The 63,082-nt window shown below is 41.4% G+C and overlaps 1 protein-coding gene across 2 annotated transcripts; it reads left to right on the top strand.

Annotated features, from left to right (window-relative positions):
- The first annotated feature begins 10,710 nt into the window (after window positions 1-10,710).
- Window positions 10,711-54,510, top strand: flrt2 (fibronectin leucine rich transmembrane protein 2). Of its 2 annotated transcripts, none has more exons than XM_035678919.1 (2): window positions 10,711-11,099; window positions 48,032-54,510. In XM_035678919.1, exon 2 carries the CDS (start codon window positions 48,477-48,479, stop codon window positions 50,457-50,459), a length of 1,983 nt encoding a protein of 660 aa, XP_035534812.1. In that variant the 5' UTR covers window positions 10,711-11,099; window positions 48,032-48,476; the 3' UTR covers window positions 50,460-54,510. The 2 variants fall into 2 exon arrangements, with proteins under 2 accessions (XP_035534812.1, XP_035534811.1); XM_035678918.1 differs by lacking the exon at window positions 10,711-11,099 and adding an exon at window positions 44,956-45,620.
- Window positions 54,511-63,082: the final 8,572 nt, after the last annotated feature.

The raw sequence follows: 63,082 nt of genomic DNA on the forward strand, positions 1-63,082 counted from the left end.
TATACTGACGTTTGGTTGATGGTTGGTGCCAACCTTTTTTATCTGACCCCCCTCCCCCTATCAAACAAGCTCAGGTACCCCTTTGACACCACCCCCATGTTCCAAATGTATTAATTTTATTGTTTTTAAGGTGGATGCAGTAGTAAAACTACATAAAAGATATTGTTACTATTATTCATTATACTTTGTTTCGGTTGGTCAAGTTTGCATACTACAAAACCCTCGTAGTGGTCTTAATGTTGATAGTCTCGTGTTGCTTATGTAGGTCTGTTACTTTTATGTAATGGTACACACAAGCTGGATCCCTTGACTGATCCATTTTATTTTCTGCCGAGAGCAGGGGATCCGGCCATGGATACGCTGCAGCAAGCTCACCATATCTTCAACTTCAACTTTATGCAAAGTTCATCCAGCGTAACGCAGCAGGCTCACAAAACTCATGTCAAACTGTAAAACCAGGCAATACTGATTAAATATGAATTAAAATTTTGTTACTGCATTGCCTATTTCTCACTTCAAGTATTTTAGTGTACTTGTCTCGTCCACACCGGATTCTGTCTCTGCACCTTAACTGTTGTGACTTTTTCTTTCAATTGATAACTAGTTTTCACATAATCCCTATGACGACATACGTCTTTAAGGTGTTACAGCTGACACAGGTTGGCAGGAGATGTGTCCTGTGCAGTCAGCCTATTGTAGCTGGCTCACTAGTTATTATGATAAGTATACTGAAGATGAGCGTCACATCCATTTGTAATCCTATTTGGATGTTTATTTTTTATCCCAAATACAAATATGTGCATATATATTTAAATCAATTCATAGTTTCTTGTTCTTCAAATTAGCTGAGCTACTCCACAGTCTTCCCACGTACCCCCTGGCAGCTGCAGAAGTACCCCCTGGGGTACAAGTACCCCTGGTAGGGAATCACTAATCTATCCGCCAACTGAGTAAACCGAACCGGATTCGTAGCTTCGCCCTCAGGGAAGATCGGCGAGCAGCACATGACATCAAATCACTTTGTGCCACATGTTCCATGAACTTGACACCATTGATTGGTTTATTAGACACAGCCATCTTTTAAGACTCTAAAATGGGAGTGGTGCAGTAGTATACTGCCACAGGGCAGCATTCATTGTGTGAACAGCAACAATAAATCAGCTGCCCGCTCTTTATCTCACAGCAGTTAACAGGATTGGAGAGTGACAAGATTCAATGTAGCATAATTACATCAATCTGATTACAAATTATGCTAAGCCTTTTACAAAAGAGTGGTAATTGAGTAAAATGGAGATCATTTATGACAGTCATCTGACACATTTGAAGAGCTAAAGACGCATTGAATAATCTGTTCAGTGTTTGCATGAAACATCACAGTCAGACTATGCATATATTATATTAATATAACACTCCTAAACTGGAATTATCTAATAATTGTGGTCCCAAGTAAGTTTTACCAGGTAGTAGCGCTAAATATCATTTTAAGAGTGACCTTGCCTCATTTCAGCCCAACAGCTGCTCAGTCTGTCAGGCTTTTCTCCGTGTGCCACCGCGGCAGCTGAGGAGCCTTTTTGGGGCCTGATGCATTCAACAGCTGGTGGTGCCAAGCCCAGGTTGGGCGTAGGACGAGGAGAGAGGGAGGGGGAGCACGAGGTCGTCTGTCTATCGAGCTGTGGAAACATGGGACGCAGAGCATATCGGACGACAGGCACGCAGCCAAATGGCAAAACAGGAACAGCACTTCACTCGCTTTGCTCTTCCCAGGGCTGACCCAAAATCACATTTAAACTGCAGCTAAAAGCGTCCCATCACTCAAACTACAGTGTAATGCATGCCATGAGAACACTGCATGTAACTTGCCCATATGCTGCATGTTTTTTAGGAACGAGACACCGGAGCTGGCTTCGGTTCACGGCACTGTTCCCGTTCTGGGCCAGGTATGTGTGTGTGCGTGCGGAGACAATGCACCACTTGTGGATTTTTTGAGACTTGAGCTTCACTTTACAACTGTGTGAATAAAGAAAAAGTGGATGGTATCCCGTTTTTCTTACGATCCCAGGATGTGTTTACATAAAATCAACCTTAGCGGTGTCAGGTAATGGAGAAATCTCAGCCGGTTTGAATGTTTACAGACACTCGAGGATATGAGAGAGGGAATAGTTTAGCGAATGACCTTTGTCTTGAAAAATCTCAAACCTCTAGCTGCACATTGCAACTCGCTCACTCTGTAATGACAATACTCATCCACAGCCAGATGTTCAAAGCGATTTTTCGCCCTCTTTTCTGGTGCTGTTTGGAGTGTTGCGGTGCACATAGCATCGCTTTGGTTAAAATGAAGTACAGAGTACGCCACATGAAGGTGGAGTTTCCTGTAAAGTTGTTTTTTTTCACATGTAAATCATATCCTGCATCTGTGCATGCCGACACTCGGGGAGGAATTCCACTCTGCCTTTATGTTTCGCTCATTCACGCAACATGCTGTGTGTGTTATAGTTCCTCTGTCTCCTTACAAATTATGCACACTCTTTGTGCTGTCTGTGTGTGAGTTTTAAGGAGCGTCTGCAGAGAGGACAAGACAGCTGAACAAATGAAGAAAGAGACAAACATTTGGACAGGACACACCAGGTGGATGGCAAGTAGTATCCAGATGGCACTGTGATGAATCACGCTGTGTGTCATTTCTCTGTATTTTCCTCTTAGAATTGGAGTCTGCAATTAAGAGTTTAGAGGAAAATGTCTATCAAAACAATTAGTTTTTCTTTGACGAGACCATGTGGATTACAATCAAATGTCTATGCATGCCATGGTTTTATCACACACATCCCTCTGTGTGATTATCTGGGGCCAGGCCTTCCAATCAATAATCAAACCTATAATGCCATTGTACAAACAAACCTTAAAGATAATGTGCATAAATGCCCTTGCATTGGATATAAAATACAGTATATCCACCTTGTCCATCCAATTTGTTGGAATTAGCTACTGCTGGACGCCTTATAGACATCTGTCGCATTACTTCTACTTACATCTATCTGTATTGTGCCTGTTACAGTTAATACAAAAATATAAATACAACTTGGGTCTCACTGCAGTACTTTTGGACATAAGTTTTATTATTTGTAATAAATGTATACTCACCAAACTTATTGCTTAGATCTGGGTGACTGTCTTCACGACATTAAAGTTGAAATTATGTAATTATGCAAATCACTTTGTGTGGAAGTGAGCACACCCGCAAAGCTGGTAATCTAACATAACTACACATTGTAAAAAAAACACCACATAAATACAGGAGTAAGAGGTCAAGTACAAAAGTTACAATATTTGTGAAAGAAAAAGGAGAAACAGGCATGGTTGGAGATGTGCTGATGTTACCCATACTGCACAGTTGAGTAGTGAAATGGCAGAGGGAATGAAAGAGAATTTATATCTTTTAGTTTTTACTAGTGGTTGTCTGAGGAAGGAACCAGAGGGCACTAACTTAAATTCTAAGCAGGGGGTGGGTAGTGCCCGACATGATGGATTCTGCACTGTACAACTGTATATTGTACGTTTCTAATAGTTTTGTCTGCTGAATCTCAATGATTTTGCTGCTAACTTTATTCACTCTTGACAGGGAGTTTTTTTTTGCTTGAGGTTGAGAGATGCATACCAGCAAATACCTGAAAAAGTAAAATCTGACTCAGTAAAAGATTTATAAAACAGTGTCATCAGGGATCTGTCAACCTGGAACTTGGCTAGCTCCCTCAGACAGACTTTTAAAGGTCAACCCATCAGCAATTATATTCCCAAATACTTGTAAGATGCAGCAATTTCAACATCATGTCAATTTATAATAGATCTTGAGATTTAGTTGTTGATATGGTTGAGATATATCAGTCTGGAACAAAGTGGTGGACCCTGGAGCCCCTGCTAGCTTGGCTAAAAACTACAGAAATGCAAACACAATTGAGACTTTCCTTTCAAAATAAAATAAAATCATGATTCTGCACGATACCTGCGACAGATAACGCTGCTCATACTTGCCCACTATATATAGTATCTTCTCAACAGATCAATGAACTGTGCACCCATCTTCAAATATAAAACCTTAACTGAACTTGTAATTGGCGTATGAGAGCCAAATAAATGTTCAACATGTAAAAGGCAATAATTGTATTTAATGCCCTGCAGGATGAGCAATAGTAACTTATACAGTACGATTGAGGGGGCATATACAGTAGATACAGGGAAAAAGAGTGCAGTAGAAGCTAGTTGGAGCCAAGGAAAGCCATGTAGCAAATACAGTACGTTTTAATTCCTAACATGGTGTGTATTTGTATTTTTCTTGAACAAACTCCTTTCCGTTTTCGTCTTTTGGAATGATAGCCCGGTTGAGGCTCGGTTTTACAATGATTCACTGAGATTAACCTGCATTTCCAAGAGGTTAGACGAACACTGCTGCCATATCCTCATTTGACACACTATACACCTCCTCTGGTGCACCCAAGGTGTGCCAATGAATATTTCAGTAAGTCAAAATGGATATTACTCCTGAGTCAGACATGCTGGCACAGGCTGCAGCGCTACAGGTGAGGCATTAGTGCCAGGCACGCTCAGAGCGCAGGGGTAATGTATCGAGACATTAGGGGCTCGGGGCACTTCAGTTTTTACTCTGTTCTGATGAGAGAAGGTCGAAGATTTAGCAGCAGTTAAAGAGGACTTAAGTACGATTATGGCAGCTTTTGCTCTAAGAGATGGATAGAGGACCATCGTTTTGGAGTTCTGTAAATGAATGTTTGCTAAAGTTTCGACTCTTTGGCACAATATTGCTTTGCAGTAACTTGCATTTTGCCTATGTTTCCCTCTGAAGGACTGTGCAGACCACAGCTGCTTAATTTAAAGGTTGTAGGAGGATCTATTGGCAGAAATAGAATATAATATTCATATGTATGTTTTCATTATGTATAACCTGAAAATAAGAATGGCGTTCTCGTTACTTTAGAATGAGCTGTTTTTATCTACAGGGAGGAATAAGAAGTGGGTCCTCATCTATGGAGGCCACTATGTTGAATGGCCATGTTTCTATAGAATGGACAAACCAAACACTGGCCCTAGATAGGGCGCTTTTTCATTTTTTCAAAAGCTTTTACGGCCACTGTGGTTTTTCCTACACCCTTGAAACGGTTGGGTGAGAAGAGTAAACTGTAATCTTCAACTATATGCCACTAAATCCTACACACTGTTTAATATAGATTTTTCCACATTTCAGTAAGCACTCATGATCACATCCCTTTATCCACCTGCTTTTGTATTATTAAAATACGGTGTAGTAAGCATGCTAACGTTGAGTTAAAGCTAGACTGCAGGTTATGCAGATTCTAGCTCCAGCTGCTTATGTGTCATCCAGAAGGTTTTAGGCAATAGAGTCCTCACATGGCTCATCAAAAGATAAGCTCCTCTTACAATTCTTGTATTTCAGTTGAGAACTCTCTTCCCACAATCATAAAGCCGAGCACAGGAATTGCCTTTAACCAGTCACTGTACAAATACTTTGACGTAAACCACGCATGAAAGAGCTTCTTCCCGCAGCAGTATTTAATGAAAGAGAATGCACAAAGGAAACGTGACACTGTGCTTCTATATAAACCCCTGCAATCAATGCAGGCTTAACAAGTGATAACATTGGACTTGGTAAACTGTGTAGCCAGGATCTTATAAGGATGTGCAAAGCACAGCAGCCATTATTTGGACATGAGAGGCACATTATCCTTGGCTGCCGGCTCTGAATCTGCAAGAGACACTTTGACTGCCGCTACAAAGGGGCTACGAGCCCTATTCAGGGTTTTACTCATCCCTTTCACTCTCATTCATGACAATACTTCTTATCGTAGAGTATCCATCTCCTTTCAAGTCTCTCCTCAGGGACCAAACCAGTATCATAAGTAATATGCCATGCATCAAACGTGGTTCTGCCCATTTATTTTCCATAAGACTATGTCAGTCAGGCTCAAAAGTAATAAGCCAAAGCCGCTGGTAAAGACATTTGCAAAGTAAATAAGGCCTCCTTTCTGACACCACAAATGTGCGCCTATGGCTGTTGCCATGGTACCGCCTGTCAGCATCATTGTCGCCAGTGTCGTCATGGCAGTGTGGGCTGATGTTAATGTTTTCTGCTGGTGTGACAGTTTGTGGTTGGGCAGAGTGGGAACTCCAGAGGCAGGGGTGTGGTAAACGTGTCAGTCAGCTACTGTTTAGGCAAAGGACCAGGACAAAGTCAGAGGATGGAAGATGGACATTTGTAAAACCTTTGAGAAAATTTACACACTGTATTTGTCCAATTCTTAGGTTTATAGGCGGAATGCCTTTAAATGACAGTCACATGACCAGCTGTACATTGTGTTCAGTAAAAATTAGCAAATGTTCGCATCCTAACAACTAAGATGTTCAATATACCCGTTAACCATCAACATGTCATCATCGTGCATGTTAGCTCAGCATGCTAACAAACTAGGATGGTAAACCTAATCCACCATCATGCTCACCAAAACATCAGCATGTTAGCATGCTGTAGGGCTGTAGGCTCTCAGTCTTGGAGGAGCCTTGAACTAATGCCATTCAGAGAGTTAACTTATAGTGGATAGTGGTCAGTTGGTGCTCTGTAGAGAGCCGTAGAAGAACATGAAAGACATTTTTAATTTCTCCACCTTTTATTTGTTCAGTTTGGTCTGTTTCTCTCTCTTATGGGGAAACCGATTCGGACATAGGACACATTTGGGACTAAAAATGTCTGGACTGGTCTAAACGTGTGTGTGTGTGTGTGTTGTGTGTGTTTTGGATGGTGGGTACCCTACTGTAGTGTAGAGGTCTGGAGAGAATCAGTACTGTTTTCTTTTTCAGAAGCGTGCCCTGAGCAGGTTTACATTGTAGCCGTGCCATATGCTCTAGCAAGGAAATGGGCTTTATTAATACGTTTAAGAGCACGTCAGGCTTTGGTGACTTATGGACTATGTAAGCCAATGTGAAGGTGCATTGTCGGCAACTTTTCACAAATAAAGACGGGGGAAAAGGGGAAAAAAAAAGATGGAAAGAAAAACATTCTCTAGGGGCCTCTGTAGCAGGGGAGCGACTGGTTTCAGGTCTGTCACGGAGGAGAGGGCTGTTTTAGCTGAGCCTCTGCGTTCCAGGTGTTGCTTTTTAATTGGCAATTCCGCGAGCAATAAAGCATTTCACTTACTTTCGCTTGTAAAGTGCTTTCATTCCATCTCCAAATGATGTAATTACCCCGCCGTCCCAGGCGAGAGGGTGGCAGGAGAGGAGCGAGGCGCTTGCTCTCCGTGCAGGCTGCTCTCTCAGCAAGAAGCCTGGTGAAGGCTTTCCTGTTCCTATGTTTTCATTTAGGAATCCAAACACCATAAAGCAAGGTAGTCGTTTGCACAATAAACGTACACTTTAATTTCATCTCGAGCTCCCCCTGCTCTGTGTGTGTCTAATATTTATGAAAACAAAAAAATCTAAAAAAGTATATAGGTTAGTGCTCTTGATGTACGGAGGGCAGCAGGGGATGTTCTTTGTTCCTGGAAACAGATGGCGATTGATTTTGTTTGCCCAACATTAATCTTTTTGTGGTTTTCATAAAGCTGCAGGAGCATATTTTTGTTTTCGTCACAGCTTGAGATCTTTGAAAGAATAATTCAGTGCTTTCATACACTTTTGCTTTCAGTCGTGCTTTGACACAATTCTTGTTCACAACTTCACTAGCAGATCCGCCAGAGAAAACAACTTTTAAAACTGCCCTGTTCTTCGCCCTTGTAGAAGTAAAGGACAAGAGGTTTACAATTACAGATATGCTAATGAAGTCAGATAACCCATGCAGTGATGTTATCATATTAAATTTATGGGAAGGGGAGACTTTAAAAAACTTATTTTCCTGTTTTTGTAGTGTGGAATTCCCTTGGAGACACAAAAAGGTCAGAGCCAAAGCCAAGTGTCTGTCGGCCGAGTGTGTGGAGACTGTAACACTAACCCGAAGTCATTTGACTAAAACGGATCTCATGATCCACCTGAGTATTGTGAACCCTCAAGAACAAGTTCAGCCTGTCAGCTCGTGGCGTGGAGCGAGCTCTGAAACACAAACTCCATTTGATCAACATCTCCCAGTGATAGCTTCAAAACACTGAATTCCACTGAAGCTGTATGCCCAAATAACTCAGCGTGGATGTAACAACACACAGGAGAAAGTCAAAGGGAAAACAATCTTTTCACATAAGGCCTACCTGGCAACATTTTTTGCATATCAGACCTCCCCAGTGCCTGTCAGTATTCCAGCAGTGGCAACATTGCCAAAAAACACAAAAACAAGCTGTTCGCTATCACTGCTGTTCCCATGGGAACAGGCCCGCAGAGGGTGTGCCCGCTCCGACACTCATCTGCACAAACAGTATGCAAGCCTGCTCCCCAGCATGCTACACAAACCGGGAGGGAGGGAGGGAGAGAGAGGGGGATAGAGAGTGCTGCACAGCCTCCACCACCCCCAGCCTCTTTCTCCGAGAACCGGGGCCTCTCATAGAACCCTGCTATCGGTGTAAGCGATTAGCTGGACCCGCTTGTGAAAAGTGCCACAAGGGGGAAAAGGATCAAGATTCCTGAGATGTTGGGCCTGCAGTGCTCGTTCGCACACTTCCTCTCCTTAATGAAGACCACACATTCCCAGCGGCTGGAGCAGCGCGGGCCACCAGAGCTGCAGTTCAAAGCTAGCCGGAGCTGCTGAAGAGAGGCAGAGAAGTAAACAGCAGAACGTTGACTGGCAAAACAATAGACAAATAAATGCCAGGCCGCCTCAATTAGCCACAGTTATTTTTGTTACGCTGTCATATGAGAGAGGGAAAGTCAGTTTCACGATGGCATCTTTAAAGGCATCACTTTGTTCTCTTACTCTTTATGTAATTGGCTTAGCCATCGGTGGGAACGAGTACCGCCACCTCACACCTCTGCTGCATCGCCACAGGTGGTACAAACACCATATAATTAGTACGCCGTGTACCTGCGATATATTTGCATCATGTTATAGGGAGCGCATGCAAATGCACCGCAAAACAGGTGTCGGTGACAAAGTATGCATTTACATATGAGGCTCCAGCTCCAAATTAAACTATACACTCAAATGTTCACATACAGGAATTGTCAGCTGTAGGTGTCTTTTCTTTTTGTTCTCTGTGTTTCTTGCTTATTGCTTTTGCATATAGATGTATTAAAAACATTGAGGATGGCAGCCTGTGAATATGAAATCCTGGCTACATGAATAAAATACATGCTAGAGTGTTATATGCATGCATATACATTTACATTGACACCTTACAATATGAGGAACAACAGACAGAGGTGTTGATTCCAGTTCATTTTGCAGCCTGCAGTTTGCGCTGCTGTTGAATTGTATTGCCATTATTCTTTTGTATTGCATTTGTATTGGATTCATTTCTCAGCGTAACACACGTCAAACACACCCCGCAGACACTAGCCTCTCCTTTTATTCAGTTTAATAAGACTACAGATGCTAGCCAGCTAACTAGCTATTATTATTAGTTATTCTGTTCAGTGGTAAACTGAACAGACTGTTAATGGAAGCGTCTAGCTGGATAATTGACACACACACACACACTGTGAGGAGTTGAGGAGCAAAAGCAAATAGTTGTGCTCTGAAAGGTGAGGGGGGGCAGTGATGAATGACAACTGCACTGTCATGAAAAGTGACTAAATGAAGTGACTGAGTGAATAAAACCAGACTTTTGAAAAGGAAATTAAATAAAAAATGAACTCCAATAAAATTATAAAGCTCTATAAACGGGTTCCCGACTGAACATTGTTAGCCGTTTCCTTCAAGCTGTGGTACCGCTCTTCAGAGCCACATTGAAAATCTCTTCCTGCGCCTCTTTCTGTATTCCCTGTAGATGCTTGTTGTCGATGTCCTTGACACATTCTTGCTTTTAATGAGAGCCTATTTGTTTCTGCTTTTGAATTGCTTTTTCTCTAATTATTTCCATTTTACTTCACTTTTATCATGATTGTAAAGCACCTTGTCACAATCTGTCTGTGCGCTATGCAAATAAAAGCATTATTATTCCTGTGATTGTGGTCACCCTCATTAGTTATGTATCTGTTTTAATTGTATAATTCATATCTCTGACCCAGGATGCTAAAATGTGAAAACAGCAGCTCAACAAAAGAAAGAGAAAAGAAGAAGATGCTTTTTCTCCATGAGGAAAACACCCCAGTCTCTAAGTGAGCAATAAATCTAGCACTTAGGAGAGGTTGTCTGAGTGTGTGTTTATTTGAGTGTGTAAATGTACTCAATGTCCTCAAGTCCATACCCTCCAGAGCTGTCAAATGCGGCCTGGCCCCGCAACTTCCGCAACCCGTGACCCCTGTGACTCCTGTTTTGTTCTCGGCACTCCAGGCCCCTCAGATATCCCCTCCACTGGAACTCCCCCAGATGACAGACACCCCTCTCCTCTCCTGTTCCTACACACTACCCCAGTAGCCTTTGACCTCCCCAGCACCTCTGCCTCTCTGTGCGACTGCCCTTGCATTCCAGTAAAGGAGCTGAAACCTGAGCCCGCGGTGAGCTCATCGCCGGGCCATGGAATCAAGAGTTAAATGATACCAAAAAACACAGAGAGGAGAGAAAAACTGAGGGAGAAGCAGGGGGGGGGAGAGAAAGAGAGAGGCAGCCGTTGGTGCAGGACAGGTCTGGAACTGGTTCTGTGTGTCTGCTCGCTCTTCTGGGCTCTTCAAGGGGTTAAGTTACACCAGAGAAAGCGAGGAGGAAGAGGAAGAAGGAACTGCTGGCGTCTTTGAATTCTCTCAGCTTTTGTCTGTCTCGCTTTCCCCCCTCTCGCTGTCTCTCAGCGGCCTGACTGACTGGTGCCTGCAGTTTCCTCTTGACACACTCCAGCAAGCCCGCCGCCCTCCATCCGCGCTTTCAAGTTAACGAGCCCCGTCGGTCTCGTCCTCGTGTCTGGGAGCCGGGGATGTGAGTGTAATGCCGTGAGGTCGCGCTCTCCACTCTGTCTGCGTCTCTGTTCTTCTCTGACCCTGCCATGACCACCAAGTGTCCAAAGACGGTAAGTGTCCCTCTTTAAACTGTCTGCCAGTGTGTGTGTGTGTATGTTTGTGTGCATAGTTTGGGGGATTGTGTGGCCTTTTCTGTGTGTTCAAAAATGGGGAAAAAAATAACTGATCTGTTCCAGAAAAAAAATCTTTTCTAAAGCTGTTCCCCAAATGTGACGTCTCAGAATCATTGTGATTCGTGTCTCATATTGTGATGAGTACCATTAAGATGCTTAATCACTGCAAACATAATTAAACCAATCAGTGTTTCTCTCAAGCTGAGTTCTAAGGATGACTGCGGTAAGTTAGAGAAAGGGGCTTTCTAGCCGAGAGTGTCTCCAGCTGAAAGCAAAGATCAACTTTTAAAAGTTTTAAGAGTGCCATTAGATAAACCTTTTCATGCATGCATTATTCATGGCTGCCATGTTTCTTTCTAGTTCACTGGCTGTTGTTCACCGTGTCTCTCTCTGACCTTGTGCACTTGTCTTGTCAACCTTTGGGGTGACAAATCCCTTTAGAACCAAGTTTGAAACAGCGGCGGTGATTTTAATGGGTGGCCTACAGGAGACACTAAATAAAAGGTTGAGTACACATTATTTTAAAGGGGGGAAAAAAAGCCTAATAAAAGAGTGCATTCACATCCTCGGGGGTTGTTTTAAAAAATCAGAACACTGTAAGGGCCAGTTTACATTCTGAAATCTGCCACCTGCTCTTCCTTTCAGAGCAGAAAGCAATTTAAAATAATTGTGAGCGTTTCCAGCAATAACTTTAAAAATGTCTGAGGTGAAACAGTAACAATTATCTCTAACATCTTTTGCAATGGTCTCATTATTTAAATGGGTGTGAAGTGCTCCATTGCTCCTCACAGGTAAACACACCATGCTTCTTGGGAAATAATGACATCTCCATGATCAAAAGCTTTTTTTTTATTTTTATTTTTATTTTTTTTTTGCCAGGGAACGCTGCCCTGAATGCACTTAATTTACAAAGCTGTTTTATTCACAGGTTTTTGCCTAACACACCGGCAGCACGCCAAGTCCCAGACCATGACTGCCAGTGGATGTGATTAATGAGTAAACATTACAACCTATAGAGAATAACAGCACATATCTCGCCAGCATTGACATATAACCTCTAATATTTAATGATCTTAGTAAATTCACAGTATTTTCAAGCAGTGTCAACCCAATTATTGAATTGATATCTTTTCCAAATGTTCAGTGCAAATTGAATCGTACATACATCGCAAGGAAGGCAAGGGTCAGAGTTACAGCGAGTTGAAAGTGGTTCCAACCACATTCTGGAAAACTGGACAATTTTCTATTTTTCCTGCCATAGAAACACCTCGAAATTGATTAAAATTACCAAATTTCCTGGAAATAATCCATGTTGTTTTGAAAAATGTTAATTGTATTTTAGCCCCTCTCTCAGATCGCCTACATAAACCTTTAGGTGGATATTTAGTTTGAAACTCAACAGTTGGTAGCTGTGCGGGACGACACTTCAAAGTGGGTTAATCGGACGTGAAGCAGAACAGTAAAACTTTTCAAACCCTCCCTTTTTCTTTCGGCTGTGTCAGTCAGTCTAGCTGTTCAGAGTGTGAACGGATTTGCAGAGATCTTTTGGGTGTCATAAAGAACCTGAGACACTTCTTTGTCATTAAAAAAGGAGGTAAAAACCAGGAGTTAGAGTCAGTGCTAGGCCCACTGGTACATAATGTGACTGTGAGCAAATGCTGTCCTGAAGTGAAAAGAAACACTCCTGGAAAGTGTACTGGAAAAACATTCTTGATAAAAGTAGGAACACTGATCATCCCTGTCAGATGAACTCAAGCACCCCCTCATCAGCTCCAACCATCATGTTCCAAATGTGTTCATTTCAAATGACTTTTAAAGTGGATGTTAAGTAACACTACATAAAAGTGGATATTGTTACAATTAAATTGTCCTTGTTGATTCGGTCAAGTTTGCATTCTGCTAACACAGTGGCTGTTTCAACCATTTAACCATTACTTTTACCTGATTGTTTCAACTGTTGAACCTGCTAACTAGTTTTCATGTAATCTCTATGGCAACATATGATTTCATTGTGTTACAACTCACTGGCTGATGTCTTGTGCAGTAAGCATATAGCTGGTAGCTTATTTGTTACTGATTGTACATTTACTCAGGATTAGCAGCCCTCCTAATCATATCAGATCCCTTGTTTGCTTAAAAATAGCAGTGCGACAGTGTAAAGATACTTCACTACGAGTACAGTCCTGCATTCAAAGTGTTACTTCAGAGAACGTATTCTCAGATAAATGTACTGAAAGTATAAAAAGTATAAGTACTCGTCATGAAGGTAGAATGGTCCCTGTTAATATATATTTTTTCTATTTAATATTATTGCATTATCATTTCTGATGTAATAATATGGAAGCAGAATGCTAATGTTGTAGCTGGTCGAGGTGGAGCTTTTTTACTTTATATACTTACAAGTTGAAAGTTCAATCAGAACAGACCTTTTTTTCCCTCCACTTGGAGGATTTGCTGCTTTTCTCTGTTTTATATCACCGTAAACTGAATATCTTTGGGTTCTGGACCATCGGTCAGACAGAACGAGACATTTAAAGACATCACAGTTGGCTTAGAAAATTGTGCTGGACCTTTTTCGCTGTTCTCAGAGCGACCAAACAATTAATTAATTGATAATAAATATTGTCCACAAGGGGACAAAAATACCTTTATAACACCATCTCATATTTTGCATATAGAATCTGCAAAGTAACTAGTAGCCATAGCTGTCAAATAAATGCAGTGCAGTACAATATTTCTTTCTTAAATGTTGTGGAGTAGAAGTGTAAAGTATGAGCCTAACTGAGGTGACATTTCCAAATCTTTCAAAATCACTGCAAATTTCATGCACCGTCATTCATGCAGCACTTCTAAAAATATGTCACTAAAGTGTCAGTGCGGGTGACAGCTCAACATGCACCTTTCTGGAGCGTGAGGGTTCAAGCGCTGAAAAGGAGCTCTTTCACCTATAATTGCTTTAGGGGACAGGCAGGTAGTCAGAAACGGTTTTATATAGAAGTACATGAATGAGCATATTTGACAGCTGGAATGTGTTTTTGTACAGCACAGGGGGAAGAAAGAGGCACACATTTAAGCCTCTGTCTCAAGCTGTCCATTTAGAGACATTTAGTAGCCAGAATCATTATTTTGACGACAAGAAGGACTCACTGTGTCAGAATGTATTAGAAATAAATTATAAAGACAATAAAGTAGGACATTATAAGAATAAAAAAGCAATATTTTTGAAGAATTACTTCCTTTTAATTATTAAACTGTTAAATTACTTTCTTATTTAGGCACACTTACAGTACAGTGGAATTAATCAGCGTCCTGGCGGGACATTGAATCAGTCCTCCAACAAGCCCAATCCCGTACTTTAGAGTCAGCTGACCACAGCAGCTAACTGAAGGCATGAATCAGACGTTGTCTGGTGCTGGACATGGCCCGAGGGCAGAGCTCAGATATGCAGCGAGGGAGCAGAAGGAAAGCTCTAAAAAGGGGAGCGTGAGGAGAACATTGAGAGAGATCCGAGGGTGAGGAGGGGGAGACACAGAGAGAGAGAGTGTAGACCATAGACTGGTTCTCTGGCCAACTGAGAGATCCAGCACAAGGGGAAGCTTGTTCTTGCGCTGCCTCACCGTTCTCTGGGCATGTAGCAGGAGGACGCGGCCTCCCTCGGATGAAAGGAAAATAGACTCGAATACCAGAGGATAATGTGATTACGCCAAATAGGAGAATGAAGGTTAATTGGAGTTAAGTGTCTATAAAAAACCGCCCTATATATATACATCTGCAAGTCAACCTACATTCTGCCAGCAGGGCTTGAATTCTCCCTGCCTCCTTTAAAATAAACACATAACTCAATGGTTCGAAAAGAATGTCGCAATGTATATTTTCCAAAGATAATACCTGCACATTTGCAGTCCAATCATTGGATTATAGTCAACGTGAATTGAATAACATGCGGACCAATGTGAAAAGCATGAAGCTGCCGCAGTGACCTCGCTACAAGTATCTCATACGAGTCTGGAGGTCGAATGCAGCCATTCAGCACCACCCGTGATAAATCCCAGCAGTAGCTGTTTTCATCAAACCCTCGTAATCTCCCACTCGTGACCATCCACGGCCTGTTTACGCTGGCCCTGTCATTCAGAGACAGACAGAAAAAAGATTCACCTCAGAATACAACCTTGACCCATAAAGGACGACCAGAGCTAAACATGGGAGGAAAAAATGACTTTTATTGCAACACTGTAGAAATCAAATTACATTATTAGACTGGCATGTAATTGGGCTACTTTAAAATAAATTTGTTTTATATTATGAATTGTAAAAGACTGTAATAAGCAAGTGTACATGACTGAAATTTGACTGAAATTTATTAACAAGTAATACTGTATATCCTTGGTGATTATTTGGAGTTGCGTTGTTATTTTGTGAAATTGTGAGTTTTTGAATATGGCATTGTGGGTAGGCACATTTTTTTGTTCATAATATCACTTCAGTTCCAACGGACACACAGGCAGTTCACCTGCTGGGGGCCGATGTTGTTAGCTTCTGATTAGTTTCCTCTTTAGTCTAAGCACTCTGTACAGTTCTTTGCAACCAATGTATCCAACTTAGCGACTTTTCCGCTGGATTTGGCAACTTTTTAGACCCCTTCACAGACTTTCTTCAAAGAAACACTTAGCGTTAAATGTAGCAGTGGACGTGCTGTACCGTGGCTGTCTCTGTAGAGCAGCTGCACTTTCAGTCGACCAACCACAGCCAGGCAGAAATGTGAATGAGACTGTGCTCACTAGGGCTGCCCCCGACTGAAGATTTTCCCAGTCAACCAGTAGTTAATAAATAAAGCAAATAGTCGACTAGTCGTAGAACATTTACGATATTAATTTCCATATTTAAATACATATATATTAGAAGCAGCCTGTTAAATGACAATGGAAAAAGCTGTAATGATTCTGAACGTGTCAGAACAACCAGCAATGAGACTGAACATTTAGTTTGTTTATTTCAACACAGTATAACATCACACAAGTCTTGTTCAAAACGCAAAATTAATAACTTCCAACTTTACTTTACATTTTCGCAGACTCATTGATACGATGGATGATGTATAATGTTAACAAACAAACTCCAGTAACAAGGTGTAGCTTCAGAACGAAGTTGACGTTTTTGTTTTTCTGCGACTATCTGACTAATGAATTAATAAATGAACTAATGCATTAACTAAGACTATTCTCATTACTAATGCTTAGGTCGACTATTGTCAGCCCTAGTGCAGCCCTAGTGCTTACTAAACGACCAGTCACTGATCACTGTCCCTCTCCCTTTTTTCAATTCTAAATTATTAAAAAGTATATACAAAATACAGAGTCTAGCTAAGTTCAACTTGACATAAAAAAAAACATATTTATTTGTATTATGTAATTGACCGTTATCTAGCGACTCTTCGAGCAGGCTTCCTTCCATTGCTAGTTAGCCTGGCTTGCTAGCTTCCACAGTGACTTACCAACACAGTGGGTCCAAATATTTTAATGTCATAAAGGGACAGATCACTAATGGCAACCAACACAGTGTGCTGACCAACACGTCCTCTATCAATCTTTGTCAGTAGCACACCACAGCAACGCGTCTCCTAGCAACACCTGCTCTCAAATGTCAGTAACTAGCTTCCACGTCCCACCCAGAGGTCTGAAGCTTAGACACAAATATATCAACAAATTATTTTATATTTATTTTATTTTTGAAAACTGGAAAATTATACAGCACAGCCACAGTATCAAAAAAGTGAGAATACTTTAAGTTTCCGTTCGATAAATAGTTAATTTATCATCATATTTTGAAATAACTGTTTTGTATATTTAAATGCAATATTTTGTATCAGCTTGTTTAGAAAATATAAAAACACTTCATGCCATTTTGAGAAGTACAGTGCTGTGTATGATTGAGTGGGCTGACACACAAGTTTTACGGCCTATAAGCAGGGCCGTCCTTGTTTGCTTTGGAGCCCTCTGAAAGCAGCCAAAAAAGCAATGGTGAATGCCAGCCAGAGAGGCTGCCAGCAGGCGTACAGCACACAACACAGAGCCCCGCTCCTTGATTTTCTGCTCCAACCACACTGAACTTTTGGGAGGCTTCAGGCTGCTGACGCATTTTGGACCGACTCCGCCACCCTCACCTCTACCCCATCTTTCCCCCTTATCTTAAATTTTATGCTCACACCTCATAAAAAATCAATTTGTCTCGTAAGTCTGATCTTTAGGACCGAGATCCTTTTTGTCATTTACAAGCGATGTTGCATTTTGTGTTCAGGCATTGTAAACCTATCGGGCTGAGCTTTTATGGTAACGACACTGCTGCATATACAGTAAGAAATGGAGCATTTTTCCAGAATGAAACCAAAACAGCAAGCTGCAGATTAGATGACGAATGGAGATTGTCTCACACACAGACATGTCTCATGTGGCAGCGGCGTTAGAAAGTACTGTACTCTAGATACTAGATCTAGATCTTGTACTATTTCAGAGGGTAATATTACATTTTTAATTCCACTACCTTTATTTGAGAGATATAGTTGCTTCTCAGATTCAGATCAAAGCCTTTAAGAAAAAAAGCTTTGTCTGGATGGGGCTCCTTGTCATGTTTCAGACGTCCATGAGTTGCTAGCAGTTTCAGCAAAGAGTGATCTCTTCTTTAAACGATTAAGATAGTTCTTTTAAATAACTGTTCTTATTAGAGAAAGAATGAATATATAAATTAATAAAAATTTAAGTATCAGAACTTTTTTTATTCCTTCCTGCGCACTTATAGTCACTGGATCAAAATGTATGAAAACCTAATTTCATTGTCATTTCATAAGTTCTAATCCTGTGTCCTTTCCACATTTCCACTTATCTCTTGTTACATGCTAACTATGTGTTAAATAAAATATCCTTTTTAAAAAATCCAAAATCACTTTTCTCGTCTTGTAAAATGTAAAAATATTTTTTCAATATGTTAGCTTGTGGGTATCTGGCAGAGCAACATCATAGTAAGAGGTGTGCATTTGGATTTCAGCTGGCAAAAACTGTTTACATTACAAACAAATGTGGTTGAGGTCTAATTTATTCATCTAACACCGTTCCTCCTCCTCCTACTCCTCTTGACCTAACAACGCAGGTGTGTGTGAAGGTGAACAGTCCTCCATTATCTCTCAGCTTCGTATCGCGCCATATTCCACCATGAGCGATCTATTCACATGTAATGTTTTCAGCACATTCTGTTTGACTCTCTAACCCGTTTCACCGTACATTTAACGTACAAACCTGAGCTTGTTCATCTTGAGCTGCTACAACAGTAACATACTGCTTACACATTAATGCATGAGTATTAACATGCTAACCAGTTCTTTTTGGTACTTTAAGTACATTTCGCTGATAAAATGTGTGTACTTTTACTTACTGTAAATAGGGTTTTGAATGGACTTTTACATTGCTGTACTTACACGTTTACCTAAGGTCCAAGTACTCTTCCACCGCTGTGCGGCAGTCACAGCCAGATGTGATGTCACCATCATATGTTCTGTGTTATGCTTTGCGAGTGACGTAAAGGCCAGCTTGAAATCTGATTTGAGTGGCTCGGCTCAGTCACTCAAAATTTGATTTGAGTCAGATTTCAAACCACCTACAGTATGACTTCTACGTGGATGTTGCCATCCACACTTGATAAAGGCAATCTGATTCCTATCTTGATATGCCGAAAATCTGATTTAGGCTGCCAGTCTGAACATAACATTTAGTGCCTGTCTTTTTACTCATACTCTCTATTTCTCTCGTTTTGCCTTTTATATCCCCTGTGTATCTCTCTTCAACCCTTTTCTTTACTCACCTCTCACGCCTTCCCCCACCAGACACTGTCAGTTTCGCTGTTGCAATACTGCAGGTTGGATCAAAGGTCTAGTCAACACAATACACCAGCTACACTTCCAAGATATACACTTTATAGATATTATGCAAGTCCCAGGACTTCCTGTTATTGCTCACCTTAAAGTTTTGCTTTATTAAACTTTCTCAACAACTATAAACCCTGCAGCATAATATCATGAAATGAAATAATCCTTTCACATGGGAACAAATTTAATCATTCTGTTTATGTGTACTGCTTTGATATCAGCTGATACATGATTCATTCTCAATAAAAAAGTTTGGAACATGCCTATCCAGGCTTCACTGCCTGTCCCGTTCTCAGTCACACAGGGCTCTGTTGACAGCCAGGCTCTGACAGCACTCACTGGAGAGTTTGAATATGTGTGCGCACACTCACTTCTCTTTGGATATATGTCTTTGTCTTTGTGTATGTTCCATTCACCTGTCTACATAAATGTGTTTTCCCCTTCCCTTCTTTTTAATTGTGTCTCTGTGTTTATTCAGGACGATCTTCTCTTCTGGCATTCTACACCATTATTTTCCTATTTTGCATGTCGCTTGCTGAGTTAGCTCACGCTGTCAGCTGCCTGCTGAGTGATGCATTCCCCTCTATCTCAAAAGCTTCACAGTAATTGCTGGGTAATTGTTTGTCCAGTAATGCAGCATGCAAAAGCTTGGTCTCTCATTACGTCTGTTGAATTTTGTTGAACAAATACACAGTGAAAAATAAAAAATAAAAATCTGAGATCTCTGCTTCGTGGCAAGATATTGTCACATGTTTCCAAAGCCAATTATTCAAATAACCTGGACTGTATTGATACAGCGAGGAATAATATCTGCCAGGTGGCGTACAGTTTTCACTTTGTTTTGAGAAAAATAGTCTTTCTTAACAGCCTCTGGCGAGCATCCAGCTCAGCCACATTCCACTTTCACATGACCTTCTCACAGACCCGGCCTGCAGCGAGAGCCGCACCGTCCGTCCCTGACCACACCTCTGTTTGACTGGCCTAGATATTTCAAGAGCTGCTTATCTTTTCTTCTTCTCCTCCTTCTGCCTCTTCTTCAGTGTTTACAAGACTCAACTCCAGATATTCAATTGGCTTGTAAATTGTATTTATATATATAGTTTTGTTTTACAAGGACAGATCTCCATTCAAACACTGGAAGCCTCTGAAATGTATCATAGTGCGGCTGAGGTTGTGTCAGGTGTTTTTCAGTCTGTCTAGCAGGTTTGAACACATAAGCCATAGATGTTGTGTTTTGACAGTTTTAATGTTAGGAATCAATCGGCTAGTGCTGAAACAACTGTATTTTTTAACTGATCCGTTGCTCAAAGGATTAGCTTGGCATTTTAAGAAATACTCCCATTTGCTGGCTGGCTCCATCCAAAGATAACGAAATCTGCCTGTTGTCTGTTTAAAACTTGCAAATGAACACATTATTTGGAGTTTGTCAAATCCAGTGTTTCAACCTGGGGGTCAGTATCCCTGCTAAGGGTCACCAAAGCTTCAATGGGGGTCACAAGGCCATCTTGATTTGAAGGTGTGCTAGAAAACGTAAAATGTATAAACAGTAAGCCTATTTCTTAGCATTTGTTTCACTTCTGTGAAGAAAAGTAAATGTAAATTGTTAAGTTTATTGTCTAATAGAACAATGGGCACATTATTTTGTTATAGAATGTTACAGATTATTTTACCAAAAAGAAAGAAGACACATATAGCATAGCACCATTGTTTATTATGCATGAGTTCTTTGAACACAAGCATATTTCTTCACCATCGGTTGCAAGGTCCTGTTCTCCACCCAACACTTTGTTGAACTTCCGCACGGTCTATATTTACGCCCATGGCCAGGCTTGCTATTTCCCCATTTCAAGTCTTTATGCTAAGCTAAGCTATTCAGCTCCTAGCTGTAGCTTCATATTTATCCTTTTCAACTCTCAGCAAGAAAGCATATAAGCATTCCCAGAATGTCAAAGTACTCACAGAAACATTCACCGCTTTTGTTTTATATAAATTAAATAGCTTATTGTTTTGGATCTGAGTTTATCACCTTTTTATAGATTCAATGATTTATAACCTTAGATTAATGGATAATGAAAATGGTCATTATTTGCAATCCACCCTGACTGCAGCAGCAACCCTCCGTCTGTTCCTGGAGTTTTTATTTACCTTCCCAATAACAGAGGAAGGCTGTGAAGCTAGCTTCTAAAGCAGGGAATGGAATTGGCTTTTGCAAATGACGGTGTGTGTGTTTGTATTAAGGAGTCAGAGAGACGGAGCCACGCAGCACTTTAATATCCCCAATAACGCTGGAAAGACGGGGCATCTGTTTGAGAATCCCACATCAAACGAGACGGCATGTCAGCGGAGGGTTATGCATATATTTCCCTTGCTCTTCCCATCCAACAGGAACAGGCAGGCGTACAGGGAGAGCTGATGAGTGCAAGGAGATATACTTTTGATCAAGACTAGAAAGTAAAGGATAGAAGAAACCAAACAGAGAGGATACATCAGTAAATATGTGGATACAGAGTCAAAACAGCTACAACGGAAACTTGCAAATCAATTACATTATCAAGGTTTTGTGTTGTGTTCTTGTTCTGTGGTATTGCAGGCAGGGATGTTGTTTTCCTGCGAGGGCATCTGGAGGAGATTAGGGTCCAACCTGACACTGCAGCCCCGTGAAACATGACTCAGGGATGAATGGAGGCTTTTAGACCAGTGTCTGTCTTCCCACACGTTGTTCTGCTATTCTTTATTTGTCCGTCACCCAATAAAACACGCACGGCGTTATCTGATACCCTCGCACTCGCCGAGCAAACAACGTTCTGCCAATCTCATTCCCTGCCTCTTATTCAAAAACAAGCCTTCATTGGGGCTTTTCACATAAGATGTTTTTTTTTATCATGTAAGAAAGCAAAGACTGTCACTGATGGCGCTATTAATTCCCAATCAGCTGTCCGCGCAGACTACACATCGATGTACGAGAATGTAATTTGTAAGGTCAGCAAACGTCTGTTTTCTCTCTTGTAAAAGCAATGAACCGGAGCGAGACAGAGCACAGAACAGGGAGCGTGAGGGAATGTAACAGAATAACATGAGTTTAGGCCCAGCAGAGACCAAATTACCTGCAAAAAGAAGTCCGTATTCAAAGCCCTTGTTTTGATACAGTCTACATGACTGCGGGTTGGACTCTTATTAGATTCGGCCTGCGTTTCCACTTGTGGCTCAGGCAAGGTCTTTATCCAGTGACGTCTTGGACCCCTGGCGCTCCGGTTGAGCTCCCATCTTTGCTCCTCCGTCATGGGGGCAGAGGGGGACTAATGCATGTCGCCGATGCCACCCACAGTTAGAGCAAACAGAGCTGACCGCCACTCAGCTGGGCACTAATGCAGCAGAGGGGAAAAGAGAGGGGGGAGGTTAGAGCTTTAGGGCTGTATCACCCTGTCGACTAACCCAGGTCACATAGCTGAAGGATATATATATATTTCAAACATTGTACGGATTTCCTGTGGCTGTTTTATGCTGGAGCTCGATATCTCTGTGAAAGCTGTTGTGTTGCCTCCATAATTGAGGCTGCTGCTGCCGCTGCTGTCAATTGTAGTTTGTTATTTTTCATTGTGAGAAAATGCGAGTTAAGGTAGTGACTTGACACATTAATGTAGAGCCGTGTCTGCTGGTTTGACAAACATTTTCTGTGGCCCCCGAGGAAGTGCGAGGATGTGAGAGAGACAGAGACTCAGGAATCGTACATTGTTTCCATTTCTTCAGCTAGTCAAAAGCAGGACTATATGGCGCTGTTCTGTTTGAGAGCGTGCCACTGTCCCTGCATGGGTTTCAATTTCAACTCCCTCAGCACATCAGAGACGCAATTGCTTCCTACTGCAATTTATTACAGGCAAATTGAAAGATTCCAAGGTGTGAGTCAGTTTGTGTTGGCTCTGAATGTGCAGGCCGGTTACTTACACTCCTTTTTTCTCCGTCTCTTTACATGGCCAGGCTTGTCGCCCATCTGGGTTTGTGAGAGTTATTGTAACCAAGTCCTCAGGAAAGAGAGAGAGAGAGGGAGGAAGAAAAAAAAGGAATTGCCGCTTTTCCAAAGCAAAGAGGGAGGATGGCAGTGGTCCCATTAGTTGACCCCCGGGCGAGCTCTCTGGAGGCATATAGACTTACCAGCGTCAAAGCATCAGAATATGCACTAGGCAGCATCAAAGCGCAGCAAAGGGGGCAGCTGATAGCTTGTGGTGACATTGTGCTGCGGGACAGAGCACTCTGCGCCATCATTACCGTGGATCCCTCACATCGTCTATTTATAATCAATTTTCCATTCCGAAACACGCCGCGTCTCTGCCTTCCATATGGTGTCGAGGAAAGAAAGAGACGGGGGACAAAAGGGGAGGAGAGGGGGGCGAGCAGGGAGCTGGTCCAGTATTACTAACACGGGGGAGAAATTATACAACAGGGACTGCTCACATAAATGGACCCAGACGTGTAAAAGTAACAGCGGTTTAGCGAGGCCGTTTCTTTAAAACCGGCGCTCAGACGAGGAATAAAACCACTCAATTTGCGCTGGGTCATACTTCAGAATGGTTCCCCCTTTTAAATTAGCCAGTAAACTGTGTAAAGCCACATCATTATTTGCAACAAAATGCCCTCATTTACAGGCGCAGATATCGCCAGTGAGTAAGTATTGTTCTGCTGCTCCAATCCTCCCTGTGTTTATTATCACGGGGCTCCTTACACTCTGTTTGCCCCGGGTATAGTTTTACACAGTTTTATTTTTTTTCTTTCTTGTATTGAAAATGCACTCATGAGTGGAATTTGTTTTGTTTTGGTTAAATGTCAAAGGAGCCACACTGTCAAGGTAAGCACACTGCTAAGACATGCTCATCTTGGTGAAAAACACAAATGTAGCTGCGTGGGAGTGTGTGTGTGTTTTTGCTCCCTTTCTGAAAGGATGAGTTGCAGCATTCTTGATGGAGGTGATGAACCCACATTGCAATGACATTCTGTGTGAGCGCGTGTTTCTGCGTGCCTGTGGTGTTATGCTTTGTCTTTGACACGCTGATAAGTTAAAGGAAGTGGAGTTCAGCTCGGGCCCTATGACTGTGACAAGGAAATATGACCAAACACAGAGACAATAGGGGTCAAGTGCTCTCCTTTTTTCCCCCCTTGCATCCTAATACCTAACGCTCATTCAGGGACACACGGAAGAGGATCGTGGCCTTGCGTTGCCACTTTACACCTACTTCCCCTGCGGCGACAGTAATAGGCCTGGAAGGGTAACCCGTTTCAGAATTGATGTAGGTTAAAGTAAACGAATGGTGGGATTGACCTTTTTGTTAAGCTCTCTCATTTTTCTGCAGCTTCCATACCACTGACGCCATCAGAAATGTGGCCCAAAGTGGCATCGCTGCGCCCTCAGAGGCTTGTAGCATTTAATTAATGTTCAAATCTGTGACATTTGCTGTTAACTGTGTTTTGAACAACATGGGAGCTTTTGCTGCTTTTGCTGATGCAAACATGGTATGACAAGAAGGCCTAGTGCACAAAACGTGATGGATGTTACTCGTGTTAGCTATTAGCCCCGTTACAGTCACACTTATAACTGTCCCTGGTAAACCACAGCAGGTAGGAACTAAAGTTACGTGGGCGAACGAACAGTAGTTAATAGTTGGTGGAAAATAATTCGAGTAAGTTTGAGAATGAAACAGAAAATGAAAACTATTGAAAATTTAATTTCAGTCATATTCAAAGCAAAAATGCCAACATTTGCTGGTTCAAACAAAAAATAAATATAAGTAGTCAATGGATCTGCAGATTTTCTTTTGTCTTTTTTAACAGAGAATTCCTATTTTTGCATTTCGGACTGCTGGTTGGACATAAGTATGAACATAACAATATGTAATTTTGACTGGAATTATTTTATTTATTTATGATTTTTTTTTGCTCTTTTCTGATATTTTATGAACAAAATAATTAATTGATTAACTACATAAATATTTAGCAGATTTATCAACAATGTAAATATGCATTATCTGCTACCCTGATAATGTTAAAATGATTCAAATGACAAATAAAAAAAACTACTGAAGTAATACCTATGATATTTTACAGTTGACACTACAAAAGTTGAAGTCATGATCGAAATGCAAATGCTGAAAGAAGTTGAAATGGAAGTGCTGACAGAGGCTAGAGTTTGAATGAAGTTTAGATGTCATTTGAAATGAAAGCCCTGAGTAAAGCTGAAGTACCAGCTGAGGTAAAAGTGCTAAAATGATTGAAAGATTCAGCCAGAATTCATGCTTTGAAAAGTGTTAAACTGATCAAAGTGTAAGTGGTAAATTGAGCTGGAGGTGTCAGTTGAAGTAGAAGTCCTGAAAGAAATTAATGTCAGTTCAAGTGCATAAACTGAAAGATGTCCGTTGATGTCAACTGATGGCCAGTGGAGTAACAGTGAAAGTTCACTGACTGGGAAGAGCTTAATTAGATTTTAGACTGTTTGAAGTGTCCGTTTAAGTGTAAGTACTGAAAGAAGACTAAATGTAATGATAATGAAAAAATAATCTGAGGTAATAACAATAAACAACAACAGTTCAAAGTAATGTAGTACAATTATTCCTCCTAAAAGTTTACACCACAGTGTACTGTAGTGTTCAGCTCCACAATATAAAGGAGTAAGACAATATATATGTATGTATACTCTGTAGTGAGTAACTAAGTTTCCAGCAGAAGTAGCAGCAGTTTGTTACAGTCAGACAAATTGAGAACTAATCACAAACTATGATTGAACAGACACAATAATACACACTCATATATAAAAAGCTCAAAAGTCAGCAACAGAGAATCCAAGGAACAAAGAGTCACAGGATTGGACACATTTGATTGATTGACAGGTAATCTCGGCGGTATTGCTGGGCAAAAACAGTAGCATGTCTTCAAAGATATTACCAAACTAAAAATACAACAACAAAAGAAATGATTATTGTTCTCAAAATTCAATCAAACTCCATCAGACATCTCTCCAACAGACAGTGCTGTCAATGTAAAACTGCAGTAGAACTTTGATAGCCGTTACTTCTGGATTTGGAGAGCAAACCAAACATGAACCGAAGTAAACTTTGAAAACAGCGTGCAAAATGAAAACTTCTGCTCTGTTAACCTCGCTGGCAATTTAAAGAACAGATGTGTTAGTAATGAAGAAACGTGTACTGAAGACAAGGGAGAAAGAAAAGAAGACAAAAACTTTAAAGTGAAAATTAGAAGCAGGGAAGGGTTCCAATTTACAGTAAATGTTATATGCAGTTTTATTTATAGATGCAAAATGCAGAGAAACATCTGGAGAAAATAGTTGTGTGTGTGTGTGTTTTTGTGTGTGTAAATCTGCTAAATGCTGATGATTACTAGAAAAGTAAGATTCAGTTCTACACAGATTTAAGACATCCACCTTGCTTTACCTCACTGAAAAACAATTAGAAAGTTTTGAGATAGCTAGCTCTAATTACTCAGTTATAGTGGACCATTCATATTTTTGATACGGCACTTATTAATCGTGGATTACATTCGCATTAACAATGTAAAAACGTGTTGCCTTTTCCTCAAAACCTCAGGACATCACACATTTTCATTCAAAATGTTCCTATAAGAATGATAATCAATAATGAGAAATACGCTCATCTCAACCTTATGTTAAATGTTACAACGTTCTCAGTCGAGTGAGACTTTTTCCCAGAGATGAGTCGAGTGTAAAAGGGAGAAAAAGAAACATCAGATCAGCATCTGCTAACACTCGTCGTGGCCGGGCTTCCTGGACTCAGAGGGCCCCCCACGCTCTGCCTATACTCTAGAATTATGTGACTGGTTGATGAGTAGTTGTGTCGAGTTGGAAGGTCCTTGGCGAGAGGCCTTGGGCACCACTGGAAGACTATCAGAGTGCAGAGTCATTAGAAATCCCTCATTCTCACTCCGCTGTGTAAACGGCCCGGCAGCCTCCAGCTGAACGAGCCCCGAGGAAGGATCACCTCCGTCTGGCTGAAATTGGATCGTGCACAGAGGAGGGGAGCTGTTGGAGCTGTGGGAGCTGAGCGGAGGGGGGAAAAAAAGTTATGTGTTCTTATTTATTGACTCGGCTGCAGAGATCACTAAACTGTTTCAAGGGAGAATAAAGTTTGGGGAGTTTTTCCCATAAGCACTGCAGACATTAGGGGAGTGACAAGTTGCCTTCATAAAAGCCTTAAATGACTATGGAGAAGAGAACTCGACTGGAAATATACTTAAACCCACATCAGGTTGGCAGCTTAATTTTTTGTTTTGTTTTTTACCTTACATAGTAGTATTTAATCCCAGCACAGTATGAACACACAGTGATCCATACTGTTGGAATAATATTTTAGATGTATTTAAAAATAAAGGACCCTAAAGAACCAAGGCAGGGCAACACCTGCAACATCTTCAGAATAAACTCGACTTAATGTGAGAGCTGAACATTAAGATTATATTTTTTTTATGTTCACATTATAGTTTTGGGAATTAAATCAATTATTTTTCAGACTACAATAAACAGGATTATTTTATCTCAGTTGCAACACTTCTGCTCCTGTGTTTCCCTGAATCAATCTCTTCAGTCTTTAAATATCTCCCACATAATGAGAACTATGAATATAATAAATTCAGCAGTACTTCAGAGGAAACCGACCTAAAAGGAAGAACTGCAAAATGTTCTGTACCACTGCAAAATAACTGAAACTGGGTTGTGTTACATAAAAAAAAATTACTCATTACATATTCGGTGAAAAAGTACATTATTTTACGAATTAAACAGCAAATTTGTGCCATTACTAGATACATTACTTTAATCCATCAAAGGCGCCTTTAAACTGCTCTAAACCCTTCACACCCAGAAATCTCAGCGGCTGTATTTAACATATAGAAATGGAAAAGGAGACGGTACAGTTGAACAAGCAGCTAGCGTACAGTTTGGAGGTATTTTCTGACCGTTGACAGCTAATGTTAGCCTAGCTGATTCTTAAATGTAGGCTTACATTAGCAAGAATTTCACCATTGGTGATTAACAACGCTAATCTTCTTCTTCTTCAGGGCAACTTAAAGTAGCCAGTGGCTAACGTTAGCAAGCTAGCTGAAAGACACAGCATATATAGGACACATTCAGAGACACATGTCTTGTTAGTGCTCCTTTTGTTGTCTGAGGCTAGCTGTTTACCCCTCCTTCAGCCCCCACATCGAGACCCAGAAAACCCTGAATTGTGGAAGTAATGGAGCGGACAAGTTTTTACTGAATTCTAAATTGTATACATATTAGTATTAATACATTATTGTAACTAATAATGCTAATTAATAATTATACGTTCCATAATAGTACTGCCCAGCAGCAGAATGTGTCACATTGTACACATTAGAACTTTATAGAGAAGAAGTAATGTTGTCCTGAGGGCAGCAGAGTGCTGACAGTAAAAGCAAACTCAAGACCTACACTCTCCTCTTTTTCTTTTTATACATTTTAATAATAATTTACTTTGTGTATTTATTTATCTATTTATACATATTCATCTGTTTTATTACCTTGTACATCTGACTTAATTTGGTATAATCCTTTCTTACTCTTCATCTTTTTCTAATCCTGCCTCCAGTGTTTCTAGTTTCCTCAGCTTGTGTTTTAATTTAGTGTTTTATTGTGTGAAGCACTTTGTGTTACACTTTTCTTGTATGAAAAGTGCTATACAAATAAAGTCTGATTGATTGAAGTCTGAATGAGATGGTTGTTACCATGGTAATACTCACCATTTGCTGCCTGAAAGAGTTGTCCACATAGCTATAAAACTATATTTCTGCCTTTTGTTATGCTCTACCATGAGCACAGCAGCCTTGCCAGAAAAGGAGTGCACTGTTTCTGTCTAGTTCTCTGCCGTTATGTGTACTGCTGCAGAGAGATAAATGTGGACACTGGTGTGACAAATATCGTCTTTTGTCTAGAACTTCAAGCATGAATTAAGTTTAAGTTATAAATCAGATGCACACCGCAGTAAAGACCCCTCCCAGAAAGCAGGCTCCTGTTCAAAATCGGACACTGTTGCAATGAAAGTCTAATTTAATCCATCATTTACAGTAACACATGTATTATTGTTCTTACGTGACTTTATAATACCACAATTACTACACTTGCAATCATATCAAACCCACATCCATGTTGCAACAATAGAACTGGAACTGGATAATGCAGAAACTGCGTGTAATTGCCTCCCACTTAATGTTCCATTTTACCCCAGCTAGAAGTACTGAAACTGCGTGTGTCGTAAAAGTGCTCAGTAATGGCAGAAGTGAAAATAGTCCTCATTAAACACGATAATGAGCTGCATGATTAAGTCACATGAGGAGAAAAGTACAATACACGTGTTGTTTAAAAATGATGGAGTGTGTTAGTCAAGACAGCTGTATGCTTTATGTCCTGCAAGCTGCTTTTAATGGATTTCTGACTACGACAGGATCTTGTGACTTCCGGTGTGTGTAAGGCAAAAAGCAGCAGCAGAACAGACAGCAATGGCTTCTGACTGTGGCTCACACAGGGCAGAGCTTTTAGACTTAGAGTGGGAGCTGTATTTTACTGGATATATGTGTACTGTATGTGCACCACACTCAGAGCTTTTTGTTGGCACGAGTGAAAGAGGGCTAGTCGCTGTGGAGGAGGAGGTATGAGAGGTCTGCAGTGGAGAAAGAAAGAGAAACACAAGAAAGGGAAGAAATAGAGACCAGTACCAAATGCTGTTTGTAATTAAACTCTTTAAACTCCTTTTCATTTAGGTAGGCTGTATTGAGAGGTTAGCAGGGTAGGGTATACACACCGTGTTCACCCTGTGGTCGACAGGAGCAGCAGCCAAGGAGGTGATGGAGCTATCCTTTGCTTTTACTCCCATTACTCCTATCAACCATCAGGATCAGTGATCTCAGACTTTCTGGTTTCTCAGCCTCTTTTCCTTTCTCCTGAATTTGCCCCTCTCATCCACCTTGTACACACTGTGTACCCACCTCTGGGATTTACTATATATCTAAAATAGCCAGATATACGCACAGGCTTGGGGAGTAACAGATTTCATGTAACATGTTACATTTTTTCATTATGTGATCAGGATACAAAAAAGGGTAACTGTAGTCCATTACAGTTACAGAAAAAAAGACACAATCAGATTACAGCTACATTTAATATATAATTATGATTATTTAGCAGGATTACAATTATAAAATACATCAGTTTTTTCTTTAAAAATACATGAGCAGAGGACACATTTTTGATGCTTAAAATCTATCTTTCTCTTTCCATCTTCTTTTCAAATGTTACATTGTTCTCTTGTCTTATCTTTATTTGCATATTTGGTGTTGAGTTAATCCAAAAGTAACAGAGAGTAATCAAGTATTGTATATTGTGATACCTGAATTAGGTTACCGACTACATTTCTTAACAGATAATTAGTAATTGTATCAGATTACATTTTTAAAGTGACCCTGCAAACCCCGTATACACATCAGTGTCCATCTTCTACAACAGACTGCAGCCAATCATGTTTCAAACTGTGTATGTGTATGTAATCTGTGGGAGTCTTTTCGGTCCTGACTTTAGCCTATCATCCTATCAGTATCATCCTAAAATGGCACCAAGCCTGGTGAGAAGCGCTTTCTTAAAGAGACCCCAAAATCAAAAATACACACATTTCTATCACCACGAATAAGGAGGACTGCATCTATTAATCTAGAGGAGGCTTGTGCTTATGATAGCACCAGATGTAAACATTAATGGCATCCTCATCGCTAGCTCGCTCACCTGGCACCACTGAGATAACTAACTTTAAGCTACAGTTGGCGGGTGTAGTTCGATAGTAAGAGAAAATACTTCCTATGTAAAACTGCTCACAACAAGGTCTGTGGATTATCTTCCACAGTAACCGGGTTGGGTTTTATGGAAGGAGACATTGCTGTTGATTTTTCAAATATAATGTTTGGCGCTTTGAGAGCCACCAGCCGAGTGCTGTTTGGTTCCATTATATTCAAGAGAAGGCAGACATCTATACAGCTAATATCTCCAAAACTCACACCAAAACATTCTGGATATACAAATAAATGGCACAACATGTATAAGGAAAAATATTTTTAATTTTTGACTGAACTAATCACTACTTTCATATTAACAATGGACCTGATGACTACGTGTACTGTGATGCTCAATGACAAACACACAGACACTTTTGATTCACACAAACAAACCACTTTTGATTCATCCCTCCAGCTCTCATCAGCCTGGCTTCTAGCAGCAGTTTATTTTATTTTTTTTAGCAAAAAGCACTAACTGGGCTAACTAGTCATGAGCAGCTGCTGTCAGACTCAGAGAGAGTCCGCTTGAGCTTTTACAGTCACTACAAGGACATTTACAATTGTTTGTACCTGTGTTGCTAATTTAGCTGCTCAGAGAGGCTAGGTTTCAACCAGTAGAGGGCGGTCCTTTTCATAGCCAAATATGATGAATTCAGATAATGGCCAGATTTGGACCTGAATCAGTCAACAACACTAGGGATACGCCATGCATATTTTTTGGGGGCTTTAAAATATTCTTTAAATGAAACAGAATTAGTTGGCAGCTAAATTGCTGCCACCGGACCTAACAACCCTTTAAAAATTTGTCTTAAAGAAGAACTGCAACACAACAACATGACAGGACACACTCACAAGCATGTTCGCAGAGGCAGACGATTAGACGACCGCAATCCTTTACCGGGGTCGGGGGGGGTGTTCATAAGTTTGTCGATCAATGACACTCAGCCCGCTGTTATCTCCAACAGGGTGCTGGGAGATTCAAGCTGTCCTAACAAGCAAGCCCATTCTCTGTGTTTTGGGCCTGTGGAAACTAGGGGTGGCTGATCAAATATCGGGTAGTATCAAATACGACACAAAGTATTGATGATAGCGCTGGGATCGACTGCAAAAAAAAGAATCTGTGGAGGCCGCTGGGTGTGCATGAGGCCAGGGAGAAGCTACGGCACGCACAAGAGGCTTTGTAATTTACGCAATTCGATTATTGCCTTGTTGTTTTTAGTATGTGTGATGTAATTTAACAAGGATAGTAAATTAATTGTTTTGGGAAGTATTCTGTGGTGCTTTAAAACTACAGTAGCGGAACTAATGGAGTTGGGGTGTGGGGCCACACCACACCTGTACACCCACCTAACAAGACACCACTATACCAACTGGGCACCCCCATACCTAACACAAACACGACACTATCTCCCGCATCCTCCCTCTCTCGCTCCCCCGCTCTCTCTCTCTCTCTTGGTCTTTTTTTTGCATCAATTCCTCCAGGGGTCAAAAGATTCAGCTTTCCTCTTACTTAGAAATAATAAGCAAGCGTCGCCAGTTGTGTGTGTGGTGTGTGTGTGTGTTGTAGTGTGTGTGTGTGGTTGTGAGGTGCTGCGATGAAGATCTGGAAGGGGAACCATTCCTGATGTCAGGCAGTGCTTTTGTACCTTGTTGGCTGTGGAGTGTGTGTGTGCTTATAGGCCTCTGAGACTGGGTTTATGTGCTTCCTGCTCTGGGAGCCCATCCGGTCATTGTGCTGTTGTTCTTGTTTGCATTTTGTGTGTTTTGGTTCTGCTTTGGTCAATTGTGGTGGTACGTGTGCTGGTCTTGGTGAGTTTATTGGCATCTTTGATGTTTGCCATTTTCTGTGTCCTGTCCCTCGGGTTCTGGTGTGTCTGTTGATGTTTTCTTTCTGTGTGTGTGTGTGTGTATGTGGTGTGTGTACAGCAAGTAAGTAGAAGGCACCCATTGAATAAGAACAAGTTTCTTCTTGTTAAACGTATCAGTAAGAGGCTGCGACCGTGAGCCACGCTGAAGTCCCAGGCGGGCGTATTTCTACACAACCCCCCGCTATGACAGGCAGTTACTATTCTGGCAACCCCCCCCCCCTCCACGCACACACACACGCACACACACACACACACACACACACACCACCACAGCACACACAGGGCTAGATAGCTCGGGAACTGAACATGTGTTAACACTCTCTTTCCAAGAGATACATTGAATAGGACGTTGAGCAATGTTTCGTCTTACATCTCTCCAGCGGCCGCCTGCTCTGCAGTCGTCTAAAATGCTTCCATGTGCAGTCTCTGCATTCCGACTACCTTTCAGAGGCATTTTGAGACTCTCCCCGATGATACCCGATACCCAGGGGAAAGCAGATAGTCATGAGAAATACCTGCTAGCCCTTAACAGTTTTAAATAACAGGAGGGGGAATTTTTGCCATTCCCTTGGACTTCTTTTTTTTTGTTTTGTTTTTTTACACGTGCCCGCTATTGTTTTCCTCCTCTTATACACCAGGGAGATGGAGCCAAGGCTGTTTTATGACAGTCATAATCACCACCCCTGGCGGCCGCATAGGGACATCAGCTCCAATCGGCTGTTGCGGGGCGCACCTTATTGTCAAATAAAAGTGGTTGGTGCAGAACAAAGAGGTTTAGTGTGCAGATTAAACACCTACAGACCCCACCGTTCCAACGTTTGTGCCTGCTCTGACTCTCATCTTAGTTATTTAACCATTGCAGATCACAGTGGATGTTCTGGAGCCAGGCCACACACTCGTTCTCCGACATCAAGCTAAATCTGTGCAGAACCACACAATTAATCACAACGGTGGGTCCAACAAGTGGCTCAGCGTGACAAATGCATGTGGGCAGTGCATGCTGGGAGCCGAATCGCAGCATTTAGAGCGAGCATTGCATACATCAAGATTGTATTTAATAAAAAACAGGTCACTGCATTCCCAAGTAAGGCTCCTACAGGACGGTGTTGTTAACATCTGTTTTTGTCAGGAAATGTGAGGGCGTTTGGGGATGAACACAACCACAATGATAGACAAGGGTTTAGTTTACTGCATCTAAATTTAACGTCATCATCCCCGAGCCGTTTGAAGTGCAATCGCATAGAACATTTGCATGATCTGATTCACTGACTTGCCCCCTCAACACAGGATGTAATGTGGAAATTCAAGAAACGGGATTTAAAGAGCCCGAACACGCTTTTTAAGACGAGCTGGGACTTTTACTTTCCAGATGGCTTTGATACAGATCACAGCGGTGTCACCACCAAAGCATGCTTTCCATTATTACGATTGTTTAAAAGCTTTACCTCTTAAAGTAAATGCAAAGTGACAATCCAAAAGGGTTCAGACAAAAAACTGGGTAGGTCTTACAAATGGAATTGTCCCCATGGGCAAACCGCATAATATTCATATCAAACCTGATACATCAACCACTTGAATTTCTAACCATGCAATCAGAGGCTCTGCCAAGTTAGTGAATACACCCTGATCAATCTGATGATAAGAGGGGCACTGTGGCTTTGTGAAAGGCCGTTAGCTATCAGACATCTTGAGTCAGTTCAGATATTAGCTCATAGCCTGTAAACGCCTCCTGTGTTGCAGCGCTCCAAAACCTGATTTGACAGGAGCTGAATAATCCCACGACTGGTACAACGTCCACTCTGCTCCTCCTTTAATGCTCCTTCTCTGTCAGAGCTGTTAGGATGAGGACATTTTAAGTCGTGTTATCTTGTTGAAAAGTTACCTTTTCAGGTGGCTTACTTATTGTGAGCCTTGTACTCCTACACTACACATTTACATTATGTAGTAAAGTACTTATTCACCTGATTTGAATGCACATCTCTTGGACTATATCTTGCACATTGCAGCTATTCTTTATACTTCATACTGTGAACTTTCACAACTGTACATTCTTCATTTAAATAACATCATATGGTACACATTGTCCCTTTTTATTGTCTTTTATGTCATTGTCAATTTATGCTTCTGGACTGAAGTACTTGCTTACATCTTTATTTCTGTTTTTCTTGTACTGTGTTTACTGATTCTGATTTATAGCAAACTTTATTTTTATGTCCATGCTAGCGGCATGGCTGTATGGATTCCAGTGTCGGTCTGTCAGTTGGTCCAGACCAAAATATTTCACAAATGATTGAATGGATTTCCAAGATCCACTGACTTTTCCTCATCCAATACTTTGGTTTATGACAACATATCCAAAAAACTAATGATATTCCCATCAGCCTCAGCTGTACTTGTGTTTGTAGTGCTAATTTAGAAAATGTTGGTGTGCTCATATGCTAAACTGAGAGAGTGAACATGGTAAACAACTCTTTTAGTCTTGGTTTGAATTACTTTAGTGTCAAAGAGCTTACTGAGCAGAATGATTTAACTTGTAATATTTATTTGGACTTTTTGTTTTACCAAAATAGAATATGTGTATGGAATGCAGTTACTATAACAGTATGATTTCTCAGATGTTTTCAATAGTATTACACAGACTAATCAGGTAAATCCAACATGAACAATCAACAAAGCAAAAATGTAAGCAAGTAACAGTTGTGGAAATGTATCACCTCACGCTCATAACTAGGGGTGGTCCTTTGTTCCTTTTTTATAATTTTTTTTTATTTCTTTATTAAAGAAAAATCATAGGCTGTATGTGAAGTTAGTATTGCTTTACAAATGTCCCTTTTCCATAAAAATAGATGTGATTACTTAAATGCAAAAACCAATGCTTTGGCTTTTTTTCTGTGTGGGACCATTGAAGGGTTACAACAACTTATGTCAAGATGTATTAAGACAAACAAATCCTGTGTGTTGCTCACACTGCTTCGACTGTGCATGATGTTCACATGACAACTGTGCAGTGTTGACATAAAACCCTATGGAGCTGCCTGGCAGGGCGTTTTTGTTACTGTCACTTTGGTCAACATTTATCACTCTTTCATTTTACTTCCTTTTTGAGCGTCGGTGCCAAAAAAGCCGCTGGCGACTGTTCACTCTGTCCTCTTCTTTTAGTGCTGTTATTCTGGGCAGTGGGTCTTATAAATAACTAATAAAGACCAAAGCTATGACGCATTCATCTTAATGCAAGGTGGCACCAGGGACAGGTGTGCTGCCTTATTCCTACCTTTTGTACGACAGCGCAATTAATCTGCTTTGTGCCAAGTTAAGAGCAAGGGGCGGACTGTGGGAAGAGACAAATGAAAAACCAAAAGGGAAAGTCATGAATTTTACAGTGAACCCAAAGCGATATGCACCTGACCTTGGCTACCTTTACACTTTTTCCCCTTCCTCTCTCTTTTTTTTTTGTGTTGAGCAGCGCTTCCTTTAAAACACAAGGAACGAGACATGAGTGAAGTCGTCTGTTCCTGAAATAGAACACAAACCAGGATAGGTGATGCTTGCGTGCGCTGCAGAGGGGTAAGTGGGGAGTTATTAGCCATATGTGATTCATTTACAACAGCATGCTTCAATTAATCTGGGCAGGGTGGCAGGCGCCAGGGTTGGGCCCCATGCCACCTGAGCGAGAGAGGAAGAGTGATCCGCTGCTCCGTGAGGGATGAGCAATGAAAGCAGATCCTCTCCGAATCGATAGGCCTCACATTATTGCTCACACCAAAATCATCCTCTCTACTTTCCCTCTCTCTTCCTCCCTCGCTGGCTCTCTTTCCTCTGAGCCTCTTTGTTCTCTCCCATCATGGGTCTAAAAGACGAGGGCCAGTAAAGGCTGAGCAATGCGCTCCGATTCGTCAGGAGTCTCAGAAGCACCCCGAGAGGAGCGGTGATTCTTGTGTAGGCGTCCACCTAGAGACACCCTTAGGATGTTTTGTGAGACTGTTCTCTAACTGGGGCGGCATGCTGCGGCAGTAAGTGAAAGCAAAGGGGGGGGGACAAACCGGCGAGGGGCAGAAACCACAGTGACCAGATGGAACCGCAGATTGTTTTAAAGGGGCTACTGCCTCAGCAAAACCATATGGGGCAAAAATGCTATTTAGCGAAATCTCATTTATGTTTTTCACGACATGGAGAGCAACACTGGAGGATCTTGTAAACAAAAGATAAAGTACTAACGTTGTCAACACGTGATGGAAAAATAAAAAAATAAAAATCCAGCAGCCTCATCTGCATCTGTGTGTCTGCGGGGCATTTTGTTGCGAGGAGTTTTATTTCAACTTGTGAGCAATATTCCAAAATAAGGACAAATGAACCCTTGCCAGACTTTAATACCATAAAGCATCGAGTTACAGGAAAGCTTGCCAAGGCTAATACTGTGATTGTTACTAGAATAAATAACCTGAAAAAAAAACAACATTTTGATGATGATGAATTAACCAGAGGAAAGAAATGTATATTAAGGCACGGGATAAGAATATTAAATTACGACACTTTATAGGAAAAGACAAGCAATGGCATCAGTGTGGCAAAGGATTAAACAGTGTAGCATAGCAGTGTGTGACAGTATAATTATATTTTTAGCTGTCTGTTTTGAGAGCTGTTTCACCTGGCTTCTGATGTAATCTGGATTTATCCAAATTCCTGCTTCATGCTTGAGGGGGATTTTTCCCACTGAAAGACAAGGGGGAGGGCTGAAATAGATAATGCAGCCCTTTCACACACATCCATTACAATGTTTGCTGTCGGCCATACTGCGAGCTAAAATGTCTCTTTGCTTCCCAGGCAATTAAAACGTTCCACGAGGACTTTAAGATTGGCATAGTATTTAATCTGAAAGCGAAGACACAGGAGTATAGAAGTAAAGCGAAAATGAACAACCTCATCCCCAGACTGTGTGTCTGTCTGTGTGTGTGTGTGTTTTGGATAACTGCCTAAATTAAAAAATGATGATAATAATAAAGATGATGACATTAATGATCCCCTCTTCATTTTATTCAGCGTTAAACAAATAAACAAGGTTTAGAATCATATCTGTCCATATGAAACAACATTAAATGCACTATATTGTAATTATCTCTAATTAAAATCTAGTAATTAATAAGTGTCTCAGGTCATGTGAGTGTAAATTGTTGTGAGACGTTCTCAACTCGGCACTAATTTGAAATCATGCAATAATAAATCAGCTGCAGGGAGAAGCTGTCAGAAAGAAAAAGGTTCAGGGGACCGTGCTGTTTTGGTGTTTCGGGGCTTAGTTAATTAGTTGGAGGGGAAAGCCGAAGATAAACACAGATTGTCATTCAAGCACAGGCTAAGCCTTTAAACATCTGCCCACAGCTGTAAGGTCCTGATCAAATCAAGGTGGCGGTCAGACGCAGCTGTGCATGGTTAGGACATACTGACTCACTCATATTCAAAAGAAGTAATAGATTTTTTCTTTCTTTTGACTTTGTCTTATTGTTATAAAACTCATTTTTTTAAATAAATGAATATGCTTTTACGAATCTTTCTTTAAAGTCTTAAGTTTCTCTATTGTTTGTCTTAGCCTGTTTTCTTTAAAAGGTAAAGCACTGGCTCATATGAATACAAGAAAGGAATGAATGGCTCAAAACCTACTGTGAAGCTTCTATTTATTTCAAATTGAACATTCTTGAAAATTGTAGAGAAATAAAGAAAGCTTCATATTCTCTAATTGCACTAGAATGTAACAATATAAACATATTACAGTCATTAAATTGGTTAAACAGATCACAATACCTACTGTACAATCTTAATTAGCATTTCATATTGAATATTTGTATATTTGTATATGCCAAAACAGTGGGAGATGTAGTTAGATGTAGTAGCAAAAATGTCATAATACTCATATTACCCATATACAATCCTATTAAACGTCAGATTAAATACTCACATATGACATTTTTTATATGTATTGTCAAACATGTATTGTGTTTTGGAAATTCTGATAAAAATGTCTGGGTTTTAATCAAACCAGATAATACAGAGCAGTGTTAACGTGCAAACCCCTGAGTGCTTGCCTGTGAGAGTTCTGTTTTGACTGTTTCACTGGAACAATTTCTGAAGAGGTGAAATTAGTCAATATTGCACTATGAAAAAAGAAAAAGATTAAAGAAAAATAATTGTAATTTTGTGTGGCTTCTCCACAATGCCAAAGACTATCATAACCTTTTGTTTGATGTGGTGTGATAACTGTTTATTTTGAGATTTATTGTGTTTAGTGGCCCACACCTCACCCCCATCTGAAGCTGTAAAAGAGTCCAGCAGGATGGACTCAACCTATCCACTTATTTTGCCCACATGTGTGTCTGATACTGATAAGATTCATCTGTGTCATTCCAGTAGTCATCACAGATGATTCAGGGTCTGGATATATGTTTGTTCAGTCCCTGGTTTAGTGACTCATGGATCTACAGTATTTGTACTGTTTAGCCTGGGAGGCAGGAGCGGCCCTGAGCCCCCTTCCACCCACCCAGAAGACTTCCTCTTTGCTCAACTCAGAAGGGGAAATTTAGCCCAGATGTGACTTCAAACAAAAGAAAAGCTGCAGGGATTGGAGGTGGGATCAGGCCCATCTTTCGCGTGACCCTGGGACCTGCTCCTTCCTGGCATCTGTCTATTTTTCTCCTCTTCTGTTCTTTCTCTGATGATCTCTTGTAAGTTCTCGTCTCGCTTTTACTTTTATTCCTAAACAGCATGGCTGTTTTTAGCAAATCAGTACTGTGTCATTCCTGCTTTGGCTGTTCAGTTACCCAACATCGTATGTAAAATGATAAGGAAATTCTGTGTAGCAGCACATTCTCACCAAATATGGTGAAATTCTGGGATTTATAATGTCCTCAGGAAATACACCCTTAAGCTTTTTGAATGCTAAAAAGAAATACACACAAAGTGCTTCACTGTTCAGCTTTGTGTTGTATCTTTTTCTCATAAATACTTAACCAAATGTAGAGAACACGGTGACACACCACTATTTACAGGAAACACTTCAGTGAGGAATAAGCTGAAAAACATTTAGCTGTAAAACATCAGTGCAATTAAACAACAGGTTTTGGAGATTGTTCTTTCGCCGCTCTTATTAACCCGTACAACTATACAGCAAGCTCAATTCCCAAGAAACTGTCCCAGATTTCGCACTATGGGTGGGCAATTAGGGGCCAGGCCTGCCCTGGGTGACCTCTGTGCCCCCCCATGCTGCATCGTGCCGCATACTACTTGTTACTTGGCTATTCCTTTCTTTTATGTTTATTACAGTTATACATCTACGTAGCTGGGGCTACAAGCAACATATTTAGTAGGCCTAGGTTTGATAGTGTAATCCAAAGTTCTGATTTATTGTGCCGGCCTCCAAAAATCAAATCCCCCGGACTCCAGAAAATAGTATAAATAGAACACACTTCATGGCCGTGGTGTTCGCAGCTGTCTGTGTGCACATCTGTTATGGAGTATATTCAGGCCTTTAGAGTCTCCAGCCTTGCTAGCAGCTCTGTGAAGCTGCACCTAGGCATAACAGTGCTTTGAGCTAAATGCTAACATCAGCATGTTTAGCCTGTATAATGTTTTACATTGCATGTTAGCATGCTAGCGTTTGCTGATCAGCACTAAACAAAGTATAAGTGATGCTGATGGGAATGTCATTAGTTTTGTTGGTATCTGATCATAAACAAAAGTATCGGATAGAATAGAATTTTAACCTGATAGTGGTTCTAGACTAGAGGCACAATTTTACAATTTATTGGGGAAAGATGAATGTTTGTACAAAATGTAATGGCAATCCATCAAGTAGATGTTGAGATATTTTACGGAATAAGGGCAAATTGTCCTTTTGGTGGTGCTACAGTCGGGATCATCAAAGTCACTAGGGTTCATCCTCTGGACACCATGAATATCTGTATCAAATGTAATGATAATCCATCCAATAGTTGTCAAGACAAAAAGTCAACCTCATGGTGGCGATAGCAGAAAGGTCAGGCAATCAGTAGGGTTCATCCTCTGGGGATGTCTGTACACTATCTCATTTTACTTTAGCGTGGCTTAATAAAGAAGCCACAGTCAGAGAATATTTTCTCATCCAGATTGTTAGAAGAGTCTTTGAGGGTGCAGCTCACTGTTGTTAAACAATCTACTGGGTTTTCAGTGATTGGTGTTTAATTAGTATTACATTTTTGAGAAAATTGGATGCTTAGTTCTGTGACTGGAATGGATGCACTGAACATCAAACACTGGAGATGTGAAATAAAGTAAGACCTTCGGAGGGTGGATTGCTCCTTCAAGCTAGATTATTTCTCATAGCAGCGAGCAGCCCATGTCAGCAAAAAATGGCCACCACTTATCTCAACAATTACATGTTACTAAGCAGTTGTCTGAGGTATTAAATCTTAGGGGGACAAGGATGACACGGCCGCCACATGTCAGAAACAGCAGTAATCCACAATCCCCTCTTCCTGTTCTCTTTTGAGTGATTTTTAAACCTCCCCACCCCTTCTCTTCTGCCTCTTTCCCCCTCTTTCCTCTCCTCTCCTCTCACTCTGCTTTTCTCTCCCCCCGTCCCTCCCTCAGCAGAACTACAGGGGCTTGCTTGTTGTCAAGTCAGTGTTTTTACAGCCTGGCATTAGCACAGGGCAGCATTCAGTCAGGACACTGCATTCACTTTGCCTCCCCTATAATTCACATGCTCACGTGAGATCGCGCTGCCTTCGCGACCACTCATGAAATGACCCTGATTAAGCATTGCTGGCCCTTTGACAGACCATATTAGTCTTCTTATAAAAACACTCCACAAATAAATCTTTTATACATTTTAAATGCCACATATAACACCCTTGTGTGACATTATAAAGGCTCAGATGGAGCGGGGCTGTATTGACTTTTCTTACATGACAGTCGGGGGTCGATTTGTTCGACTTTAACCAGGAAGGAAGGTGTGGATGTAAATGTTGTTTAATCTAACTCTGCCATCTAATTAGAGGGCTACATTTCATCAATTGGGCGATGCCCCTCCCAAAGTGTTTTGTTTTGCATTTGTTGTGTGTGTGCTGTACGTGTTGTTGTATTTTTCAGTGTGTGTCAATCCTGATATGTTTGCAGAGAGATGGAGCAATAAAAGAAATCGAAAAATTGAAGAAAAAATGAATCTTGGTCTAGAGGGGGCTCAGGAGTTGATGCAATCCTCTGACTCCCTCTTCTCCTCTTAGCTCCTTGAGTAAAATATACAGTATGTTGTTGGCTGACTAGTTTCCTCTGCTGTGAGAATGCGCGGTTCTCTTCTGGGAGCCCTGCTGTGACATTAGATGCATGTAGATTGATAATCGACGGGGGTAAACATAATTACATCGCCTTAGAAATTAATGAACGCATTGATCGCCCACTCTAAACATTATCAGCATATTTTTCTTTAAGCCACTGGTATCTCGAGGGAAGGGGCTGATTATATCACGGCTTCAGCGATTTGCAATATTACTGTGGCTTCCCACAGTTAGTTCCTTCAAAGATCTTGCCAATACTTGTGGGGAGGTTTTTAAACACTGATGTTGTTGGCACCTTTGAAGTGCCTTTCAGTGTCCAGATGTAAATTCATGCAAGGAGAAGTGTGATAAGCTAATGATGTCTCCGGGGACTAGAATTAATATAACCAAGGGATAAACATATCTGCATATCTGAGTGGATTTTTTCCCCCTCTCCAGCCTCCTTTAACACCGTTTGGGGCCTGAGCAGGAGCAGATGGACAGAGCCAGCTTTGATGTGCTCTGGGGTCATGTGTATCTACAGTTTTATCAAGGTACACAAACGTGCAGAGTAAATATGCCACGCCAAAACTCTGGGAAAGGCAGAGAAGGGGAAATTCCACTTTGAGATTCAAGGGAGGGTGTAGACTGAAATATTTCTCTGCATTTGTGCAACTTAGATCTAGCTTAAAATCTGCTCTGTTAAGCTTGATTTGAATTTGAATAAAGGAATTGTTTGATCTGATGCAATCAGTATGTTCAGGCTATTTTACACCTAATTCTAAGCTCAGTTATTTTGCTTGACAACTATGAACAAAATCAAATTAACATGCTGGATAATGGCTTGAGCATATTTGCCTACGGCCCTTCTATCGCCCATTTAAGTGTCTGTCATTTTATATCCATTTGCGTGCCAGAAAAGAGACATTCCATAATGCTGCACTGACCAGGAACAGAGCCCGCCACTGCAAAACATGTCCATCAAGGGGAAAATAAAAATAGGCTGTTTCCTCTAAATTCACTCAATCAATAATTCATGGCATGCACAGAAGCTTGATTTATGAAAGAATTAAATGTTGTGGACTGGGCCCTCGCAACAGCCGTCCATCTCGGGGACGTGGCAGCCAAAATTAAACATGAAAGGCAAACACGAACAACCAAATCATCTCGCCGAGAGTAGACGCTTCAGAAGACTTCAGCGGCACGTGCGCGCTGGGCCGCCTGAACGGACAAAACGACATCGGCGATTTGAGCCGGAGCAACATAATTTGTTCGTAACGTTTTCATGAGTTATGTATGTAGGAGTGGGTCACCAAAGGCCAGAAAGTGACATTAATACTATTTGGCAACCGAAGGCAGAGATGAAAGGCAAAGGTGCACCTGCTGACCTGTGGGGAACTTGTGACTGCTGAGTGCCTTTCTGACCCTGACTCTGGCTATAAACTAACAACACAGGAACATGACAGTTTTAGTATTGTTTCAGTCAAACTGAAATTTGAATTCTCGTCTCTTTTGTCAGTAATTTATACTTCCTCTGCTGTGCAAGGAAATATAAATTGTAAATGTACTGTGGCTATTGTATGTATTTTCACATTTTACAAAAGATGATAAAACTGTTTTGGACATATTTTTGGAAACAGCTTTGAAGTTTGAAACAAGTGCGTTTGTCACATATAATCATAAGTAGAATCACGCTTAAATTTAAGAAGGCAAGCCTCTGGGGGAGCATTTACCATGGCAACGAGCTAGCATTGCTAGGAGACGCGCTGTCAGCTTCTGTGTTACACTGGTGACTTTAATGACGTAGCCCTCACACACTGATATAATATGCTTTTTATGTAACTGTTGTGTATTTTTATGTCCACATAATGTTGACTCTTAGCTGTCTGTCCCTTTACAACATTCAACATTCAGGAGGAACTATTGTGTTATGAAGTATGTGTTTCACTTGTGAAGTAGAGACTAGCAAGCTAATAGACGCTAGTTAGTCTACCATTGGACACTGAAGTAGCACTATCGCAACAAATAAACATATAAAGAGCTAAATACTATAACTTAACTATAACAGTATTAAAATAAGAGTCATAAAGTTAGCAAATGAATTAGGTAATGTCGGTTATAAACTACAGCTATCTAGCCTGCTATATGTTGGCTAACATTAGCTAACATTGGTGAATGTGGATTGGGCAAGGTTTTACTGGAGTTCAACCTTTCATTTGTAAGACTGTTAACTAGTGTTATTTCCTCTTTTAAAAGTGACCTAGTCTTACTTTAATTTCACTTCAGCCTTTAAAGTTTATCTAGTCTAGAGTGTGTGTTTAAATGCCAATAATCTGAGTAAACGGGTGCAGGCAGCAGTGCACTGCTGAATCAGTGGCAGCACTAAGAAGCAATGTAGTCAGATGAAATTACTCCTGCTGTGTCTAAATGCTTCAAATTACTAGAAGAAAGTAAGTAAAGATGAGACTGTGCTTTACGCTTGAGGCTAATTACCCAGCTGTAATTAAAGAAACACCTCTCTGATAAGAACTGGGGCTGGTGGGCCTGAAACCTTATAATATTCCAGATATTCCAACAAAACTATAGCTAACAACAACAATGTACTTTTTGTGACCCCGATGATATATAGTCCCACAGCGGGGACACCGAGGGACTCCGGCCTGTAGTGATGTTTCATTGGGAATGTGACTTCAAGACGAATTCCTGGATTTCGCGGGATTAAAATGCAAATGAGCGGCTCCGGTCCTCGCGGCCGGCGGGAGTTTTGAGTGGGCCGGCCGGTACCGTGTAGGAATGAAGTATGCTCAGAGACGGACTATTCTCTGCAGTGTGAGGGCAGCGGGGAGGATCTGTGGCCTAAAGCCATCACGGAGCTGCTGGAGGAGATGCATTCTTTATTCTGAGGAGGGGAGGAGGGAGAGAGAGAGAGAGAGAGAGAGAGAGAGGGGGAGAGGTGAGCAGAGCACACACGTCGCACTATCAACTGAATCCATCCAAGAAATCAACTCGCATGGAGTCCGGCTCTGAGCTGCGTACACACTGAAGCCAAGTTTGCGCTCCTCCACTGAAACAGCGCACCGGACGGACGCAGCTGGCCGTCATGGCCCGTGGCGGATCAGGCGGCGGACACTTCGGCGAGTGCGTCTTCGTTCGGGCAGAGTGTGGAAGGGGAGAAGTGGGCTCTGCGATCACCCTGCCGCCGCTTTCTTCGGTCCTCATGCGCTGCACACGGTGTTGAGTTGAAGCGGAGGAGCTCCGTTGTGAAGCGCCCGGGAGCAGGGAAACTAAAAAAAAAAGAAAAAAGTGGTGGTGGTGGTAGACAGCGGTGCGGACAGGACGCGCAGCCACAACCGAGGGGGACCCTTGCGGGGAAATATGCTGTTCCGTAGACTCACCGGGCTCACGCTGCTGATCGGAACCGGCTCGCACCAGCTTTACCGAACGGACCTTTACGCACGGGCGTACGGCAGGACCGCATGAAGGACAGAGGCTCAGAGAAAGGGGAAAAGTTGAACGCGGTAGCGTAATGGATAAAGGCTCGCCAAAGGTACAGTGGCTGTTTCTCAATAACCCAGGACGCAGTTGGAGACATGTAGAGGGAGAATGACAGGCCTAAGTTGGATATCAATCGGCCACTTTTCAAATTAAATTCCTAATAAAATGTAGGCTATAATGAGGGAATCATATCTTACCAAGCCCACATTAAAAGCACACATATGTTTCCACCTCTGTAACTTAGAGCCCCGAGCAACCTGCACGCAGGGATCACCATCAACTGGCGCTAATTCACCAATTCCCAGTGACTTTTTATGATGAATTAAAGCCGTTGGCCAGTTTATCTGTAGCTTAATTAGATGGTTCATCGAGTTACAGATTACTGCACTACAAAGCGCACAGCTCCACATTTTTCACCCCGGGAGAAAACCTGACTTTTTTTTTTTTTTTTCATTTTTGGGGGGGGGGGGGGGCTTTCACTCTCAATGCACTGCACGGTTTTCAATTCCCCCTTTGAAATGATTCATTCAAATGAACACCGCTCACTGGGCAGGCTTTGAAGTATACCTGATCCGCCTCTTATCGCCTCTTAAATACCCTATCCATTTTAAACTTTTAATTGCGTTTCTGTCGCTAAATCCAGTTCTAATCGGATTGTCCTGGCCACATATCACAGCGTTCATCTGGCGCTGAGAAACTGTGCTCCCTCGGCTGGAAATTAAAGAAAAAAGAAAGAGAGAAAAAAAAAAAAAAAGAAGTCTTTCCCTCACTTTCCCTCCCTGATCTATCCATGCCCACCATTTATCAGGTTCGGGGTTGTCAAGAGAGGACCAACTTGACACCAGGCTTCTCTTTAGGGTTATTATTTGGGTTCTTGGTGACATTTTATTTATGCAGCTATAATAATCTTGATGCTGCTGCCTTCTGCTGTTGATTCTGCTGCTGTGGCAGCACATTTTATCGCCTCATGTGGTTGCTTATACCCCCCCAAGCTTATTTGATTAAATTTAGCTCTTTCAATTTAGAAAAGTAGATCACAGATGTGTGTCAAAGGATTGTTTCTCCATCTCTGCCACAAAGAGCTAATGCAGGCTCCAGCTCGTCAACAAACAACAGGAGCAGGGCTACGGAGGCAAATGGATGGGTTTGCTTTACTTAGTATTTTTTAATTCTACTATTTTATTCCTTTCGTTACAAAATATAGCTTCCTGTCACGGCTGCTAGACGTTAAAAAAAAACAAGCTGAAATGTATTTTAAAGAATTTGCCAAAACAGCAATAATTCCGATTATTTTGTGAATTATGTTGGTACTCCTCTTTTTGACACGCTGCAGGACACCTTAATCCACGCTCATGGCCGCTCCTGTGCTTAACATTCAACCCATCGCTCCCATTATCGTGTGTCATCCAACATTGACTCAGGGTGGAGCTTCAGTTAAGCTGAGAGCTACTGATGACAACCAGTATCTTTCAATCATGTCGGGGAAGAGGGGGGAAAAATGTTTGATGGGTCGTAAAACTTGGAATAATGGATCTGGGGGTCTACTGTAATCCAATGGCCTTGTGCTTTACTACAAGCCTCTCCATGCTGAAAAATAGCCTGTATCGATCATTTATTGCAGGTGGAGGGACTAAATTATTTTCCAATCCCATTTCATTTGACAGCTCATGTATGTCACTCTAGCGAGAGGAGGAGCTGGCGTGCAGGGGCTTCTATTGCTCTGCTGCCTCCCCTTTGTTTTGTAATCCCACTCTTCCTCTCCTTAAATCTGAACTTCGATGGTGTGTTCAGGCCTTCGCTTAATAACGAGCTCCTCCTTAGGCCACCGGCAAAACAATCGCTTCTGTTTACTGTAAGCACTCGTGTGTTTACTGTGTACCTCTGCCCACAGTGTCTGCTCAAGCAGACAGAAAATGACAGTCGTAACTTGTTTTCTGCTCCTTATTTTTTTCTCAAGGAAATATTTTCTGCATCCATGTCGGCACACAAAGAGATGATGTCTTTATTAGCCTTATCTCCTTTTAGCCTGTTTTCCATTAAGCAGCACTGATGTTGCTCAGAACCTCTGTGAATCCATGAGTGTGTGTCCTTGCAGTGCTCTATTCCCTCCTTTGATAGAGCGGAAGGGATAAAAGCCTTCTTTATGTCTGTGAAACCGGATGTGCAAGAGCTGTTCTGAATATTTATCAGATGGTTTGACTCCTTTTTTAAATAGCCAGTGCATAATTTGACATCAGCAGTGAACGATATGTTTTGTGACTCTGTCTCTCTGTTTAGGAGAGAGGGAAAGAGTGAGAGGGAAGGAAAGACAGTTGGTGTGTGTGTGTGTGTGTGTGTGTGTGTGTGTGCATGTTTGTATGTTAAATAAAGAGACAGAGGAAGAGAGGGAAAAGAGAGGCCTCTTTTTCTGAGAACAGGCCACCCCTAAATATACTAATCCAGCATTTCTTTGTTTTCCCACAGGTCTCTGGATCCAAATGTCACCCCCCTTGGACTCTGCCCTGGTCGGGGACCAGCAGTGTGTGACGGACAGGCGAGTGGAGCCTGTGGCGGCTCTCTACTCCGTGGCTTCAAATTGCCCCTGGCTGAGCTCTGCATGGAGCAACGAGTGAAGAGTCCTGCTATGGTCTGATGTCTCAGCATGGATGGAGTCAGTCAGAGGACCGGCCACCACTAATGAGACCATCGCTCTTCAGCTGAGGACTAGCATTTACAGGATTACTCCCACGGTTTCCTGCTCTTTTGCCAGCTAACTGCATCATTACCAAACTCTCCTAGATGGACCTTTGGTGGGTCTGTTTTTTTGGTGGATATATACGTCATTGCCTTTCTGATTTTCAGTTTTAGTTTTATTCCCTCCCACTTCTTTTTTATTGTTGGTTTCCCTTTTCTGTTTTGTTTTTCCACTATGGAGTTTCTTGCTGGACCCTGGAATAAAGATTGGGCTTCATTCTTGCAATTTTGGTTGACTGTCATCCTAAGCCTCCAAATGCAATTCAGCCCGGGTGCCTCTTGCCCGGAGGAGTGTCGTTGTGACAACCAGTTTGTGTACTGCAATGAACGCAGCCTGACATCAGTGCCTCTGGGGATGAAGGAGGGCTACAAGGTCCTCTACCTACATAACAACCAGATAAACAATGCTGGCTTCCCTATGGAACTTCACAATCTGGCTTCCGTGGAGACTGTGTATCTCTACGGCAACCAGCTGGACGAGTTCCCCGTCAATCTGCCCAAAAACACCAGAGTCCTGCATCTCCAGGAGAACAATATCCAAACCATCTCCAAGGCAGCCCTGGCCCAGCTGACTCGACTAGAAGAGCTACACCTTGATGATAACTCCATCTCCACAGTGGGGGTGGAAGAAGGGGCCTTTAGGGAGGCAGTAAGCCTCAAACTCCTCTTCCTCACCAAGAACCACTTAAGCAGCGTTCCCATTGGCCTTCCTGAGGACCTAAAAGAGCTGCGGTTGGACGAAAACCGCATTGCTGTTATTGCAGAGGAGGCCTTTCAGAATGTGACACGGCTGCAGCGCCTCCTGCTGGACGGGAACCTGCTAACGGATGAGGGCATTGCACCAGGGACCTTCCAGGACCTGGTCAACCTCCGTGAGCTGGCTCTGGCCCGCAATTCACTCACCTTCCCCCCTCCCCTCCTACCCAGCCAGTCACTGGTCAAACTCAGCCTGCAGGAGAACCAGATTAACCAGATCCCTGTGGCAGCCTTCGCTGCCTTAAATAGGCTGGAAAAACTGGATATTTCCAGTAACCAGCTTCAGACTCTTACACAGGGTGTATTCGATGGCCTGTCAAGCCTAAGGCATCTCATGGTGCGAAATAACCCCTGGCGTTGTGACTGTGCTGTGAAGTGGGTGGTGGTGTGGCTCAAGTCTTTGCCTTCCACCATCAACGCCAGAGGGTTCGTGTGCCTGAGTCCAGAAAAGGTGCGTGGCATGGCAATCAGAGAACTCACGCTGGATATTATAGAGTGCCCGGTTGATGGTGACCTGCCGCCCTGGCCCACCCTCCGCTCCACACCCCCTCCCCCACCCACAACCACCCCTGTCACCACCATGATCTCCACCCTCATCACCACATCCATCCCTTACTACTTTGACTCACCCTCCCCTCCCTTACCCCCGATCCATAACAACCCTCCTGGGCCCCTGCCTCCTTACGAGGACCCCCTTCAGATCTCCTTCCACGTGGTCAACTCCACCAATATCGAGGTGAGCTGGGCGTCCTATTTCACCGTCACAGCCTACAAGGTCACGTGGGTCAAAAGGGGCCAAAGCCAAATAAACGAAGGAATGCGGGAGAGGACTGTGAGCGGGGACCGGCGGCATATTAGCCTGACAAACCTGGAGCCCCGGTCTGTGTATCGGATCTGCGTGCACGTGCTGGACACCCTTAACTCCTACAGACCCGGAGAGGATACTATATGCTCTGAGGCCAGGACCAAGGCTGCCGTGACCACTAAACCTCCTGGTAGAGAGCAAGCTCCTCAGGAGAGCATCAACTCCACGCTGCTAATGGCTGGGATCATAGGTGGGGCGGTGCTTATCATCCTGGTAACGCTGCTCAGCCTGTTCTGCTGGCACATGCACAGGAAGAGCCGGTCATCTTCGACCAAGTGGAAATACAACCGGGGCAGGAGAAAAGACGACTACTGTGAGGCTGGAACCAAGAAGGATAACTCCATTCTGGAGATGACTGAGACCAGTTTTCAGATAGTGGCGCTGAACAATGAGCAGCTGCTCAAGGGAGATTTCCGTATCCAGCCCATCTACACGCCCAACGGGGGCATTGGATTTAGAGACTGTCACCTCAGTAACAACAGCATAGCCTACTGCAAGAGCAGTAACGTGCCCAGTACAGAGTTCTGCCACACGTGATGCAGCAGCGAATAGTACAGAGGCATTCACACACACATACACACACACCAGAAACACTACCAATACATGCATACACACACACACACACACACACATACATACATCATTTGTGTAGACAACAAAAAACATAAAAATTCTAGTCAAATATAACTGTACTATATATATTTCCAAGTTCTGTCTACGATGTAATTTATACTGTGGATAATAATGTGGGATTCTCTGCTATCTTTTTTATTCTTAGAAAAAGAGATACAAGTGTTTCTTTTTTTATAACCAGCAGGGTTTTGAAAGTTGTTTTAATGGTCAGTACTGTACATGAACATGGATTTGTACAATCACGGCACCCTGGGTGTAGCTTCTGACGAACGCTGTCAGCCTTGGAAATGTAAGGGCACTTAGAGGGCTGGGATCCTTTGCTAACCACAGAAGCAAAATATGGCCTTTTTTGCGTTTTGAAACACTGCAAACGCTCCCCAGTACAAAAGAACAGTAGTAAAGACAACACAGCACAGGGGAAGTCCGAACACTGCTGATTAGAGCGCTGTGGAAATATAGCACTGGTTCACTGGTGGCATGTTGTAAAAAGGAACTGAAGTGCACTTTCTTATTAATGGAAGCAAGGCAGGAAATGAGCAGAGGTGGTGATCAGGATGGTGGATGGTTGTGTGAGGAGAATGTCATCGAGCCTGTGGAAAAGCCTGGACTGAGATTTCCCAAAAGTGCCTTAACATTAAAAGCATCTTTGTTCTATTGGTTTACAGTGGAACAAAGGTGGGCTTAGACACTTTTTGGAAAACTCTAAAAAAAAAGGATGTAATTTTTAGCACCCTGAAATTTGTTTTTTTTAGGGAGGAGGTGCAATTATTAACATGAGTTCTAAAAAGCAACAAAGGATTATTGACCCTAATGAGGTCCATAGATGTGCTGAGACTTGCAGATCCTTTTGAAGAAATTCCCTAATTTGTACTGCTTCGGTTTTTTTCCATGTTTTGGCAACTGAGGCCACAAGGGGGCAGTTTCCCTCAGCGTCGTGTGTGGGATGGAGGAACAGAGGGCAAGACAGACAGAGAGGGAGAAAGAAAGAAAGAAAAAAAAGCTGAATAGATCACTTTACCTCCACCATTCCCCTGGAGTCCATTACCCAGACGACATTACTCATGCTCAAACAGCATTGTTTAGAGTATTATTGCTCATCGAGCTACTTAATGATGTGGAATCATTTAAAACTAACAGTGTTTTCTGTGTTTCATGGCTAAATGATATGGATTTTCACCACTGTGGACTATCATGAGGGAGAAGGCCTCTGAGTGTGTGTGTGTGTGTGTGCGTGGAGAGCGGGATGAATTTTCAGAAAGCACACACATAACGCTAATTATACATCCACTTATTTCAACCTCGTCCCAGCGTTCATTAGGCTTTTTAATAAATTAGGAAATTACAACAATAAGATCGCGCTCCGCCCATGATCCTCACAATGAACGGTTGTGACTGATCAGCTCATCGGGCGGCTCATCATTTATCCTTTTGTGTACATTTACGACACTGTCTCCTTCATTTATGGGTCGCTCACGTGAACAATGCACCTGCTCACTCCACAACATTAGTTTCGGCAGTGATGATCCTCACCCCATCTACCCTCATTTTCTGTCTCACTGTCTCCCTGACTGTCTGTCTCGGATCCCTGCATGGGCTCAATTAAAACGGTTTTCCTGCCCTTCAGCTCCCGGGCCGTGGTGGCAGCTCTTTGCATGTGAGGTGCCGGTGAGAGGTCTTCATTATGCACTCCTTAAGAAGACTTGATTTGATTTGACAAGATTTTATTTTGAGGGGCCAAGCTTAAAGAAATTCCCACAGCCGACCCCTCTGCCGCCCTCACCCCCTTCTCCCCCCTCCCACCCCTCTCCTCATAATCCTCGCCCAAAAAAGGGAGAAAAGTATGTAGACCTTATTTTCACTTGGCTGCGTGGAGCTCACGCTGGGAGAAAGTGTGTTAACTCTTTGTGAGGCGCGCAGATAGAGCTGCTCCAACGCGCACGGCAGAGAATCAACAGCTAAAATGATTTTTAAGGGCTTGCACTCAAGTTACACCAGAGGTCCGAGATTATCTCCGATTGGATTCGCCTCTGCAGTTGGGATATCTCGAAGTAGCTGCACTTACGTAAATTCCAGCAATAGCTCAGATCACAATCACATATGTGAGTACTTCAGTTTAAGGTGATGCACATATTTCCACCACCACCGAGACAATGCTGTGAGAACTGACAAACACAGTGACTGAATGAAATCTGTCATTTAGTGCCATATTATGTCTTCAAATCATATTTTTGATAAGACAGCTGACGTGTTTTTTCCAGTACAAGATGTTTTTTTGGAGTTTCATTTGACAGTATTTAAGTTTATCTTGAAAAGACAAAATCTCTATTATTAACATTTAAAGCAATAATTGGACATTATTTGGAGATAGTTAAACAAGATAGTAATTTGCAAACTTTAGAGTAGGCAGTCAACCTTAGACGGAGCCAGGCACGCTGTTTTCCCCTGCCTTCTGCCGTCTTTATGCTAAGCTAAGCTAACTGGCCGCTTACCACACAGACACTAGAGGGGTCTCATTCTTCTCATCTTGGAAAAAAAAGTGAATCAGCGCCAAATGTTGAACTATTCCTTTAAGCGAAACGTTTAGTGAAATAAGTTTTGCATTGCAACAAAATTCATGATTGTAGTGATCTCATTTCCCTGGCAGATGAATTACATTTATTTTATCAAAATTTTAGGGCTCAGATCTTCTTTTCATCTTGGGTTTAGTAACACGAAGATCTTCTGTGGTTATCAAAGCATCTCCACTTTTTATTTGAACCTTTTTCTACTAATATCCACAGCGGACCATAAACACTTGAACATTTACATCAGATATCGTTTATTCTTTGATATAGATGAAAGCCCTACTTTAAGTCACGTGCTGATCAAGCGAGGGCCGGGGTCAAACTGTTGCAACATATAGTATCTCCTCTGTCTGTGAATGTGTAACGGAGACAGATATTTGCCTTACCTTTTATGCAGGACTGAATGATTAGCTAGAGTGAGAGAGTTTAGTGGGATGAAGAAAAGGAGAGAAGACGAGACATTAAAAGACGGCAATGAGAATGCTGAACAGAAAGCACATTTCTCCCAACAAATTGAAGCCACGGCGGCAACAATAACAGTATTAACAGGAAGAGCAGCGCTAAGCGTGACACACAGTAGCTAACGAGAGACTGTTCATCCATAGTGCCAGACCTTAAGCGGTGCATGGCTAATGATTCAACTAGACGGGGGAAGGAGCTTTGGTGGCTGTTTTGCAGCGTACATTACTCTTAATTTTCTACTTGCTTGATAAAAGAACGCGGCTGCAGTGCCGTGACCAATGGAATTACACAAAACGTATTACAGACTGCTTGCGTGGGATTATTACTGTTTCAGGGTGCAGAGAAGTAATTTCCCTTAGAGCCCATTGAATCACGTCCAAATAATTATGTTTAATCTCTTGAGAGGTTAATTCAGACAAAACATGAGTGTCTGAAACATGTTTAAAGTCATCTTTTCTTCCTGTAGGCAAAACCTTCACTGCAAATATCTATTAGCCAGTAACTTTCATTCAAGGATTTTTGCATGTACTGTATTTAGCTTCATAGCCTTTCATTTGTGTCATACCGGGTCTTGGACTTTCTAGTATTTTTTCAAGCAATCACCCAGTGGTGGTTGAGGTACAGTGTGAGCAAGCATACGGAAAGGTTTCGCAGAAAGGCTGGAAATTTACAGTGCATGTAAAATGGCTATGTTGGGATATCGCCATCCTGGCTTCTCATCGAGACGCTGCAGTGTTACGTTAGCCACCCACACCAAGTTTTCTTAGGAACCAAAGTTAAATTTCTGTTCTCATGATGAAATATTGATGTTGTTCCATGTATGTGCCTTGAGGTTGAACTTACAATGTAAAGTCCTTGAAACCTTTAAATGTTTTTGCACAAACTGTAAATACTTAAGTGAAGCTTTTTGAAAATAAAAGAGCCATTGGATTTGAGCGATCACTCCTTTTATTTTAGAGAGCTGTTATCTAAATGAAAGTTTATTTTCTGTTGTGCTTCAATGAGTGATCCTGCATTCTCTGTTTCTTACACATTAGTTAGTGTGCTGGCAAAAGCTGTCAAGTTAACTTAGGAGAGAGTTTGCACAGAAACACGGGCCTAGCTAAATCTATTTTGGGTCAGACACTAGCAATTCTGGGTCAAAGATTTGTGCTGTACACACCATGCCAAGTTATCCTCTTATTTCTATACGGGAAGCCTGAGACATCTTAGCGTAGCCACCGCAGCTTAGCGTTCAGCTGGGGAAAATCCAGGATACTCTCTCATTCTACTTGTATGGCACAACTAAATCCCAGAATGGGCTCTTTCTCCAAATCCCTGTGTTCTACCAAAGTCCAACTTTTTTCCTCTCTGTCACCACATCCCAGTGTTGCCTATGTAACCTCCAGCCCGCTAAAGAACCCACATTAGCCCAATCTTAATTCACTATGACAATTAACCACATGCATTCTGCTGAAACACAAGGGTGTGCCACTTTGGTATTTTGAGCGGGAAATTGGTATTTTTCTCAAAATCCCCAAATGTCAAAATGTGATTTGTTATTGCAGAATTGTAGGCTTTTTGGGGAGGCCAAGTGGATGAGGTTTTGGCACTAAAATCATCTACTTTGCTATTCTCGCCTCCTTGTGTGTTGTGTAGCAAGTACCATGAAAGATTCAGAGCGTGTGATCTCACCCATCTGCATTCGCCAGGATTGGGTTGCAAGTCCATCACTGAGTGTGTGCATAGGGTTCTTCCAAGCTAGTAAGCTTTTACCAGCTAGTGTCAAACTAGGGATGGCCCAAATCAGGTTGCACCATTAAAAGTTAGTCTTATCAGTCGCTAGAAAACATCTGCAAAACTGTTGATTAAAATCTAAACAGAGTGTGATTGTGTATGAAGCTTCACAAGCTGAAGCATAACTTCCAAAAAATACAGAATTACAGTTTTAGGGGACAAATGATGGTCACTTGACTGCCAGTCCTTTAAATGTAGGTATGACTTTTTTTTATCTCCAAAAGCATACATGGTATTCACGCAGTTTTGAGGATGAGTGTGAAATATTTGATTATGCTAACCTAGCTTCAATTATTGGCTTGTTGTGTTGTTTTTGTGAAATGTAATTTTGAATCTCCCCAGAATGCATCATAATCAAACAACATTTTAATACGTGTCAGGTCAGATGTGTTGACCATATTACAAATGACCATCATATTATTAGTATATTAGCATGCTAACATTAGTTTTGTCAGTTAATTCAGTTTAACTGCACAGCAGTTCCATCTGGCAGTAAATACATATAGTAACAGCAAATGGTGGAAAGTAATTAAGCACCAGGTATTAAACTTCTGTACAAATCTGAGGTAGCCTACTTGCACTATACTTGATTACTTAATTTTCTTTTAAAGCAACTTTATTGCTGAAGCAGTGATCAGTTGTCACTTTACAAATTAAAATGTGTAAGATGAACTTGTAGGGTGAAGATTAAACTAGCCTGCAGTAAAAAGCTGTTAAAACTATTTCCACCTCCACCAACTACAATAGTAAAATGCTACTTATACATTCTTGTAGCAGTAAGAACAATACAATATATAATAGTAAAACTCACAGGCTGCTTTATGAGTACTTTTACTTTTGAACTTTAAGTACAGTTAGCTCCATACATTTTACTTATGGAACCTTTTCAGTGCAGGACTGTTACTTGGATCGAAACATGTCCTTCACCAATGGTAAAAGCTTATCTCTATGTGAGAACTAGTTTGTGTGGTGCAACCTGTTTTTGTGTAAATCTTCACTGAGTAAGCTTGAACTCCAGGCCACTAAGTTAATTGTCATAACACTGAAAAACTGAATAATAGCAGTGTTTGCCAGCACCATTTTTGTCCTAACACACAATGTTGTGATTAATTTAAAAGAAAGTGGTTGTGTTCGTCACAATCCATATGGCAGGAACTAATGAAATGTGGATTTTTGCCTTTGAATTGTTCACTGAACAGGTGTTAGCTCTGAGTAGCTGTTTTTTAATCTTTCCCTGCCAAAAGAACATTCAATTTTCTGCTTACAAGCTCTCTAACAGCTTCACTTTGTGATCCTCATTTAAGCATCTTCTAATCAGCCTCAATATGGAGGAAAAGTCATTAAAGGATGCAATTTAAAGCACTCTTATTCCAGGTATTACAAACATCGACATCTGGTAGAGTTAACATTGAACTGGCAGGTTTAAAGCTGTGCTCTGTTGTTATTCCCATCCTCCATTGCCCTGAGTAGCCTTTAATTAAAGACTGAATGCAGGTGAGGCCTTTGCTTCTTTCAACGTACTTCAAGCTAATGTGTGTCAGGATGGGTCACTGGATTTCTGCCCATTTGCTGCCAAAAGTGAATGTCATGAACATTAAGTAAAAGGCAGGCTAAATCAATTTAGGATCATCTTTCTGTGCTTTGAAATTATATGAAAAAACTAAATGAATGGAAAATTGGTCAAAACTGAGACTGCATGGTTTGCATTTGGTCCTGTGGCGAAGGAGCCTCGCCAGATCTGTTTAGTCTCTTCTTGAGCCCTGCTGTTTCCTGAAGGTGCTTACTTTATTTGATGTTAGTCATTAAAATTTGATGTTGCGAGTTGAAAGAGACCAAATCACAGCACCGACTCTATAGGATATCTTCGGACATTTAAACATTGAACACAGAGGGATATTTTAAGCAGTCGTCAATCAGGGGGCTGTTTTGAGATGCAAACCTAATTTCTCCTTCCAGTTTTTAGATGAGTGAGCTGAAGATTGCCATGTGAGAGTAGAATGCAAACAGAATTATTGCCAGTTTTTTTCTGTTTCATCAGCAAAGAAAATGTGCTTTGTGCCATCGAGATAAGCAAGATATTTTCTGTACCAAAATGAATGCAATGAATACTGCCTGCAGAGTCTTTATAGTCTGCAAGGAGACTTGTTGTCAAAACCAGAAAACCACAGCACTTTCTTAAACAAATGTACACAAAATGTGCGTTTTTGTATTTCTCTTTTACACCTAAGTGACGTGCCAGCTGCACACAGTCCTAATTGGTGACAAAATGATTTTTACTCCGAAACTGCCTGAAATCCTCTCAGGCCTGGAAGGCATTTGCAGGTGTTGACACAATGAAAGCAACCTCTGCTGTATACAATATGATGCAACCCACTAACAGAGTCCTGCAACAAATACCCTTGTGAAGCTGGCAATTGTCAGTTTGTGTTGACACTATATCCTACGGGCATTGATTCAACTATCTGGTCATTTTCAAGGCTGTAGTTTTTTGCTTTATTAGATTACATCATAAAGTGTACCTAAAATGTAGGCCTGGTGCACCTTTTAATAAAAATGCAACTCGTATTGAGTGTGTGTGTCTTAAGGAGACTGTGAAGGTACATACATGTATCTTTCTGCCAACACATGGTCAGGATTTGTGTTTTAAGACGCGAATGTGTGAGTGAAGCTGCAGACATTGTGTTACACTCACACTCCACTCCCTGCAGTGTATGACAGACTGAGGAACAGACTGTGAGGAGGTGAGATAGTAGCAAGTTAGCTTAAGTGAAAAGAGTGATGCCATAATGTAAAAACACTCCAGTCCAGCATTCAAAATCTTACTTAAGTTAAAAAAACATGAGCTAAATGTACTAAAAAATGCCCATGTTATATCATTATCTAGTGTTGGATTGTTAATATTGATTGTAGTTGGCTGAGGTGGAGCTAATTTGAACTATATTGTTGGATAGTCACTATAACAATGCATCATGTTTTACAGGCTTGTGTTTTGTATTGTATTGTAGATTGTAGTATAAATTAGCATTATATGTAAACACTCACAGTAGAAGTGCTTCAAAGTTGCACTTTTAAATCTACGATTAGTGATTTTTCTGGCAACTTGGGGGCAGCAACACAACCCTGACATCGCCTTTTAAGTCGATGACGAACTTGCTAGCTAACAGTTACTGAACATTATGATTCATTTGGAGTCGTATTTGTGTCCATCTGATGAAGTCTAATATTCTCTCCATTTTAGCTCTGTTTTTGTCTCTGAAATGGCACTTTAGCTTCTAAATAGCAAGCCACTAACTGTCTGTCTGCTGTTTGGTGCAGAGCAGGTGGTGTACAATTGGTCTTAAGAGCTGAAAGACAACACTATGAGGGAGGTGAGAGTGAACCAAAACAGTAAAGTTGTGGATCGGACAGCTAAACAAGAAGCTGAAAGTCACTATGAAGCCAGGGGTGTGTCCAGACTTTTCCGACTAGGGTGGAACAAGAGGGGCACTGACTTTATCACTCTAACTTTTAAAATGGAGCCCACTACAGCCTCTGAAAGACAATGCAAAGTGGAAGAGGTAAAGATAATAGGGTGGCAGTTCGGATGACCAATCAGATTTCAGGGGTGGCCAGTGCCACCCCAAGCCCCCCCTCTGGACACACCCCTGTATGAAGCTACATAAAACTGTCAAAATATCAGTTATAGCTGCTTAAATACAGTGTTTAATTAAATGTACAGTGTTAGCTTGAAGTATACAAAAAAAACTGGTTCTGGTTTACAGTGCAGTTGTTCCCTTAAAGCTACTGCTCTAAACGCACGTCCATATGGTCAGCTTTATATATGCATTTTCAATTGCATTGTCTCTTTATAAATGTCCCTGCTGCTGCATTATACGTCAGAGATACCCAGAGAGCTCACCGAGCAGATCATTACAAAGTGCAGTCATATAATGCACCTATTTTTCGTCAGCATGATAATGCCCAATTTCCCTCATCTATTTTTAAAAAGCCTCCTAAATAGGTCTTAATTATCTGCATCCATAACAGAAGCTCTGTGGCTGAGCAGATTCAATTCATTAGTCGCATGAAATATCAAGTTGTCCTAGCACTTTCACTTGTTTCTCAAGTTAACAATGTATGTCTTCACTGTCTACGGCGTACTTTTCTCTGGTATAAATTCATCCGTAGTTCTTTATACATGAAGCTACACATTTGTATGCTAATTGGTGATTTCTTCGTGCGGTGTTGGGTGCCTTAGAGAGGCTGTTATCATGGGGAAAGGTGATTTCTCCAAACACGTCAGTATAGAGAAATAATTGGTACGGATCTAAACAACACTTCCTCTATGTCTGGTTCCCGTGATTGAAAGTACTTGCACTTTCACCAACAGCTACTGAATATACAATATTAATGTTGTAGAAGAGCAAGCCAGGTGAGATTCTTAATAGAGAAAATATTTATAAATGCACAACACATAACAACACAATGGGGAAAGAGGCAGAAATACTTAAACATTTCTTCACATTTGCAATAAATGTATGGTTCCGGCTGCAAGTTGTTGAAAAAGTAATTTATGGCTAAACTAAATATGAACCCAGCCTTTTTAAATAATTAAAACGCTACCTGTCAGGGAAACTTAGAGCAAATTCCCCAGTAGCTGGCCAGATTAAAGTTTAACTTTCTCCCCTGGACCACATGGAGCATGGTAGCACCTCCATATGTTGGGCCAGTGGGTCAGAGGAGTCACAATTCCAGGTGGGACAGAGCAGCTGTGACCTAGAGCGAGACTCACCGTCTGGTAAGGCCCGTAATGAATGAAGACGGTGATGAATAGTGAAGGCAGAAGGCTCAAGGCTTTCTGGAGGTGACCAGGAGGAAACTCAGAAAATGTTTTTTTTTTTATTATTATTCTCATGTTACACAAGTTCAGCCTCCAGCCTATGGGAGGTTTATTGACAAAGCGCTGGTTGATTATAAATGTTGAAAGGTGGATTACTCATAGGAGCTAATAAAGTTTGTAATGATTTTCAAGAGAAAAGGTCTGAGCATTACCAGTGTAAAAGTTAAATAATGCAAAGCTTGTTATAGTGCCTTTGTTTTCCAACTATCTGGATGAATACTAAATGGCAACAAATGACTAAGAATTAAAAAAAAACATTTTAAAAATGTAAATAATTTGAGTACACAACTCCGGCAAATAATGCTGTGATAGAGACATGAACCACTTGGGATGTCAGTCGAAATTAATTCATCCCACAACAAGGCCTCATGGGATGTATTTATGACACTGACAATGACTTCATCGTTGAGGGTCGGGTTTTTTCAAACATGAGTTATGACAAACCTTGATAATAGACAATGAAGTCTGCATGCTGTAAAAATGCCAACTTACATTCTTCGGCATAAATAAACCCCACAAGTGGTCTTTTAGTTGTGGAATGCAAAACAACCAGCTCTGGGAGTTGACCTTATGTTTACCTTCTACACTGTAAAATGTTACTAATACGCTAAATCAACTCTTAAACTTAGATTAATGTACATGCTTGAGGCTAGCTACTTGTCTCTTTTATACTTGCGTTTTGGGTTTAAATAGTTGTTTCACTGATCTAAATTAAAATGATACAACCCAATATCATAACAGGTGTGCACTTCAACCAACTCTGTACTCCTCCTTTGTAAATCTACTGACACTGATCTTGTATTTAAGGGCCACTGTGTAGGATTTAGTGGTATCTATCGGCAAAGTTGCAACCATTTGAACGAGCTTAACTTTCCAATCACGTAGGAGAAATAACATTGGCTGCAAACTCTGCGAAAAACATGAAAGGAAGTGTGTAGTTTGTCCGTTCTGGTCTACAGTATAAACATGGCGGTTCAACATGGCGGACTTCGTAGAAGAGGACCACTGTAGATAAAAACTGCTCATTCTAAGAGATTATACACTAATAAAAACATGCATAAGTATTATATTACATTTCTGACAAAAGATCCTCTTATACATGCAGTAAAGGAGATCTGACTTGATACTAATGATAAATTTGTCGTTATGAAAACTTTCTCCTTTTTACAGTGCATTCAGGTGATGTAGGTTCAGGTATTCTGTTGGCTCAAGTTTCAACATTGTTCCATTGTTTCAGAGTCTCTTCTGCCTTGAGTTCCAATAATGATGTGAGAAAATCCTGGAACTGTAATATAAGAACGGTGAGGACCGTCCTCAGTCATACAGTGTACGTGAGTCATGAACTCACATGTTCACAGCTGCATTCTTTGGGCTGAAGTCATAAATACCCTCCTTGGTGAAAGTAAAGCTTTTGGTACTGCAGGCTCACAACAATACTTTTATGAGCAAAACATATTCTCCCATTTGTAATGGAAAGACTGCTAAATGTTTGTTGCCTGGCATACATCTGCAGCTGACGTAACGCTGGAAAATAGCTTTTGAGCTTTTGATGCACACTCATTTATAGTCGGACTGACATTTTTGCTAAGGTTAGACATTTTTTTGACTTGACTTGTTATTTGTTCCAAATTGTACCAAAAAGAAGAACATTTATGTTGAATGTATTTTTCTGCCGTGATGGCGCCCCCCAACATTGTGGGGGCTGTGAATGTTTGGTTCAGACTGACAATGTCGGTACTGTTCATTTAATTAGTGCAAATATCTGTCAAGGGTAATATCACTTAAAATCCAATGACCACAGAGGAAGTTAACCAGCTGGGCCCAGATATTAGCCATAGTCCGATCTCTGATTTGAGCACTCCTATGCTACTCCATACATCGGCTACTCAGTTCAAATCACAAAGTAATGAGTGCTGCAGTTACAGGATTTTACTCATTGCTGTGAGTTTATACAGTCTGGTCATTTCCCACAATTGGATCCACGAAAGAGAGACAGCTAACGGCAGTTAGAAAAGTAAGAGTAAGAATCATTCTTGACATTTTCAAACTTATACACTAATTTATTATACATGTCCTATCATTTTCTACTTGTTGTTAAATTTAATCCTCAGTGTTATGTATGTATAGCTGTCTTTGATCTTTGACAGCATGATGGGTCCTCCATCCAATTTTGAAATGTTATAAAGGAACACACGTCTTAAATTGCTAACAGTATATAACCAATACTATGTGGACTTACAAAATTGGTAAAAAGACTGAATAAAGTAGTTTCACCTTAAATATCAGTGTTTCTCTGCCACTGTTGGGCAGATGAAGGACATCCTGGAGGGGCTGCCAGCCTTGCTGCTGCCAATAGTAGCTCGCCTTGTTTCTCTGATAACTAAAGAGTCCGATGACTAAAATCCTTCATCCAGTCAAAATATATAGTTAAAAATTATAAATCTAAAAGTGTACCATAAAATGGGGCTTAAAACTGGATAACAAGTTAATTTATGGCAGCTTCTGGCAGACAACGACAGTGGGTGCACAAAGGAGGTATGACACCATTGACAGGCGACCAGTGAAATATATAACATAGGTTTAGTGTTTTTAGACATTTTAATGCAGAAATGTTACATATTATATATTTTAGCTATCTTCAATCTTTATATTTAATCATGCTAGTTAATACTGCACCATATAGCATATTATTTTTTCCTATACACTAAAATATTAGTTGTTTTTTTCTGTTGTGTAATTGCTGTTTTCTTGCTCCTGGTGTTGCAATAGTTTCTAATGAGCTCTAAACTCTTCACTGATTCTAATAGAATCCAAACAAGCAGGACTATTTATGTGTGTGTGTGTGT

Source organism: Morone saxatilis, unplaced genomic scaffold (genome assembly GCF_004916995.1).
Source record: "Morone saxatilis isolate NCDOM2014 unplaced genomic scaffold, NCSU_SB_2.0 Contig7, whole genome shotgun sequence".
In the NCBI taxonomy this organism is placed as follows: domain Eukaryota; kingdom Metazoa; phylum Chordata; class Actinopteri; family Moronidae; genus Morone; species Morone saxatilis.

Coding starts and splice junctions, on each gene's coding strand:
- flrt2 (XM_035678919.1), top strand. CDS start 48,477: ATGGAGTTTCTTGCTGGACCCTGGAATAAAGATTGGGCTTCATTCTTG.